At 24.1% G+C, this 61863-nt stretch overlaps 7 protein-coding genes and 1 further gene across 9 annotated transcripts in view; 4 read left to right on the top strand and 4 right to left on the bottom strand.

Moving 5' to 3' along the window:
• Positions 1–2642, bottom strand: part of Bm2931 (Uncharacterized protein) — a gene marked incomplete at both ends in the record, with an annotated part of 5357 nt that extends 2715 nt beyond the window's left edge. The window contains 3 exons of the mRNA XM_043081212.1: positions 441–526; positions 758–896; positions 2568–2642. Of these exons, the coding sequence (XP_042937146.1) occupies positions 441–526; positions 758–896; positions 2568–2642 (300 nt within the window). The remainder of the gene's footprint in view (positions 1–440; positions 527–757; positions 897–2567) is intronic.
• Positions 2643–19486: 16844 nt separating this feature from the next.
• Positions 19487–23389, bottom strand: Bm13510 (F-box domain containing protein; the record flags this gene model as incomplete). 2 transcript variants are annotated; one of them, XM_043081210.1, is made up of 12 exons in its annotated part: positions 19487–19586; positions 19740–19945; positions 20167–20284; positions 20490–20579; positions 20733–20926; positions 21354–21522; positions 21753–21949; positions 22171–22250; positions 22345–22468; positions 22629–22898; positions 22999–23092; positions 23301–23389. In XM_043081210.1, 12 exons carry the CDS (start codon positions 23387–23389, stop codon positions 19487–19489), a joined length of 1731 nt encoding a protein of 576 aa, XP_042937144.1. The 2 variants fall into 2 exon arrangements, with proteins under 2 accessions (XP_042937144.1, XP_042937145.1); XM_043081211.1 differs by having other exon boundaries at positions 21354–21516.
• Positions 23390–26868: 3479 nt separating this feature from the next.
• Bma-pmp-3 (Uncharacterized protein) lies at positions 26869–32833 on the bottom strand (the record flags this gene model as incomplete). The annotated part of the gene is made up of 16 exons (XM_043081209.1): positions 26869–27039; positions 27233–27377; positions 27540–27633; positions 27827–27961; positions 28147–28257; positions 28538–28653; positions 28822–28901; positions 29040–29181; positions 29279–29370; positions 29750–29874; positions 30118–30263; positions 30826–30951; positions 31275–31394; positions 31590–31729; positions 32308–32435; positions 32689–32833. The coding sequence occupies 16 exons, from the start codon at positions 32831–32833 to the stop codon at positions 26869–26871; spliced, it is 2016 nt and encodes a 671-aa protein (XP_042937143.1).
• Positions 32834–41459: 8626 nt separating this feature from the next.
• Bm9045 (Uncharacterized protein) lies at positions 41460–43544 on the top strand (the record flags this gene model as incomplete). Its single annotated transcript, XM_001894326.2, has 6 exons — positions 41460–41468; positions 41709–41827; positions 41937–42279; positions 42437–42589; positions 42976–43147; positions 43399–43544. The coding sequence occupies 6 exons, from the start codon at positions 41460–41462 to the stop codon at positions 43542–43544; spliced, it is 942 nt and encodes a 313-aa protein (XP_001894361.2).
• Positions 43545–45205: 1661 nt separating this feature from the next.
• Positions 45206–49938, top strand: Bm17707 (Uncharacterized protein; the record flags this gene model as incomplete). The annotated part of the gene is made up of 5 exons (XM_043081208.1): positions 45206–45229; positions 47866–47920; positions 48886–48965; positions 49649–49688; positions 49895–49938. The coding sequence occupies 5 exons, from the start codon at positions 45206–45208 to the stop codon at positions 49936–49938; spliced, it is 243 nt and encodes an 80-aa protein (XP_042937142.1).
• A 3062-nt stretch (positions 49939–53000) lies between these two features.
• Positions 53001–53518, top strand: Bm17706 (Uncharacterized protein; the record flags this gene model as incomplete). Its single annotated transcript, XM_043081207.1, has 2 exons — positions 53001–53076; positions 53391–53518. 2 exons carry the CDS (start codon positions 53001–53003, stop codon positions 53516–53518), a joined length of 204 nt encoding a protein of 67 aa, XP_042937141.1.
• On the bottom strand, positions 53074–53147 carry Bm15621. Its single transcript, XR_006228003.1, has one exon. The product of XR_006228003.1 is annotated as a pre-microRNA Bm15621 (primary transcript).
• Positions 53519–54840: 1322 nt separating the features above from the next.
• Bm6553 (Uncharacterized protein) lies at positions 54841–61079 on the top strand (the record flags this gene model as incomplete). The annotated part of the gene is made up of 6 exons (XM_043081206.1): positions 54841–54897; positions 55626–55781; positions 56215–56300; positions 56416–56500; positions 59455–59592; positions 60510–61079. The coding sequence occupies 6 exons, from the start codon at positions 54841–54843 to the stop codon at positions 61077–61079; spliced, it is 1092 nt and encodes a 363-aa protein (XP_042937140.1).
• Positions 61080–61863: the final 784 nt, after the last annotated feature.

Raw genomic sequence — 61863 nt, 5'->3', positions numbered from 1 at the left:
TTTTAATAATATCAAAAAAAATAAAAATTTTAAGGTTTTTTTTTTTTAAAAAAAAAAGTGATAAAAATTTTATTTATATTATTATTATTATTATTATTATTATTACTGTGGCATTAATTGCTATTTGCATCTTCTTTTAACATTATTTTTGATTAAAAAAAAATGCTAAAATCCACAGAAAAAAGTTTAAAAAAAAATTTTAATTTCTTGAAAAAAAAATGTTTGTTTGTTTTTTTTATTTATATTATTATCATATTATTATAAACTACCATATTTATATTACCATTATATTATTAAAGTTTTTGTTATTATCGTTTTAATGGCTTCAAAAGATCTAAGTATATGTATTTAATTAATTAATTATTTATGCTCATCAAACTGCTATTAGTAATTATTTAAATAATAAAAATAGAAAAATCATAGTAATAGAGAAAACATACTGAAACTTTAAGATAAACAATTGCTGCATCAATTCCAAATAACATAATATAAAGAATACAAATTAATGCATCAAGAATCGCTAACACTACAAAAAAATAAAATTAATTTTAATTTTAATAAATATTTATCAAAAAAAAAAAATACAAAGCATTTTAAAAAAAAAAAATGAAAAAAGTTAACAATATTTAGAAAGCAATAAAAAAAAAAAAGAAGAAAAAATTCAAAATTCAAATAATTAAATTATATTTTTCCAAATAAATAAATAAAAGTTAAAGTTAAAAAAAAAATAGCAATAATAAATAAATACTTTACTTACCAGTAGGATATTTTGTTGACGTTGGATAAGTTCGTGTCATAAAAATATAAACTAAAAGTAAATTACCACAGGTACCAAGCCATGCAATAAATGATGCAATCATTAAAAAGATAAATCGTGCCAATGTGTAAAATTCAGACTGAAATTTACTCATAAATATAAAATTTCTTTTTTAAAAATAATTTTTTTTTTTTTTTTTACAAAAAAGAAAAAATAAACATAAATTGAAAAAAAAAAAAGAAATGAAAGCATTTGAAATATGTAATAAATATATATAATTACTAAATTACTTTTCTTTTGTTTTTGAAATTTTATATTGTTTTTTTATTTCATATTAATAATTTTTTTTTAAATATTATTTCTTTTTCTTTTCATTTTTTTGAAAATAAAAAATAATTTATGCAATTTTTGTTTGAATTAATTTTAAGCTTTTTTTAATGATATACAACTTGAATTGATGTTAAATTTCAAATTTCAATCAAATCACATTTCAAAATTTCAATAAATTTCAATCAAATCACAAAAAAAAAAAAAAGCTGTGATAAAAATTAATTAATTGGTGGATTTTAAAAGTATAAATATATTAAATGAATTGAATTTGAATTGAACCATTAAATTGTTCCTAAGAACTAGATGATGATTTAGTTCATTTAATTCAAATTCAATTTAATTCAAATTCAATTTAATTCAATTCAATTCATTCTGCAATTTATTTATTTTTATTCAATCCATCCTTTATTTTTTTTATTACTTTACTCCATTATTGTAATTTGCTAGATTTAATAGAATAATGCATTTAATTATTTATAAATTTAAATTATACAAATAATTAGAGCAAAAAAAAAAAAAAAAACTAACATTTTTACAGTGTCACAAAATTAAAAATTTTTGATTTTAAATTTAAAAATAATTAGCTTTGGTTAATTTATTTTTTTAATTTCCTTTTTAATAATATCATTCTTATTGTTTTATTCTCATATTTATTTAAAATTTCCACTAAATTTCATCCTTTCATACAAAATAATTTTTTTATTTTGTACTTATTTTTTTCAGTGAGCTAAAAAAAAAATGCAAACAGTTTGCTTTTTCTTTTATTTATTTATTTTTAAAACTTAAATTTGTTGTTTAATTTGGTTTTTTATATGCAACTGAATCTTATGGAAACTATAATTTTAACATTTATTTAATACTTTTATTAAAAATTAATTTTTGTAAATTTGATTTAAATAAAAATAATTCAATTAAAATATTTCAAAATGGAATCTATGTTTTTTTTTTGATGAATTATTTGAACTAAATAATAATCATTTACTTAATTTAAAACTGATAATAATTACTAGAATAAACCAAAAATGTTTTCAAAAATGCTTCAAAAAAAAAAATTTCTTATCATTTGAAAATTTTGAAACATCAAAAAATGTATTAAACAAGAAAAATTTCAATAGTAAATTAATATCAAATAATGGGAAATTTTGATGGGAAATTTTTTTTTGAAATTTAAAAAAAAATAATTTTCAGTTGAAATTTTTTTTTTTTTTTTATACAATTAATGAGAATGGAACTTTTTCAAATATGTTGAAATGAAAAGAGAAAGAAGAAAAAAAAGTAGCTAAGAATTGATGTAATTTCAAATTTGAGAAAATAATTTAAAAAAATTATGCATTCATTTTAGATTAATGAATTTATTGAAATTTATTTGAAATAAAAATAAAGTACAAATGAAATTCAAAAAAAAAAAAAGTAATAGTTTGATTAAGCATTTTAATTTGTTTAAAAAATTAAAAAAAAATAAAAATAAAATAAAGCTTACATCACCGCATAACTCTGATTGTGGTATTTCATTGCTATAATTATTATCCAATAGGTTTAGCGTTTCGTTTTCCATTATTCAAATTCTAAAAAAAATAAATTCAAATAAAATTTTTACTTTTTATCGAAAAAGTAAAATTCTTTTGAAAATTTTTTTCAAAAAAAAATTCAATTTCAATAAAAAATTACAATTAATTTTAAACGATCGATCATTCGCATATGATTATTATAAATTATCAAAAATTAATATTCTTTTTTTTTTAAATTTAATAATTGTATATATATATATGTAAACTTTTTTTTTTTTTTTTTTAAACTATGACAAATATTTAAATTTAAATTATTTTTTCTAATTAAAAATAACTGAGAAAAATTTTTTAAATTCAACTATTTAAAATCTAAATTTAACGCATTATTTTCATAATTTACACTGAATTATATTAATATATTTCAGTTAGATTTGATAAAAAAAAAAATTGAAATAATTTTATTTCTTTTTTTTTTTTTTTTTAATTTTTGCAAACATTCTTTTGAACATTTTTATAAGTAATATATTTAAATGGTTCTAGTTTCTCAATAAATACTTTTAACTTATCTCTCGTGCTAAAAAAAATTTGCCTCCGTAATCGTATATAGAAAACTAAAATAATTTCATTTTCATTTTTTTTTTTTCTTTCTTTTTTAAATTTCAACGATATTCCATGCAACTTTTTTTTTTTTTAATGACTATACTTAATTAATGTTTTACTTATTTAAAATTTCTTTACTTACAAAAAAAAAAAATTGACAATTTCTTTTGCAAGAAAGAAAATTAATACAAAAAAAAAAAACTTTAAAAAACTTTATTGTATTTAAAAAATAAAAATATTATTAAATAATTTTTCTTTTACTTTTCCAATTCTTTTAATTTCTTTTTTAGTAACAATTATAAATTGACGAACTTATATTTAACTTATAATTTACACTCATTTTACTTGTAAATTTATATTATAATTTAGGTTTTTTTTTTTTTTTTTTTACATTAACAACATAACTATTTAACAAAACAATAAACAAAAATGTATAATAAAATAAACAAAAACTTTTTTTTTTTTTTAAATTATAAATAACATTAAGGATTATAAATATATCAATTCTAATTTATGCAATTATTTTATCATTGAAATGAAATAATTAAGCTATACATTCGTCTTATCTTATTTTTAGTTTTTTAATTTTGCTTAAATTTAAAATAGTTTTAATTTTATTCATTTACAAATCTTTTATTATTAGTAATTGAAAAGATCAAAAAAAATTCATTAAAATGCACAGTAATAAATGTTTTTTTTTTTTTTTTTTAAATTATTTAAATAAAAATAAATAAATTTCAATATGAAAATTAATTTAGCTTATATTACTTATTTATTTTTGTTTATGATTTTATAATTCATCCTAGATATGCTTTGAATTTTCCGATAATTTAATTAGATGTTGACTTTACATATTCAATTATCTTTTAGAGGAATTTATACTGATAAAGCAATATTTATTTTTATTGCTAATATTTAATACTTTTTATATTTTTTTTTTTTATTGTCATCATCGGTTAATAATTGAATTGTTTAATAATTGATTAATAATTGAATAATTGAAGTTAGATAATAAATGAAAAATTTAAAATGGAAAAAATAAAAATAAACAAATGAGAAAAAAAAAACAATATTTCCCAAAAAAAAAAAAAAAAAAAATAACAAATTTGGATGAAATTTGTAAAAAAAAAAAAAAATTTTAAAAGAATTAAAAAATGAAAATAAAAAAAAAAAAGAAAACGAAAACAATCTAAAAATTTGTGATAGAAATGTAACAAATGCAAAAAAAAAAAACAAATATTTCTGCTAAAATTTTTGTTCTTTAATTTTTTTTAAAAAAAAAAAAATGTAAATTGTTTTATTATTATAATAATTGATTTTTGTCTTTTCACTTCGTCATATTTAATATTTCGTTTTTTTTTTTTATAAAAATTATTCATTTATTTGTTGTGCAATGTTAATTTATTTTTGCACACTTTTTTTTTCATTAAAATTTTTTTTTAAATTTTAAAATAGATAACTTTTATTGTTTTATAGCTATTAAAATGATTTAAAATTTAAAAAAATTTAATTCGTAATATTCTACAAACAAAATTTTTATCACTGTACTTTTTTTTTTAATTTATTTTTAATTACTAAACTAATCTAATATGGCAAATTATTATTCTATTATTAATTTTTTTTTTATTAACTAATTTAATTAACAAAAAAAAAAAAAAAAAAACTACGATTAATATTACAATGATTTAAAGTGATAAAATGTTATTGCATAAAAATTAATGATACATTTTATAATAAATGACAGACATATTGTTATTTAAAATGGAATAAATTATTTCTCAAATATCATTTAAAAAAAAAAAAAGATAAGAAATATGCATAAAATAAAAATTTGATGTAAAAAATTTCAATTCTATTCATTAATTTTTTAACAAAAATTAAAAATGTAATATTGATAAATTTTTAATTAATTCTTTTTTTTTTTTTTGAAGAAAAAGAAAAAAAAAATTTTTAAAACTACGATAATTAATTAGCAAATTTGTAAAACATTTATTTATATTTGAAAATATTTTCATAAAACATTTAAAGAAAAAAGTTTGGCAGAAAAAAAAAAAAAAAAAACAAAATTAAAAGAAAAGAATGAAAGGGAAAGAAAGTCAATAATAAATTTCATGCATCATTTGGTAAGTAATAATCAGCTTTTTTTTTTCAAAAATGATAAAACATATGACATTCGTTTGATTAATAAAACTTTAATAATTAATGATATCATTGGAAAGCATAAAACATATCGTTTTTATTTTATTTTAATTTTTTTTTTTTTTAAATAAAAAAATTTTTTTTTGAAATTAAATGCAATATAATAAATACTAATAAGTGTTTAAAGTGATGTTAAAAAGTTTTATAATACAATAAATTAATTAAGAATTGAAAGTAAAAATTCTAAAGTACTTGTTAAACATGATAAGTGATAACAAAAATAAAATATTGATATTTATAGAGGAGTAAGTGATAATGGTAATAGTAGTGTAGGATAAAAGTATAAGTTAAATATGACATAATAAATGTAAACTTAAGTGATAATAATTTCATATTAAAGAATTAGAAATGAAAAAGATTAAATTAATAACTTAAATATGACATAATAAAAGTAATAATAGCTCAGCTTAAGTGATAATAATTTCATATTAAAGAATTAGAAATGAAAAAAATTAAATTAAAGAAAAAAAGATAAAGAGTTTGTTATTAGTTAGACTTAAAAAAATTTCCAATTAAATATTAGGTTATATTTCTTTTTTTTTTTATTTTTTCCATTTTTGACTAATTCTTTTTATGAAATTTTTGAACAATAAATAATAATAATTATTATTAGTAGTTGAATAACGATTATCTAACTATTAATTTACTTTTTTTATATGTATATTAATGCTTCAATACAAATTTTCTCCAGCAAAAAAAGAAATAAATAAATAAAATAAACAAAACAATAAACAAATAAACAATATTCTTCATTTTTTTTGCAAATAAACAAAAAATTAATTTTTCTTTTTTTACTGAATAAAATCTCTAATTTAATATGATATACAATTCATATATAAATTATAACCGAAGCAAATTTATTTCTTTTTTAAAAAATTTCCTAATTGAAAAAAATAAAAAAAATTCATTTTAATTTTATAGTAAGAGGTAAGAGGGAGAGAGAGAGAGAGAAAAATTCAAAAGAGTTAAATGATTTATGGTTAATATTATAAAGAAAAATTTTTTGAACAAAAAAAAAAAGGAAAAAAAGAAGGAAAAGGTAAAAAAAAAAAGTTTTTTTTATGGAAAATAACATGAATGTAAGAGTGGTTTTAAAGGCAAAAAGGAACAAAAAAAAAAAGGAAAAAAAAAAATTTGCCTAAAATGAAAGTTAAATGGGTAAATGACTAAATAAATTGTTCCCAATGGAATATGAAGCGAAAGATAAAAATGGGCAAAAGTGAAATTAGGAATGAAATAATGAAAAATAGAGCGATAGCGGGGAAATAGCGGGAAGGTTAGCAGAAGATATGAGAGGAGAAAGTAAATTGGAAACAAAATCGTTTAATCAGTAATCCGGAAAATTTAAGGTTTTTTTTTTTTTTTTTTTTTTTTTTCTGAAATGAGTCTTAATGGTTTTATTCATTAAAAATTGAAAGAGAGAGAGAGAGAGAGAGAGAGGGATGCAAAGAAAAATGAAAAATTGTTTTAGTTTTTTTTTACTTTTTTTTTTTTGCTTTGGCTAAAATTCTATAAAATGCATGAAATTCTATAAAATGTAAAAAAGGAATAAAAATATTTGTAAAAAAAAAAAAAAGAAAGATTGGAAATTCTGTAATGTTTTATTAACGTAAAAAGGAAAATTTTTTTTTATTGCAAAACTAGTAAAATACATTTTATTTGCTTCTATTCAAATTGAAATTATATTAAATTCATGCTAATATAATTAATTTGGCTGCTATTTATTTGAATAGCATTGCAAAAATTGAATTATTTTTCTGCTAGAAATTTGAAATAAAATTATAAATTTTGAATATTTTGTAAAAATTTTTAAATAATTTTAAATGATATACTTACATATATATATATAGCTTTTTTCGTTTGAATTTTAAATAATTTTGAGTAAATTTTGATTGCATTTTCAAAAAATAAATAAATAAATGTTGTTTAGCAACAAAATTTTTATAAATTATTAAATGTCCAAAAACACTTAACAAATAATATTGTAATCTGAAAAAAAAATAATAAGAAATATGTAGCATATAAATCTTTTCTCACCAATTCAATTTAAACTTTATTAAAATTTGAAATGAATTAACATGGCTATGCTATAAGGATATAAGATTAGCAAGAAAAACTTTTTGTAAATAAAATTTGGAAGAAAAAATTGCTGAAAAGATTTTATAAATATTTGTTGATATTAATGAGAGAAGGCACAATTTCAAAAATTAAGGATATTTGTGAAAAAAAAGTTAATTTGAAATTAGAAATAAAAAGAGTACTTGCATATAAGAGAGATGGCTTACTTCTTTTTTTTTTTAATCTAAAACTTATATTCGTAAGTAAATGATAAATTAAATAGTTTCAAATAATTATTTTTATTTTATAACATAATAAATCAGAATAAATTTATTAAAGTTTTAATTTTAAGTAAACTTTACAAAATTATTGCAATTAAAAATTATTAAATGTGATGAATAAACATTTGAAATAAAATGTTCATCAATTGATGGATAATAAAAAACAAAAGTGTAAGAAAAAAAAATAAGTTTATTAAAATGTTTAGATGGTAATAACTTTTTAAGAAAGAATAAATTTGTTTTCTGTTTACCAATAAATCGTTTAATTTTTAAAATCTTTTTTTTTTTTTTTGTTTATCAATAAATTGTTTAACTTTTTGAAATTTTTGATTTCAAATTTATCCGTTTGAAGTTGATTTTTTTTTATATGTACTACAAAAAATTTTTTCGACTGCACATTCTTTTTCAAACATAATAATTGGACGTAAGATATTGTTTTAATGGTAAACAAAAGTTTTCCTTTAATTAAATGTAAAACATTTTGAAGTTTTTTTTTTTTTCATATTCTAACAATTTTAATTTTAAAATTATTAGCAATAATATTATTAATTTTATTTGTTCAAATACAGTGATATTAATTCTCAGTTACATATAATCATCTAAAATTTCAACGAATATTTTTTACTGGTAGCAAATTTTAAAAAAGACAATTCAAAATTTGAAAAAAAAAATAAGTGAAAATTTATATGAAATATAAACGACATTGTTCATAATTTTATTCTAAAACAAAAACAATAATAAGAATTAGAGGAAGAAATGTACTCAGTGATACACCTGGAAGCATATATTGAAACATTTTAAAGGTGTTTTACTTTTATAATATTTATTTTAATTCACCTACAAATGTTTTCCTTTTTTTTTCCAACAATTCTATAAATATTTGCAATTAAAAAGTTTTTTCCTAAAGAAAATTTGTAGCAAAGCTTTACTAGATTACTTACTGCTACTAATTAATTAATTACTAATTACATATTACTATTACACTGCTACTACTATTGAATTACTTGTGCATGCAAAAATAGATTATCACTAAGCAAAAATTTCTTTCTGTAATTTTTCTTTTCTGATTTTTTTTTAAATGAAAATAAATAAAATGCCATTAATATTTTTTGTTGTTTTTCCAAAGCAAAAAAAAAAAAGGTACAAATCAGTAAAATATGATAATTTTCAATTTATTTAATTATTTCTTGCTAATGCATGAAGTGATTTTGTCAATTTTAAGCAAATAACACTAATAAATTTATTCATTTTTAATTGATTATGGTAATTAATCAGGAAATTATCAGTGTAAACTGCTATGAAATTATGGCTATTTTATGCTTTAAGTTTGTGTATATTGTTGATGCCGTTGAAATGGAAACCGATTTTTAAATTCTTTCAAACTTTCGAGTGTGCAATTAAATTCTAATCAATGTTAAATAATAAGCGTCACTTGTCATTTCAAGATTTATTACTTGCGATTTTGGCAGATTAATTACGTTAGGCTTCTCTGTGGGCGCTCTTTGTGTTAGTTAGGGCGTGCCTTATAATTCCAATAGGGTCTCTAAGCACACAAGCTTCAACTGAAAGGTCAGACAAAATGTATCCACTGACCTCCTAAAATTCATCCTAGAAGAAAGACAACTCTAACTTTAAGATGAAACTCGGTCTTGTAAGGTTATTTATCTAAGTGAAGGATATTTCAAATAAACGTATGAATTGATGATCTCTCTACCACTTTTGACGGTTGAACTTCAGGAGTAAAAGATTTGAACTTCAGGAGTAAAAGAAAAGATGAAGCCAATTAAGCTTAGCTAAAGAGAACCAAAAAATATATGCGCTTTTGTAAGGTTCTATAGAGACGAAACGACAGATGAAGAAGTGAAGTGGAAGCTACAGGTCAACCTGCATGGTTCAAGACATTTGGCAGCTCGAGAATAACCTTAGAGGTTGTTTTTCAGAATATCACAAAATGACCAAACAGTCTTTTTCAAGGACAATACTGCTTGCTCTACACGGCAATGAATTGATAAAAGGCCTAATCAAGCTCATCTCCTAGTTGACTAGCCAATGACAATGGTTATTTCCTGCTTCTGCTATCGAGTAAAGGTGTGTTCCGGTTAACTCTTGAATAAAGGTGTGTTCCGGTTAACTCTCGAATAAAGGTGTATTCCGGTTAACTATCGAATAAAGGTGTATTCCGGTTAACTATCGAATAAAGAGTGTGTTCCGGTTAACTCTCGAATAAAGGTGTGTTACAGTTAACTCTCGAATAAAGAGTGTGTTCCGGTTAACTCTCGAATAAAGGTGTGTTCCGGTTAACTATCGAATAAAGAGTGTGTTCCGGTTAACTATCGAATAAAGAGTGTGTTCCGGTTAACTCTCGAATAAAGGTGTGTTCCGGTTAACTCTCCAATTTTCTAACATCGGAGCTATGCTTGATACTGCGAATATTGAATGTTCTAAGCATCGTTCTGCTCTTTATATATGAATTATTATGACCAACTTTGCTGATCTCAGTGAAATTCTATCTTTTGAAGTACAATCATGGCCACCTACACACTCTAGGGTCGGTTAAATTCAACACCAAAAATTACTATTCACGAATTGATTTCAGCATTAAAAATTCATCGCTTCCAAACTTGCAAATTCACTAAGAGGTCTAAGATTCCGGTCGCATTATTTCTTTATGCCTTCCACTACACAGCAATCAAAATGTTATTCTTTTTCAGCATATATGCTTCAACTGTCTAAGCTAACTGTAAAAATGGACAAATTCTGCCCTGATCTTTGACACTTCAGTAGCAAAAGTTTCTGAAAATGACAAAATTATGATCCTTGGTGGTTTAATGTCAGAGTCTGGAAAGTAAGTGATTAAATAAATGTAGCAATAAAGACTGAAATCACAACGGGTATCTCTTGTTGGAGTTTTGCGTAGAGTTACGACTTACGATCACGTATATTATTTCATAGCTTGAAGACAACTTGAATGATTGGTCGATCAAGCCTTGTTACTGAATTGATTATATTTCTCAAGTAATATGATCGAAGTAATACAGCAAATGTTTAACAAAAAATGCCAAGCAGACAATATGATGTAAAACTTAATTTCGACTTTTACGGCAAACTTTAGAATCAACAATTCCAAGAATACTACAAATAAGATGAAACCTCCAAGTATAACTTCTCCATAGATTCTTTTCCTACAAAAGGTAATATATTAAAAATAGATCCTGCAATACTTTGTAGAATATCTGAATTTCAACGAAAAACAAATATTGGTTTGATGAAACCAATTGATGTCGAATCAAATATATTTCACTCAGTTAGTCAACTTGTCATTTAAGAAAAAGCAGCTTTTCGCATAGCGTACAGTGTATTTCAGCAAAAACATTTCAAAATAAATAGTGGATAAATCCAAGAGAAAAGTATCACATTCAATTGAATTGTGTACAAATTTCGATGACTACAATAGATTTTATAAAGCTCTGAAGGTTAATTTATGAATTAGTAAATTAGAATTAAATGATCCTACCAAACATAGATGGTCAAATATTTCCCACAAGTAAAACTCTCATTTCTGAATCGATGACAGTTTAAATACTTTCAATCTCGCTCGTTCAATACAGTTAACAGCTCAACAATCATATAACAGGGCAAATTTAACCGGATGTCTATCAAACTATCAGACTCTTAAGGCTATACAGTAATGGTACAGTAAGTAAAAGTCATATAGTAAGTGATACAGTAAATAAAAGTCATACAGTAAGTGATGCAGTAAGCAAAAGCCATACAATAAATGATGCAGTAAGTAAAAGTTATATAGTGAATGATGCAGTAAGTGAAAAGTGATACAGTAAGTAAAAGTTATATAGTAAGTGATACAGTAATTGAAAAGTGATACGGTAAGTAAAAGCCATACAGTAAGTGATACAGTAAGTAAAAGCCTTACAGTAAGTGATACAGTAAGTTAAGGGCATGCAGTAAGTGAAAAAGTTATAAGAAACTAATCTTTGTTAGAAGTATAGAAACCAAGCATTTCACGTTAAATTTTACAAACTTCTTTGTAAGTTAGGTGATTTCAGAGTTTTTAGAGAAGTATCACAGACGTAATCTCATATAATTGCAAGAAAAGTACAAGGAATAGAATAATACACTATATGTGACATATTTGATGATCTCATTAAAATAGATGACATTATGAGTAGAAAAAGCTTATAGCAATTCCTACAACAATTAGCATTACTCCAACACTCTTTTCTCAGTATCTAAATGTACCTCAAAATGATTGGCTTATTACTTAAGAATAAATGAAGTCCAGTAAGATTCTAAATTCTTCTCAACGTAAAATGACGTAAAATACGATTGTTTCATTCTCTCATCGATTCTATTTATATATATATTTTTTCAATATTTCAATATCATCGTAAACATTAATTTGCATTCGATATAGCATCAATGAGAGCGCAAAAGATTGAAAGTCATTTCAGAACTGTAATTTCATTCTATTCGTGAATTACTTTTGGTAGACAATGTCGCCTTCGTAGAAGCATTTCTACAGCGCATTCTGATTTTTTGAACTAAAAGTTAACCTAAGGAAGGCAAAAAATTTTAAATCAGCTTGCAGTAGAGATTGATTATTATCATCCTCAAATTAACAGAGAAAATTCATTTAATAGAAATTATCATTTACTTGGATGATAAGACTGATAAGTGCTTCACAAAGGTATGCAGACTAGAAAACTTTTATAAAAATGTATGAAGTAATAAAAAAAAAAGTATTAAGATTAGTATTTTTTTTAGAACCATCGTTATATTTTCGTTTACATGGATCATCAGCGCCATATAATTCCAAACATGAACTAATCTGACTGTATGATTAACTTCGACAGGTAGAGGTCACCATTATTAGCAAAGAACATAGCAATATTAGGTAGGTCATCTCTTCAGGATCAAGCATTGATCGTCTTCCTAAGATTTTACTCCATGTGAACTCAACATTGATTGTAGATGTGGTATCGAAGACTCTACGAAATTCAACCTTTGACATATGAGTCACTGTCTTCGAGATTATCACAACGATGCTAACAGTCTCTGCTGATAAGGCTAACAGTCTACTATGACTTTTCGGCTAAATAGAGAGAATCGAATCCTATTAACACTATTAAAGCTTCCGATATACCATAATATTTCCATTTGAGAGATACTTAGATCGATCGCTTCATAGATTTTTCGTTTATGAAGTCAAGCAAGCTATTATCATCATTAATTACAGTAAGAGATAAAACAATTACTGAAAATATGAAAGAAATATAAATAGCATATGAAAATAAAAGAAATCAAATTATGTGATAATTTAAAAATTAAAATATGCTGCTAGAAAAATTACTGAAAAAAAAAAAAAATTCGGAATTAACTATAATTTTTCTTCATCATCTTTTTAGCAAACTAAATCTATATCGATCTATAAATATAATTATTTTTATCCATAATCAATTTTTGTTTTTTGTTTTTTTGTTTTTTTTTTTTTAATTTTGATGAATTACAATTGAACTCACTAATCTCTATCTCATGGGATTATCATTATTATTATCAAAATATTTTTTATTCACATCAGTGATTCATTTTCTATTCAATAAGATATTTTTAATGAATGTTCAAAAGTTTTAATTAATCTTATCACATACTACCATATATCATTGCCACTTTTGTGATATATCATATTTTTAATGAATTATTTTATTCATTTAAAATTAGATAACATTGATTAGCAATATTTAATAAAAAGATATTTAGGTATTTATATCAGATGTGTAAATTTATGATAAACATATGATTAGATGTGTTAGAGTTAAAATCAAAACAAATAGAAATATTTATTATTCAATATTACAGTAAGAAAAATAAAAAAAGATATTTTGAAATTACTTCCTTTTCATTTATTTTAGAATTATAAAAAAAAAAAGAAAAAGAAGTAAAATTATCATAAATCAAATAGGTTTTCATTTACTATACTTATCTCTTCGGCACTATTATATATGATAATTGTAATTTAGTATTAGAATAATAATAATATATTTTTTATTTTTTAATAATATATTTTTAGTAATATATTTTTTAATTTTTTATTTAAACTTGATATTAGTACCACAATTAACAGTTATTGCATCAATTAATAGATTGAGCAAATAAACAAACGATTTGATCTATTAAAATTATCAATGTTCTTTTTTTTTTTTGGTGATAAATAGATAACAAATGCATTTTCATATTTGGAATTTAATGATATCATAAAGATAAATTATAACTATTCTATTAAATTAATCAATGTTTCTGCCAAATTTACATAATTTTTAACTAATATTTTGCAGTCAAAAGCAATTTATCACAAAAGAAAAAAAATAAGCAAAAATATTTACTAAATTTTGAAAAATATGAGAAAATGAGTGAAAAAAAGCTTATAGCCAGGTTTATATTTTTACTAACAAAAATGACAGCTAAAATATGCTAACAATATCAATAAAAATTTGCTGTTAATTTTATGATACATATTTAAAGCATTTTAAACAAGAAATATTTATTGGTTTTTTAAAAGTGAAACAAATTTGACAAATAAATTTTAAGACTAAAAAACGAAAAAAAAAAAACAAAGTATGAAATACATTAGATTTATTATTCACCATGTGCTAATTTTTTAATTTTAGTTTTGTTTATATTTAAAAAAAAAAAAAATTTACAATTAAATTTAATGAGCAAATTCAATAGCAGCAAACATAAGCAACTAATTAAATAAATTCATTTATTTTAATTTGCTATAAATTGTTATTAGCTTTTCATCCCTTTTTTTTTTCTTTTTCCTTCTCATTTTTTTTTTATTTTTTGCTTTCTGCAACATTTGTTTTTAAAAAATATTTTTAACATAATTATTAATTTCATTCATTTTCTCTTAGTGATCAGTCTGAAGAGAAAGTTTTTCGATAATTTATGACAATAATAAATAAAATTGCTTTTTTAAGCATTTTTTAAATTAGTTAAATCAGTTTAGCTCTTAATGTATCTGAGAGCTAATAATAATAAAATATTTTTAATAATAATGATAAAATACATGGAAGAATCATTGAATGCTACGATTATCATAAAAGCAGATTATTTAAATTTGTTTATCAAATTCAAATGCATTTTTATTTTGACTTTTCCTTTCTTAAAGTATAAAAATGAATTAAAAAAAAAAAGTTCTGTAAAATAGATCAAAATCAATTTGCTGTAAATTTATTCGTACATTTGTGAAAAGTTTGATGAATTTGGTAAATTTGATGAAATTAAATTCAAATAAAATTAAATAATATCTGTTTATATATCAAAGTATTTCACTTTTACTACTATCATTAAATAAAACTTAAAAAAAAATTTTTTTAATTAATTCTTTAAAAATTACCAATAGATTATGAATGAGAAATAAATTTTAGAAAAGCAATTGAGAAAAAAAAAATAAAATTTTACAAATATCAATGATAAAAAATGACTATATAGCAGTAAAAGATTTTTTTTTTTTAAAAAAAAAAAAAGGAGAGAGAGAGGGAGAGAGAGAGAGAGAGAAAAAAAGCAAATTGTTCCAATTGCCAAAATATTTTCTCCGTTTTTTTTTTTTTTCTTTCAAAAAATCAAAACTATTTCAGATTAGTTTTACTCAATTGCATAGTGATATTTAAGAGGAAATGCTCAATCATGCAGTTATAATTTATCAAAAAAAGAAAAAAGCTATGCTTCATTGAACAAAATAATTTAAAAAAAAAAAAAAAAAAAAAAGAAGAAGGAGGTATATTCAATGACGCGAAAATAATTTTTTTTTTTTTTGCAAAAAGAAAGTAATCGAAGATGAAAAATAGCATAAATACATTCATCAGTAATCGGACAAACTACAATTACATTCCTTTTTTCCGTTTTGTTATAAATGTAATTTCGGTTTTCAACAAATGGTATTATTCGGCATTCATAAATGTATACGATTAATCTGATCAAATAATTCAAACTTTAGAGTATGAGCGGAAAATAACAAATGCAAATTGCGCTTCTAATAAAAATGTTTATCCTAATCTTATGCATCATAAAAGATTAAATGTATAATTGGACTTTTCGTCTTCGTCTTAAATTTCCTACCTTTCTTTATTTCTTGTTGAGGAATGAGTCTTATCAGATATTTGCTTAGTTTGATTCTTTCTTTCCTTTTTTCCCTATAAATCACTCAAATAACTTTCCGCTTTAAATTTCCGCTTTTTTTTTTTAGCACTTTCAATTATTACGGTAGCTTTTCTTATGGTATAAGAAATATTTCCATGATAATAATAAATAATAATAATAATAATAATGGTAATAATAATAGTAATAATAATAATAATGATTTTCAAAAAAAAAAAAAATTTTCTTTTGGTTGTTTTTATAAATTTATTAATTTTCAAATTAATCTATTATTAAATTTAAGATGCAGTTTATTTTCAGTCAGCTTAAAGCATCCATTATTAATTTCAATTTATCATTGTTCTAAAGAATTGATAAAAATTATCACTGAGTAAATTTATGAAATTTTAATTTTTTTATTATTATCTCCTGTTTTCAGGTTATCTAACCTCGTATAATCTAAATTACACATTTCTAACCAATCACTTAGATCTGTATAATTAAAGAAAGTTCTGCAATTAAAAGTTTAGAATTAATAATCATTGTATGAAAGTTGGGCGCTTTTGTAAGACAATAAAATTTCAATTATATACTTACTTTTACAATTATATACTTAATATTATACTTACTTTTACTTTATTTTTTCCAGCGGAAGAAATAGATATTTCATTTTCATAAAATATCTGATAGTGAAATGTCATTGGTATATGGAAAAGCAATGGAAAGGTATAAAATTCTAATTTGTTGTTAAATTCAGGTGAATGAGTGGAAAGTTTTCCTATTTTGTAATACAGATTCTTTAACTGTTCCAAAAGATACATTAGCATATTTTTTTTTTTTTTTTTTTTTTTTTTTTGTAATTTGAATTTATAAGTAAATTTTGTGAAAATTTTAATAGCATAATTTAGGATATACTAAATTTAATGAATGATTTATTAATTTGAGAAAAATGATCAATAAACATTTCTAATATTATAAATAAAATTTTGATAGAATTTAACATTACTATGCTTCATTCAAAGTTTCATATTTACAATCAATGATTGTATTATTTTATTGATTATTGAGGAAATGATTAACAAAGAATTTTGTATGATTTGCATTATTTAGCTTTTTCTTTTATTATTAATAGATATAAGATGTATTTTAGAAGGTAAATATTCTCTGAATTCTAAATACATTTGCCTTTTATTTTAAATAAATATGTGCTATCTAATCTTTTAATTATGCCAATATTTTTTTAACAAAAATAAAACTGAGATTAAACAGAAATGAAATTCAGGTAAGAAAAATTAACATTGATTAAACAGAAATAAAACTGAGGTAATATAAATTAACATTCATTAAACAGAAATGAAACTCAGGTAAGAAAAATTAACATTGATTAAACAAAAATAAAACTGAGGTAATATAAATTAACATTCATTTAACAATGAAAAAAAGAAATGAAACTAAAGTAATATAAATTAATATTCAATTAACAGAAATGAAACTGAAGTAATATAAATTAACACTTAATTAACAGAAATGAAACTCAGGTAAGATAAACTAATAATCGCATAATTTCTGGCCAATAAACATGACTGACATTTTAAATGATTTGATCATTCATACATACTTATTTAAAATTTGTTTGACTTTGCTCCAATCTTTTATGATTTATAATTCAATTCCTAAATCGAAAAATTTATGAGCATTTTTCTGCATGGTATAATCAATTGTTTTATGTTCATGTCATATTCTTTTATTAGCTTACATACTATTTGTTATTGACACTTGTAGAAATTTATTAGGAAAATTTTGATGAAGTTGACACAAATGAATATGTTATGTGACATTTATATAACATTAATTTTTAATGACAATAATATATTGATGAATTTGTAGAGATATTATTTGTAAGCGTTGAGATGAAAGAAATAAAACTGATGTAATAAATACGAATTTAAATGAAAGCAATTGAAAGAGTGCGCAAAAGTAGTTGAATTGAAGCTTAATGATACTTCAAAAAAAAAAAAAAGAAACTGTGAAATTTTCTTTATATAATTTTTTATATAAAAATTTTAAAAAGTCAAAGAGCATTGTTAAAATAAGTAAAGCGTTGCCATCACATTAAATTGATTACTCATAAAAATGATTACACGATTGAAAGAATAGACAAATAATTTAGCACTGCAAATAGAATTGATTTAGATATTAATAGTAAAGTTGAAGGTAATTTTTAATAAATTAAAAAGCGCAAATATTCTGTTTTTTTTTTTTTTTTTTTTTTTTTTTTTTAAACTGTAACATTTTACACAATGAAGATAAGTTCAGAAATTGGAAGATGAGTGTTGGACTAGACAGTCACTAAAAAAAGTTTTATATTTGTTTGATATTTAAATATGATAATTTATAGTTTTATGATTTTGTAAGAATTTATTTCAACATATTATAATTTGGTTTTTCCAGCAGATTACATTATTCCAACATCTATTTAATCTGTAATATATTAAGTATGTAGATGAATGAATATTGTAATTAAACACTTTTTCATGCGATTTTAATTTCGATAGTTCTTTTCAATTATAGATGGAAAAGAACTGTCTATGATAGTTATTTTCGTTAAATATAAAACTAATTTTGGAAAACACTTTGTTTACTCATTGAGTTCACTCTTTATGTGAATGGAAAGGAATCTAAAAATTAAAGTATCTTAGACAGTGGTCACACATTAGGGCAGTCAAATGTCCAACTTTGTCAGTGACACTTTTTCATTTGTTTGTTTGTTTCTATACAATGTTGCATTGCCAATGTTTTGAATGTAAATTTGCTCAATTAAATTTCGCCACATTTAATCCTTTGTTTATTTAATATTCTAAATGACACGGTTAATTGTATATATTCTGTTCACTTTCCCTTTCTTACTTAAACAATACTTTCGTTTGTCGATTTAAACACATTTATTGTTACTGCGCCTTGTAAGAATGAATGGTATTTGAGTCTTAAATTAGAATGGGATCAAAATAAATTAAAAATGAAGAATTTAAAAATTTGCTTAAATTTCATTCTATTCGTTATAGAGAGTAAAAAATGTGCACAGATAAATTTTAATTGAAAATTAACTTGTTGAATAGATTGATGATTTGATGAGTTTTTCATTTTACTTTCAGCTAAATTTTGCACATTCAATTCATACTGTCCAGACTTTTCAGAAAAATTATTCCTTCGAAGTATAATACACTCCTGACCATCACTGACCTCTGACCACCACTAACCTCTGATCTTAAGTGAGCCATCTTATGGATGGATGCTTTATTCCTATAATTCTCCTCCAACTCTCTTAATTACACTTTCCTTAGTCTGAAGAGAGGATGGACAAATGCTGTAGGGCGGTAATGACCCGTAGAAGAACTATTTTCAAAAATAGGACAGATGAGCTCAAGCAGTTAGTCTTCCTTATTTCAAATTTTACCTCCGATTCCATAATTAAAAAGGAAGATAAAGAATTAGTGAAATACACAGCGATGCTACCACTACTTATTGAGAATGAGTAATTCAAAAGAAAGAAGCTAAAAGCGAAGGTATGTTTTATTTAAAAATCGACCTTGTATAAACAATCAGACAGAATGGTCACTGCTGTACGACCTTTTTCTGTGGTCAATGTAAAATTCGGCTGATGATGAACGTGCCAAAACGTTCAGGTCATTATTGTCACAACTGCAATATAATGCATATCGATAGCAATGTATAAAAGTGAAATTAACAAAACATTGAAAAATTTTATGAAAACGGAACAAACCAAAAGTGAAAAGTGTAAAGTAAATTATCAAAAATCTAACTTTCTACTATCTCATAGTGAAGGAAACTGACACGGATAATCTCGGATTTATTACAAAATCACGCAACCCATCGATTTGGCGCAAATCATTCTCGACCGCTCTGATATCACCATTAAAAGAATCGTGGAAAATGCAACCATTCTCAGTTTGAGTCCAGTTAATAAAATAGTTCCATTTGGTTGAAATTAATAATTTGGGTCGTTTCAAATTCAAGCGTCGCAGATTTTCGACATTAACCTAAAAATCATTTTCAGAATGTTTGTATACCTATCTGTCACAACTGATTGCACAATTTTCGGAAAGCGACAAAGTTTGTTGACAAAGTTTGTCGACAAAGTTCGACAAAGCAGTTAAAGTTTCAATTTTTTTTCTTTTTAAAATAACGTCTCTCAGATATTTCTTAAGTTTTTCTGCCATCAATTCAACGATCCTCAAAAATTTTTTTCGATTGACGATACCTTATTCCCATGAAGTATGAGGAGGCGTAAATCTGGTAAATTGCGGTCATCTAGATTATCCCAGACTTCATCTTTATAATGATCGCCGAAATTGCTTAGATCCAGAAAAAATAAGCGTCTGAAATACAGTTTTCCTATTGCAATTATTATTTAGCTTCTCATATAAAAAAATTTAATAATGTCGTGGAATAAAAAGAGCTGAAACATGAACTAAAGCTAAGTCTTTGAAAGTTAAATGAACTCTCTCTCAAAAAAAAAAAAAAAAAAAAAGAAAAACCAGAAAAAGTAGCATTCTGATAAGATCATAAAAAAAAATTACTTACTTAAAATTACTAACAATGAAAGGCATAACTCCATCATTGAACGGTAAATAATCATTGAATGGCAAACCAAGTGTTCTCAAATTTGGACAACTGCAGTGATTTATATCTTATTATTGCAATATAAATTCATTAACTATTTGCTAATAATGAATTACTTAAAAAATATTGTTCGTTCATTCTCCATTAGATATAAATATTGAAATATTTATATACAAATGCATTTTTTACAGGAAATTAACTCACTTCTGATCAATGACTCTAAAAAGATCGACCGTGCCTTCCAAGTAATTTGAGATTACTAAATGCTTAAGTTTATATGGGAATGACTTTTCAGGTTCATTCTGTGGTAAAGTAAATAGTGTAATCAACCCTTCGGGCGTAACATTACAATCTTGCCCACCAAACCATACCCGTAGCTCTTCTAAGTTGTACAAATTCTGCAATATTCAAATAGTTTAGTGAACCGAAATAATTTTTCATGCACATTTTCATAATGACTACTGTAAAATTGATGCTCAAAACATAAAGAATTAAAATCATTGTATTATCGTACTTGTACTGAAATATTCATAAATATTAAAGTATTTTTCAATTTCGAAAATATCGGATCAAATTAAATTCAGAACAAATAGAGAAGACTATGCATTGAAACAAACAATTTATCCGATCAAATTTTTTGTAAAGTTGGAAGATGAAGCATTAGTTCACACAAGTTGAAAGACTACAACGTCATCAAACTTTGATATAATTCCTAAAGATATATACTGCTAAATCTATATATATATATATATATATATATAGATAGATAGATAGATAGATAGATAGATTTTTACTGCACAACTCTTCCAATATCATTTTTCTTACCTTTATATGCGCAAACTCTTCATCGAAAGTGTAGAGACTAAGACCCCATGAAAATACTTTCAAACTATGCAAATGACCAATGTACTCAATGCCATCATTTCTAATATAAGATCCAAGATGAAGTTCGGTAAGAGTATACCTCCATGGAGAAACTCTAATCATGCTGAAACTGAAAAGCACTGATATTAATAAATATATTCACAATATTACCAAAATAAAACAGCTACAATGAATCAAGTAACTTAAAACTGAACAATCAAACAATAGATTTCTTGAAATCTTGAATTATCATTGCTGATACTTATTACGATATCATATGAACCTATAAGACTGTTTTCAAAAAAGATTCAACTTGTGAGTAATCTGTACTAAGAGAATTTTAGAGGAAAATAAACTTACTCAATGTCAGCTACTCCATCGTAAATATGTAATAAATTCAGCGGACGTTTATAAGCAGGCAATCTTGGATCATTTTCTGAACTGTATACACTTACATTACCAACAAAGAAATTTCTCACTTCTGGGAAAATGTTTTCATCTTCAAATAACATTTCCAACGTCTTTTTCCATTCGTCTGGACTATCAGACCCTGGACTCTAAAAGATAAGATACGCAAATCATGAATTATCATTGCTGATACTTATTCATCACAAATCAAAACTGTCATTAATAAATGAAATCCGAACTGTAAAGTTAAATAGTAAATATAGTAAAAAATCAACTACTCAAACAGCAATAAGAATAACCAATAGAAACTGTGATAGATTAAAAAGGTGGTAATGAAATATTTCATTAAATTTATAATATCAAATCATACTTGTCTCACTCTTTCCATGTGCAAAGTTTTAACATTCGGGAAGCTATTTGATAATTTTGTCAATAGTGTAGTATTCATTTCTGCAAAACTTGTCATTTACAAGGAAGAATGGTTAAATTTAAAAAAATCAATCTATAATAAAATCTCTTGATTTAATTTTACTTTAATTTGTACCCTTAAATGAGCCAATATCGAGATGGATTACATTAGGAAAACAAATATCGAATAATGCGTTCACTTCGGTGGATGGCAATGGTACAGAACAATCAATACACAATTTTCGAAGATACTGCGAAGTCTGAAAACGTATAAAAGAATGAATACTAGTTCATTAATTAGCAAAAATTAAAAATAGAAGAGAAGTAAATTCAAAAAAAGACAATTTAAGACGATAGGACTATCCACCAATAAACTACGATATATTATTAGGCATAAAATCATTTGCTAAAAAAACTTACCCTATAGAAGAATGATTTCACGCTACCATATTTCAATGAATTATCGTTAACTAATACCCGAACTTCGGTGAAAAAAGTGGAATGATTGGCCAAATAATTCCATCGATGACATACCAATGAGAAACAATGAATCAAATCAATCGGATGACAATAAGCAAATATTGTCAACAATATATCATTTGACAAATCGTTAATTGTAGTATGCGTTACCTTAATGAATTCTGAATCGGTCGTTATCTGGTCAATTTCCATTTCACTTCCGGTCGAAATCTGAAATTTTTCCTCTTTATTCTTTTATTGAACAATGAAATATAAAGGATAGATAGAAATGAAGTCTAATTTGCTGCTTCGATATTTAAAAATCAATCACTTTGGACTTCCGATTCTTGCGTCGAGTAGCTGAGTATGAGGAACGACCAAGTTGTACCAATGGATAGTATGTTTGCAGTCGATAAACACGAGTCCTAAAATTAACAAAGAATCAGATAAAATTATTTTAGAAAGTTTACAATTTGATAACAATAAATTTTATGAAAGATTATTATTTTTGAAATAAAAATTTCTGCTTCTAGAAATCTCTTCCAACATCTTTGATACTTCAAAAACTTTTACCTCTCTCTCTCTCTCTCTCTCTCTCTCAAAAAAAAAAAAGGAAAAAAGACTAAAACTTACGCTTCAAAAAATTTATATCTTCTGTCTATCGTGTCATATTTATGCGACAAGGGTCGATGTCGCCCAGGTGATTCTGTTATTGCATCCATTCTAAAAGAAAAAAAAAAAAAAAGTTTATATGTAAAAAAAAATAAAAAAAATAATTTATTAAGAAATCGTTATTGAATTATCATCATACCTTAAAGATAATAATTGTTATCTTTGGGCACAAAGGTCACTAAGAAAAACAAATGAATGAAAAGATTTCATACGTTCAGAATGGAATAGCGCGAATTTATAGTGCATAAAGGACAGGAATGACATATTTGACACCCGATTATGACCATTAGTTTACTCATAAAGAGGTGCTCAATAACGATTGTAGCACTAAATAGTTTTCAAAAATTAAAAAGAAAAAAATTAATAAATAAAATAAAATGAAAAAAAAAAAAAAAAAGAAATTAAAAATGAAATGAATTTGCGAGGAAAAAAAACAAAAATTATTCATAAAACATTTAAGGAAAAAACGGTTGAATATACTTTTTCTTTTGAAGAAAGTATATTCAACCGTTAACTGTGACCCGCTGAAAATCTTGGAAAAATCAGCCATCTAATGATAAAAATTAAAATCTAAACGTATTCAAATTTCATATTTATTCCTTTTAATCTGAAATCTTAATTAAAATTTTTGTTTTTTACCATTATCATCATTTATTATTATTATTATTATTATTATTATTATTATTATTATTATTGTTATTATTATTACTATTATTATTATTATTATTACTATTATTATTATTATTATTATTATTATTATTATTATTATTATTATTATTATTATTATTATTATTATTATTATTATTATTATTATTATTATTATTATTATTATTATTATTTATTATTATTATTATTATTATTATTATCATTATTATTATTATTATTATTATTATTATTATTATTATTATTATTATTATTATTATTATTATTATTATTATTATTATTATTATTATTATTATTATTATTATTATTATTATTATTATTATTATTATTATTATTATTATTATTATTATTATTACTACTACTACTATTATTATTATTACTATTACTATTATTATTATTATTATGTATTGTTATTTATTACTACTATTTACAATTGTTTACTATTATTTTTTATTGTTTATTTTATTACAATTTATTAATATTTACTACATATTGACGGATGCTCACGAATTCTATATTTACCTGTACTGATTATTTCAAGTGTATTGAGCATAATATCGTATGTCATACTTGTAGTAAAATATGATAACGATGATATTGATATTCTGATATAAACAAGGAATTACTTATTCAAGTGATCATCTAAGTTCTATAAGTTGATATTCACGAATGTTCATTTTTTAGCAAGAATCTAGATAGGAATGTTGTTAGAAGAATTTTTTCGTAGTAATATTAATTTAGGTTTGAGTAAATATAGGTAAAGTAATAATGAAATCAAATGAAACAGAAATAAATTTATTACAAATGCACATCATTTTATACATTTAAAAATATTTTACCAATTGTTTGACTGATTTTAATATTTTTTTCTTCTTAACTAAGCAATATTTACCGATGAAAGTGATTATAATTAACTGGCTTAATCGAAACATCTATCAGAAAAAATTCAAATATACACTTTATCATTCTGTATAATATTTTTCAATAAAAGAATATTGTTGCCTATGATGAAAAAGAGGAGAGAGAGAGAGAGGGAGAGAGGGAGAAAGAGAAATACCTTATATTACCTTTTTAAGGAATAATTTAGGAAGGATTAAATTGGTTTTTTTATGTAAGATAAATAAAAATTTGTTGAGGAAAATTGCCCATTTTCATTCATATATATATATATAACAGAAAACAGAGTAATGTATCATAGTAATGCTAGGAAAAGTATTGTACGGCTTACTAACAATCATAATAAAATAAATATTTTTATATCTTCCAACAAAGTTTCATACCTTATGATTGTTGGAATGTAATCGATAAGAAAATGTACGAAATTATTACTACCTTACGTGATGCCACGTGATAATACACGAGGATGACATAACGCCACGTGATAATACACGAGGAGAATAATCATCTATCTGGTTTAAGCTCCTATTGCTCAATTGCAATAAATTAATTACGCATATTCATATTAGCTTCTAAATTTTGCTAAAATTTAAGATGTACAATTTATGCAAAATTGAATAAAAGAAAAAAAAAATTTACAATATAACGGAAAAATGGATACTTTCATAAGCACACATATAAGAGATCGGCCTGAACTCCAATATGATAATTGCATGAAATGAAACTTACAAGGGAAGGATGAGGAAATTTTGAGTAAAGGATGAAAATGGAATGCATTGTTTGAGAAATTTAAATAAATGAGAGAAATTTAAAAATACCGAATGGATTATGGGTGAGAGAGAGAGAGTTAATTTCTATATTTTGTGTATATATTACTCATATAAATTTTAAGTGTATTTTCTGCAAAATTAGCAATTAAAAATTTCATAAAAATTCCTAAAAATTATATTTGTTGATATTTTGTTAGCTATTCAAGCCGTCATTTACTGCTAACAATGAAACGATGTGACAAAAAATCAAAATCATACTACAGACAAATACAGTTTAGTTGTAGGAAAAATCAATAAATAACACTGATTTAAATTTGAACGTTAGTAGCAAATAGAGATTTCAAAAAAAAAAAAAACGAATTGAAATCCATAAAAAAATTAACATTTCAATATAACTGACCTATCATGCAATGAACGTTGACCATGATATGAATGAAAAAAAAAAAAAGAAATCTAAAGTAAGTATTATAAGAATAGAAAAAAGTCAATGATACTACTAATCATCATGATCAGTGATACTACTAATCATCATAATCAATGATACTACTAATCATCATGATCAGTGATACTACTAATCATCATAATCAATGATACTACTAATCATCATCATCAATGATAACTCTTTTACAGTTCATAAATTAAACATACTGTACAAAATAATTAATAATGAAAGAAAAAAAAAAAAAAACAAATTAAATGCCACAAATATAACAGGATAAAAAAAGAAAAAGAAAGAAAAAAAAAAAGAAAATTGAAGATCTGCAAAAAATGAAATTAATAAAAATGGAAGATTTCATAGTGAAGCACCGCAAAACAAGAAATTATCCATAAGGAATCAACCAAAATGATTCACTGATATTGTATTATGAAAACTTGGTTTAAAAAAAAAAAAAGAAAAAAATACTAAAATTTAAAGCTGTCCTATCATCATCATCTTATGGACAAGAAACCTTACTTCTTTTAATTATATCAAAAAAATGATTTTTTTAAAATATGAACTAGATTTCAAACAGTGATTTTAATAATTAGTAAATTAAAGACTATAAAATTCAATAAGTGATAAAGACTATAAAATCCTTTTTGAAAGAAATGAAATCTTCATAGTAAGATGTATCAAGATTGATATTTTGTTATGGTATTATCATATGAAACAATAAATGATTGAAAAATGAAGAGCATTTTCTTTTTTTTTTTTTTTTTTAACTATTCTTCATGGAAAGATTGATAAAAGTTGAAGTACCACCGCTACTCATATTTGTTGCATCGATGTCATTCAATGTCCATTCACCATTACCACTAAGATGTAACTCTACATCATGATATTGCCTTAGCGAAAATCGATGTCCTATTGAAACATATGAAATACGCTCCTGAAATTAACATTTCAATTAATATTTCAAAAAAAAAAAAAAAACGCATTCTTAACAAAAGCTAAATTTATTGTCAGTTATGAGATAAAAATTGAACAATTTTGTGAATATTTCCAGTATCAAAAAGCTATCAAAAGTGAAAAAAATTTCCACAGATAGAGAGTAAAAGGTATTTGCTAAACATAAAAAAAACCTCTTTCATCAAACGATATAGTGACATTTCCATCTCAAAACCAATAGCACTTGTTGCTTCATCCAGAAATGCTATTCGTGGTCGATGGTATAATACACGACCTATTGAAAGCCTTTGCAGTTCACCGGGTGACAATGTTTCAGACCTAAATTTAACACTAAATCAAAATTGAAATGTAAATTATAACTTTATCAAGGAGAATTCATAGCGATGAAGATAAACTAAATCTAGTGATTAGCTAGAAAAATGCATTATATTAAATCTTTTCAAAACCAAAACCGTAAAAATAACACTGTAAATTACTTACCAATCCCATCCTACTGGTGTATCTAAACCATTACACCGTTGTAACAAATGCTCTAATTTGATCCATTCCAGAATTTGAGCTAAACGAGCTGCTTCTAAAAATTTGTATTCAGAATGAAAGACATACTATTTTCATATGATAATTAAACAAATTATATGATAATAATTGAACTTAAAATGAATGTTTTGTTAACTGTTACCAGAAACCAATCTCACTGATCATTTAAAATTATATCGGTAAAATCTGATTATTACTTTATTATTACTTCATTGATAGCAATAACGCACCTTTTTCAAGAGATAAAGCTTTTAGTGGATAAACCAATTGCTGACGCAAACTACAGCCACCATTTGGAAAATAAGTTTTCTGAGGCACAAAATATAATGTCATTGGACTCATTTTCCAATGTCTTTCTAGTTTTCCTGAAAATCAAAAATTCCAGAATTCTGTTTCAGTAATTTCAGTAATCAAAATAGCTATTGGTAAGATGAAGAAGGAAGAAGCAAAATATAATATTCAATAATAATAATTACATCTCATTTTTTCTACAAAGAAAAAATGGTTCTTTTATTTTATAGCTCAATGGTGGATGAAATTAAAAACTAACCAGTGACACATTTCCAAAGTCCAGCAAATACTCTCAACAGTGATGTTTTTCCAACACTACCATCACCAGTTATTAGCAAATTTTTGCCCTCAACAATTTGCAACGACAAATCTAGAAATAATTTTGACTAGCTGGAAGAAAAAGCAAATTATTCGAGTAAAAAATTCACTCTATCAACGATTTGAAAGTATTTAAAAAGGAAAAAAAGAACTGAATATGCCTTTCGTATGCGCAAATTAATCAAATTCAAGTTTTTATAACAACTGCCCATCTAAGGCTCGCTAGGCTTAATAAAAATGCACAAAAATATTCATCCATCCTTTTCATCTTCATCATTACTATCATTTAATTAGCAAATCACAAAAATGAAAAAAGTAGTAGTTAATTTTACTCGAGACAAGAGGTGCCGATGAATCATTCGGAAATGCAACAGTAACTGAATCGAGAGTCATCGCAATGCCATCATCAAGCCATTCCGGTTCTTCTCTGTCACGACTTTCATCTGCTCTGAAATCATAACATTCTGAATATAGTAAAATAAAACTAGAAATTAAGAAGGATACTGTAATTCAATTCAGACCTTCAAGTATTCGAATTTTGAGAAACTTGAGAAATGTGGTAACAAAAACCAGATAAAAGAAAAATTACTATCTTTCATACAGGAAAAAGTTTCACCGTTGCAACAAAAATTCAACTTCTTCATCGTCTGGTTCAAGTTCAAATAAGTGGCCTTGTTTACCATACAATTCTTCTATCTGTAAATAATTATTTTTTAGTAATTATTGCCAATTTAACATTTTCTTTTAAATAATATTTACTGAAGTGAATAATTTTTGTTCTGAGTAATTTAATGTGGATTCTTGGATTTGTACCGATAAATTTAACAAATTTACCTTCCTCTCTGGCACTACATTCGGTTTTTCTGGATCTTCTGAAGCAAGAACTACCACCGAGGATGGAACTGTCGATGGTGGACGATCCATTTCAAGCCTATCAATATGTAGTCTTACCAACTCTTCATATAGTCCAATTATTCTGCAAATATATTTATCTAATCATAGAACTCGACAGCAATAGTATGTAGCATAAAAAAACACAAAAAAAAAACCGGAAAAAACATTCGGTAACCTACCGATGGGTTACACCGGCCATATCGCCAATCACTTCCGAAAGTGCATTTAAACGAGTGAAACTATAGATGAGATACAAGTAATAAAATGCATTCTGTAATAATATCTCAATAATTTCTTTTTTTTTTTTTTCAAAATAACAACAAAAAAAGATTATGCAAATCAGAAGTGAATAATCAATCATACTTTCCACCATTCATAACCCCCCCTCCCTCCCCTCCCCAAATCTTTTGAATCAATTTCAAAGTTAAAGTAACATTATCGCTGATTACTTTTCCAGTAATTTTATAATCTTATCCAATTAATGACTGTCTTGCTCAGAGTTTTAACTTGAAAAAAAAACACTAAAAACTTTGAAGATCTAAAAAACACGTTCAACAGATTCTAGTAATGCAAAAAATAAACAAACAAACAGGCAAAAGAAAACAAAGACAACAAAAAAAAAAAAAAAAGAATTTATGTTTATCATTCACCCGACTAATAATGCCAGAAAGTTCAATTCCGGATAAATCGTCATAATTGTGTGTTAAAAATATCGGAATTGAAATAATCAAATAACTTAATGTTCCGCCAAAATAATCGAAAGCGCTTGTTGCTACTGAAATCATAATTAAGTAATCGCTGTACATTTTATTAGTGAAATTTTGTGAGCATTTAAAATTTGAATCTTGAATAATTCCATGAAAATTAAGCCAGATTTGAAGAAATAACTAGTTTTTCAATTATTGCAATCTTTCTCCTAACGTACCAAAAAATTATTCCGGATAATGTTGAGCAGTTAAGTGTCAAAATTACAAAATATACTAAAAAATATTACTAGAAATGATAAATTTATACTTACAGCTCAATGCAAAACGCCATTCGACTAATTTATTTTGCACTTTAATTAGTGATTTCAATTTTTTGTTTGTCATAACATTTTCAATCAGTCCTGATTGATAAAAAGCAATTGATTCAGCATTTGTACGTACTTCAACATGACGTAACCTTTAAAAAAAAAAAATGATGAGATATCGTGACACAATTAATAAAATTTTCTTTAAAGTTTTTTTTTTTTTCTTTCATTCAAAAAAAAAAAAAAAGTTATTTGATCATTCTTTATATGTCAGCTCTTTATTTTCTTAAATACATAATTCGAGTGTAAAAAAGAGAACAGTCAAAATTATAATATGACATTATCTTATAACTAGTATATGCAAAAATATGACGTTCTAATTTTATCTCGAATTTGCAAAAAATTTTAAGAACGAACAAAACAAGAGTTTGTAATGCAAAGAATTTTATGAATTTATAACTGATACTTGCAAATTTTTTTTTTCTTTTTTCTTTGTAAAAATGGAGATGCATTAATATTATGTAAATTATCAATTTTTACTGATCTTTAAGTATAAGTATAATAGTCACATTACATTTGCTCTACGACAATATATCAATGTAAATTCGTGACAAGAAAAAAGAATGATAACATAAATCATTTTAGCATTTGATATTGTCTTTATTCTCTAAGATTTTTTTTTTTTAATTATGATCAAAATTTCGAGAAGCTTACCTGAAATCACCTTCCTTCTTCTCTTGCTCATTAACCAACAATACAATTGGAGACAGTAAAAGTCGATTAATCACAGTAGCTAACGTGAAATAAGCATAAATTGTTAATGGCCCAAGATATCCCGAACTAAAACTTATATACAATAATATTTGATCGTAGCATGATCCTAACTCTATTACTCTAAATAAGGAAACAAACAATACTATAGTAATAGTAATTAACAATACTTCTTTATTTATAAATAATAATACAGTAATTTTAAAGTGTAATGCTTTTTATAGCTTTTCCTTGATTTTCAGGAAGCCGAATTAAGAATATAAGAAAATTTATAAAATCAGCAAATATTCCTTTACATTGCTTTCCTCAGTATTTATCAATAATATGCATTTCGTATTTTTTTTTTAATATTCTTTCAAGAATTATTATTTGTACAATAATTGAAAGCTGACCTTTCATATGTTAAGAAAGTATAATATCCTATAACAAACGGTGCCATAAAAACTGGTGCAAATAATTCTTGCGCTAATAATTTTGTCGCTTTTTCAACATCCTGTGTCATACGTTGATCACTGTAAAATGAATTATTTCTATCAATGTATAATTATCAAATAAATTACAGGTAACAAATAAATTCTAATTTAATATCTAACATTTAGAGAATTGTAACATAAAATAAGTTATTATCCTATAGGGAAATTTATAAAAAGACAAAGAAGACAAAAAAACAAAAAAAAAAAAACAAAAAACAAAAAACAAAAACAAACGGATTATCAAAATTATCACTGAGAACATTTAAGCGATAATAGCCTTGTCGTTTAAAATACAAGCGATGCAGTGTAAATCCAGTAGTTTCACGAAATTTTAAAAATAACTGCGCTGCCATATATTTTATAGCTGATAACGTCTGAAAGATTATATTCTATATTTTTTATCAATACATTATAAAATTTCAAATGAAACTTATAATTTCAAAAAAAAAAAAAAAAAAAAACAATGGAAATTAATAGAACAATAAATGATATAACTATCAATGAGATATGATTAAGTTAAACTTAGTTTACTATATTTGCTATTGGATCATTTTGATTATCACTGATTGCGTTATCATTTAATGATTACATATGCATCATTTATATCAAATTTCACAATTAGATAACAATCAAAACGGATGTGTTTGTGTTTCTTTAGATAACAATGATGATGACAAATGTGTGATGAGAAGATTAAAGTTCTCTAATTAAATATACTTTAGCTAAAAGTTTAATCAATAATTCTATCTGATATTATGATAATAATATAAATTAAACATCTATATAAAATTTTAATCTGTTGTTTACAAGAATGATAATTTGAATTGTTACTAAGTGAACAACTCATTTAAAGCATTAAATTTTGCATATGTTAAATTAAAAATTGAAAACTACTTATTAAAAGAACAATGATAACTTTCAAAATTCAAATAACACTGTGAAAAATGTTTACCGAAGCTTTCGACAAAATAATTAAAGTTGCTTTAGCAGCAAGCACTCGAAATGTTTCAATATCACGATTACCAAGTGCAACATAAAATTCACTTGGTAATACACCCACAAAATAAGTTGCTACTTGATCTGAAATAATACAAAAAAAAAAAAAAGAAATTTTCATAAAACCATTTCACATTCAGTGTCTAAAGGAAAAAAAAAAAAAAAAAAGGATATCATTGTAATATTAATAGCTTTTGAAGATTTAAAAAGAATTTTTTTCTTTTTTGTTCTCAAAAATCATCCTAATTCTAAATATTTTTAACACAAAAAAAAAAGTCATTGACAATTTTATTTTCATTATTAAACTGAAAATTTTATATATTTAAATAATAATTACCTGCAATAGAAACAACAATAACACATACAGCAATAAGAAATGAACTCGGTATTATTCGACATCGTGAAAATGGAAAAACTATTTTAAGCAACGTATAGGTACGTTTGAAAAATAGTAAATCAATGGAGAATTTTCGAATAGTCATTGTCGCAGCATACAAATAATGAATATTTGCAAATTATATGACTAAAATCTAAAATGAAATTTATTACTTTATATAATACTTTGTTATTTAGATAAAAAAAAAAAATATGAAAAATTATAAACTATTGGTTATGTTCAACAATTTCGAGATAAAACTATCTACTTTAATGCTAAATATTAACACAATTAATAGCAAATCTGAAAAGCTCAATTTTGTTTTCTGAATTTTTTAAATGTCTATTCTCTATGATTGTATCTATCTTATCGTTTCATTTCTTCATACTAGCAAATTTTAGCATTAATTATTGTTTTTACAAATAATATTCATATTTTTTGCATAAATTTAGATAATCAGTTTATTTGTATAAATTTAAACAAACATATTATTTCAATTATTTTCAAATTTTTCATTGAAACATTTTTCAATATTAAACGTTAAAAGAAACCATTAAAAGATGATAATAAAAAATTCTTATTATAAAAGAGATATTAGTATGTTCAACAGTGCGTTTTTAATATGTGACATAAAGTTATTTTTTTTTTTTTTCTAATAATCAAATTCTGTTCTATGATATCATGAAAAATGTCATTTTATAATTTATAACTTACATACATATGAAAAACGAAAAGAAAAAAGAAAAAAATTAATACTTTCCTGTAAAATTTCTAAAACTTTTCTTGCTATTACTTTTATTTTTTTTTTTTTTTTTTTTGAAATAACTATGCTTTATATACATACACTCATTTCATTGTAATATTACAAAAATGAACATTTTTACGCTATTTCATGCTTAATCATCATTATCATCATCATTATTATCATGATATCATAGAATAGAATTCGATTATTAAGAAAGAATAATTTATGCCATATATTAAAATTTTATGATTTTAATGAAATAATAAAAGAAGTAAAGTGATTAAAAACTTAGATCACAATATGCTTCATATATGCTTACCATGCCAAAGATCAATTTTGAAAAGAATGCTAATATCGGATGAAAATTCTTATAATGGAAAATTTTAAAATAGAAACATTTCAGTTAGACAATTGAAAATAATATGAATTCTTTAGAAATAAAATCTAGTTGAACAATAATTTGTTAAATGAATAGATATTACTAAAAAAAAAAAAAAAAACGAGAAAGACAAATTACAACAAATTAATTTGAATGCTAAGTAGGAAAAAAAAAAAATGCAAATAAATGTGCAAAAAATAGGACAAATGAAGCTTTTTTCTCATTAGAAATATAGTTCGTTTGCTTCCCTTCATTATTCTTTAACTAAATTTATGATTTCTGATCTTTTAGAAAATGAAATAAATTCAAAAAAAAAAAAACATTAGTTTATTTATGTTTTCATGAATAAGCTAAAGAAAACGAACCTTCTTTGTTCAAAAAAAAAAAAAAAGAAAACTTTTTCCTTTTTCCTTTTTTTGGGAAACAATTTCTTTCTTTGAAACAGTTTCCTTCGTTTTATTTTTCATTATTCCAAACAAATTTTTTCGTTTTTTTCGTTTTTTTTTTTTTAAAAAATCAAAAGAAGAATTATCATTAATTTATTGAACAATTCAAATTTAAAAATGCTATCAATAATTGAACAACAATAGAGCTATATTATGCTACAAAACTCATCAAAAAGGAGAGATGATAATGAAAGATGCTACGATCAAACATTAATTGATTCAAAATGTCAAATGATTGATCCTTCATTATATTCGCATAACATTGTACAATAGTAACTTGTCAAAAAAAAAAAAAAAGTAAATGACAGATCAGATTATCACAAATTGATAAATATCTAGTAATAATACATAATAACTTTCTATCTAACAATGATACATAAATGATCATTAATTGATCAAAAGTTATTAATTATTTCTCATAAAGTTATTAATTAATTCTCATATTTCATTTCATTCTTATTTTTTCACTTCTTTACCACTCACTCATTTTGGTGTATTTTCTTTTTTTTTTAAAAAAAAAAAAAACAAAAACAAAAAACACTCATCCATCAATCAATAAATTAAAATATATTATTAAATCAAAACAAAGATATGAAATTTATAAATCCATAATTCACTATTCACTGCTTCTTCTTTTTTCCTTTCTTTCTTCTTACATTTTTGAAAATGATTCATTAATCATTCTCAATTTTTTTTTTTTTAACTCTATGATAAAATTATTATCTTCAGCTACAATAAAAATATTTCACTTAAATTTTTAGATGATAATAGATCAAGATAAGCCAATGAAAGCTATATATATATATATACATTTTTGGTCAATCAACCTAGAATTGATCAGCTATTTCGTTCCTTCTCATTTTCATTCTTCTTTTCTTTCTCTTTTTTTTTTTCATTCATCCTTTCTAATTGTCTCTTTTATCCATCATTCATTCTTCATTTATGTCATTTCATCGAAATCATTTCGACAAAAATTATACTACTACTACTCCTCCTCCTCCTACCAGATGGCCTCATTCTTCAAAAGGAAAAAAAAAAAAAATTTTTCTACACGTAATAGCCAGCTGTCGTACCGTTAATATTTTATTTCACTTTTTTTTTTTCATAATATGTTTCTCAAGCATAACAATTAGAATTATAGGAAATAAATTTTTCACATTTCTTTTTCTTTTTTTTTTTTTTAGTTTATAGCGAAAGAACAATTTTTTTTTTTTTTTTTGTTCCAAAATAACAATTTGCCGACATCGTACCACTCTCTCTTAGACATCTAACAAACTATACAAAAAAAAAAAAACGAATTTGAAAAATTAATTCCATATTTTAAAAAACGAATTATTTGTATTATCAATTCCTCCTTATCCTTATTTATCAAATGATGATCAATCGAAACTAAACAAATTCGTCTGTTTCAGTCAGTAGTTATAGCAGACAAAAAAAAAAAAAAAAAAAAACAATTCTAAATTGTATTGATTTTACATTTTGGACGCATGTATGATTCAATTTTGGCAATCTTTTTTGACAATTTTCAAAATTCTATGTCTCCATTCTGTCAATAAAAATTGCAAACTGAAACAAATTTAATTATCTTATATATTTTACTTCATTTATGATTATTTATACTCATTTCTCATTTCACTTCAACAAAAACGCTTATTCAAGAAATCTAATTATGACTTAAAGCATAATTGAATCTTTTGCAAAAAAAAAAAAGAAGAATCAATAACTTGCAAAAAAAAGTAAAATCCTTGCTTATCTAATGATTAAAAAAAGTTCAAAAAAAAAGATATTGATATAAAGTAATGAATTGTTTGTATTCTTTTGGCAATAATCATTTGATGTATAAAAAACATCAGCTAATATTCATATTTGTGTTGTTTAATTATTCGATTGAAATTTGAAATTTAAAAAAAAAAAAAAAAAAAAAAGATATATATATTAGTAAAAATACAAGATCTCGTCAAATATGATAGGATGAAGTTTGTTTTTTTTTTTTTTTTTTGTTATGTAAATGTGAAAATATTTAAAAAGATATATATATCAGTAAAAATACAAGATCTCGTCAAATATGATAGGATGAAGTTTGTTTTTTTTTTTTTTTTTTGTTATGTAAATGTGAAAATATTTTTCAATTTTTAAGGCATTTTTTTTTTTTTTTTTTTTTGCATCCAATAATTTTCACACTAAAAAAAAATGCATATATGGCACATTGCGAACATTTTATCAATAATGAGAAAACGAATTTTTTCAGTCAAAAAGTCTGACATAGAATATCAATAAGCATTTGTTGAATTCTAAATATGAACAAAATTTTTTTATATCAAAAAGTAGTTTTGTATTAATTGCCTTCTCACATTATTTTATTTCATCTCATTTTCCTAATGCAATTTCAATTTGTTATTTAGAATGAAATAAATAAAATATTATATAATTCATATATATTATATCTTATATATTAAATAAAGTATTATATCTTATATTACTCGAAAAAAATTAAAAATTGCAGGAATATTATAAAATTATTATTCAAAAAAAAAAAAAAAAAAAAGCTTTTAACAATAACAGAGTTATTATAATATAATATTAATTCATTAATTTCTTACCAAATTTGCTTAACAAATTATTCCATTCATAAAGCGATGATTGCAATTTGCGATAAAAAACATTTGCTAAAAAAACTCTAAAATAAAAAATTACAAATTAAAAAGTTGAAATATCCATGTGACTTATATGAACTAATCAAGTTGTATTCCATTAGAATAAGTTCCAAAATTATAAGAAAAAATAAATTTTATTAAAATAAAATGAAAAAATTTTTGAGTTACCAATTTTCAACTTAAATAATCTCATGGGAAAAATGAAAGAAACTGATCCTTTGTTTAACCAATCATAGTGAATTAAAGCACAGCTATAGCATATATTTAATTTTCATTTTGACATCCGATAACGCTCAATTCCCTCCCTCCCTCTCTCTCTCTCTCTCTCTCCTCTCTCTCTCTCTCTCTCTCTCTCTCTCTCTCAGTGTGATCATTTTCATTCTAAGGTCCAAAAATCAAAAATTCTCATACTTTAAGCTAAACTATTTCCTTAACAAATCGTAACTGAAATTTAAACATTCTATGAGAAATCTTATATTTTAAGAATAATTTTAAACTTTTTGAATTTTCTAGCTAAATTTCTTCGAAAAAAAAAAAATTACACTTGCAAAAAACAAAAAACAAAAAATAGAAAATTAATAAGGAAAAACTTTGAATGATCACTAATTAGCAATTCTATTTGTAAAAATATGTAAACACATTGTTTACAAAACAAATCTTTCAGCAATTGCAAGATAGGAAACAAAAAAAAAAAAAAAAAAGTGAAATGGAAAAATATGAAGTAAAACTTTTGGTATATTGATGGTAAAAAATAAAAAAGAAAAAACAAACAACTGAATGTGATAAGATTTGAGATATTTAAAAGAGTACATAATGCGAAAGATTAAACAATAATTAAATGATTAATTATCCATTTGAAAAATTTTTAATACTAAATTTGAATATATTAAATTTTTATGTTTGTTAGCTAAACAACAAACAAATTTTATATTATCATCCTTATAAATAACTCTTCAACATTACCAATATTAATGATTTTGTTTGAACAAAAATGTTAAACTAAAAGTGAAACGTTGCACTGAATGATTGAGTGAAAGCAACTGTCTAACTATTAGTTAATAGCAAAACAAATGGTTGAAAAAAAAAAGTATCGAAATGGTGTAAAATGTAAAAAAAAAAAAGGAGGATGTAAGCTACTTTTATTTAAAAAAAAAAAAAATTATGCTAACTTAATTATTTTGTAGTATAATTCATAAACTTGACATCTGTTAAAGTATTATAACAATATACTTGTACTAACAAACAAAAATAACAAACTGGATGAAAATAAAAATAAAAACAAAAAAAAAAAAAAATAACTTTGTTAAGAAGTAACTAAGCTGTAAATTAAATATGGAAAAAAGAACACGTCTGTATGGTGCAAAAGATAGAAGCGTATGACGTAATACAAACGCTGCACAGTAAAAAAATCGCGTAAATTACGTACGTCTTAGTACGTATATAGAAAATTATATTCATTTTCTCATGATATTTGATGATGATAGCATGAAATTATATTACTATAAAATATAAACATTTTATCGCATATAAATAGTATTATAAGTTAGCATCTATAGTATGCTTTACAAAATTGATATCTTATTAAGGTATCAGATCTATACATCCTATAAATGAAAAAAAAAAAAAAAAAACAAACTACATGGAAATAAAAAATATAAGTAACTTTGTTAAGAAGTAACTTAAAGTTATAAATTACAGAAATAAGTATATAAAAAAGAGAATAGTATATATGTATAGAATAAGTAAGAATAAGTATATGTGGTGCAAACATAGAAATATCAAACAGAACAAATACTTAAAAAAAAATTAAAGGAAAGATTGAATAAACTATTCTGAAAAGTTATATGACATAGGAAAAAAAAAAAAAAAAATGCTAACCTATTTTTATTGAATAAAATATTCCACTGATAACATTGCTGCATTTGTGATCAGCAAATGACATTTCGTTGTCATTTCCTATTTATTCAATTAAATCCTGAAATTATAAATTTATAACTTTTCAATTTTTTTTTTCTGACATTTGAATAAAATGAATATGACAAAGAGAAAAAGTATGAAATCACAAATATAATTAATTAATATGAAAATTCAACTTTCACATTAATTCTCATTAATTTCCTTTATCAAACAAAAAGTAATATAAAATTGATAAATTGCAATGCTACTACTACTTTATAGTGTATTAAATTTGCATTAAAAGATAAGAAATGATAATCAATAATGAATGATAAGCACAGATAAGAAGTGAAGGAATAATTACAGGTATCAAACAAAGAAAGAGAGAGAGAGAGAGGGACAGAAGGAGACGGGGAGAGAGAGAGAAAGAGAGAAAGATGGAAGGAGAGATTAGTGATTAGAATGAAGATAAGAAATATTAAATAATATGTTATTAACAATGAAAGATTTGCTATTCAATTTGCCGATTATATTGAAATTCAATTTGAGAATTGAAAATAAGTATAATGAAAATGAAAGAGGAGAGGAGAGAAAAAGGGAATGAAAGAAATATGTATGTATCTATAGGGAGAGAGGAAAGAGATGGAAATCAATTAAGACATACTCTTATTGAAATGATAATTAATGATGATAATTACTATTAGTTTTTTTTTTTTTTTTTTTTTATCAATAAATAACGTGAAAAGCTAAATTTCCAGTAGTAGACAACGTCAAAAGTTAAACTTTTGTTGTTGAATTAAATGTGAAAAGTAAACAACTTTTCTTTTAATTTGATTTGATAAAAATTGCAATTATCACAGATGCAATTAGTATGGCGAAATTTCATCTTAATTCCCTCTCTCTCTCTCTCTCTCTCTCTCCCTCTCTCTCTCAGTGTAATTCTTTCATCGATGCCACTGAACCGACCATATGATCAAACTGCCTCTCATTAATCAAACGTCAATCTCCACCAGATAGATCCGGGACAGGACGAGACGGGGAGGTTGATAGGTTGATTCCTTCACTTCACTTATCTACGTACGTCTGCGACGACCGCATGTGCATGCGTGTCTGCTACGAAAGCGTGTGTGTATCTGTGTCTGTGTGGGTGTGAATGTGTGTGTATGTACGCAAAGTATGTCTGTATGGGCGTCTGTGTGTGTGTGTGTGTGTGTGTGTGTATGTGTGTATGCAAAGAAATTGCGAAATGCTTACCTGAGACAAAACAGATTCTTATGAACAGTTGTACGCCGGGAGGAGTAGTAGTAGGTGGACGGAATGGGCGGAATAGAAGTGCTAGACAGATAAATGACACTTTTTCCTTTTTATCTTGAATTGACTTGTTTTATCCTTTCTTGCCATTCTGATAATAGTGATAGGTTTGTAGTGGATGAGAAAGATAGGTACGTGTTGATGCGTACGTGTTGATTGTACGTGTTTGACTTTTGATTGGGTGAAATAGATACTTCATAGTGTTAATGTTAAAGTAATAGTTCAAATAATTTAGATTTTAAGCAGAAAGTTTTTTGCAGCGGATGAGAAAGATAGGTACGTGTTGATGCGTACGTGTTGATTGTACGTGTTTGACTTTTGATTGGGTGAAATAGATACTTCATAGTGTTAATGTTAAAGTAATAGTTCAAATAATTTAGATTTTAAGCAGAAAGTTTTTTGCAGCGGATGAGAAAGATAGGTACGTGTTGATGCGTACGTGTTGATTGTACGTGTTTGACTTTTGATTGGGTGAAATAGATACTTCATAGTGTTAATGTTAAAGTAATAGTTCAAATAATTTAGATTTTAAGCAGAGAAAGTTTTTTGCAGCGGATATTATTAAGATTATTGAAAGAAGATTTACGTATATATGTGCGCATTTGCGTATTATCCCAATAAAATATTATTTAATATTGAAGAGCTAATAAATAGTACGTGCTAATAAATATATCATATACACGTACTACGTAATAGTACGTGTATAAGATGATATGGTGTGCAGTGTTTATTTCATATATGATATGTCAATTTTAGGCTAAATTAAAAACGATTTATTATTACGCAGCATGATGATGTCCTATGCTTAAATAGTTACTCGCAACAGTGTGAGAACAAAGCAAATAAACTGGTTAGTTTACATTTATTATTGTTATTCCTTAATTAATTGAATTTTTAAGCTTAGATATTTTTTTAGCTTTTTATACTTTGTAGTGTGTATTAGATGGTAATTTATTAAGCATCTTAATTTGATTCCATGAAAATCAATATTTGAAATGCAGTGACCAAAGGAAATTAAAACAGTATGTTGTGATATCTGTCAATTTTAGGAGTTAATTTCTTAGATGAAATAGATTATTTAGGATTGATGGGCAATCATACATTATTGGTTGTTTCTGAAAGATAATTTGACAATATCTAAAGTTAACATTTGCATTTTTATTGAAAATGTGTTTCATGTTTATAACCTATGGCAACATCTATTCTTGTTTATTTTAGGTTCAACATGACTTTCTTCATTCTCTTCGTTTCATTCATTTTTGCATGTGCAATTCATTCAACGTATTCCTGCAAGCAAAAAGATGCATCAAGTACGAGACAAAGTTAATAAAATATAACTCCCATATTACATAATTGTCATAGTAAATTTAAAGAGTGTTAGCCAAATGTTGAGATTTTTTTACTCTTATCGGTATGAATTGTTAGTGCTAGCTTGTATTAAATTTTTCCATATAGGTAAATTTATTAATTGTATTTCATTCTAAACAAATTATATATTTATTTGTTCTAAAAAATTCTTTTTATATGTGATTAATAGTCTTTTCTTCTAGTTGGCAGCGATGGACGATCAATTTTGCGTGGTACCTTTCTGGGATATCCCATTTATAGAAGCTGACAACTTACTGTCGGATTACTACGATGAAAGTAGTATTTCTAAAGCTGCTTCCAGGTATCTTTTCATGTTACTGAAACTAGCGGGTTGTCAACCTTAGTACTTAGTTCAAGTTTTGATAGTATTTCAGTTTTTTGTCATGATTTCGTCATTGCTCTATTTTTAGATGTCCAAACAACGTTTCCAAGGTTTCAACACGATACTTATTGGACGAAGATTTGGATGATGTACTGGAACAGATTTACACATCAACAGCAGAGCAAAATGACGAAGGACAATTATTGTGCAGTTTAGATGATGAATGTGACAAACCTGGTTATTATGATGGTAATGATATTTCGTGGCTGAATGAATTCATGAATATTTATGGGATTACCACTTTAGATTCAAATGATGATTTTAACATGAAAAGTATCAATACAGTCGTTACAACACCACAAGCCAAGGCAAATCATTCAGTTATTGTACCGCCTATGGAAGAAATGAAAAATGATGAAATTTTAATTGATGTAAGTTCCCAATAACAATTTCTTTTTCAAATTTTTTTTGGATAGAAAGATAATTCTTTTCTTGTTCGGTTTTTTGTAAGATAAATTTGTGTTCTATTTTGTCAGTATTTTCTTTTCTATGCATACGAAACTGTTGTCTCTACTACCAGTCATTCAGAAATGCACTACACAATTGTCAATAGCTCCGGACAATGTTTCGATGATGTCATTTGATATTTGTACTGCTGCTGGTAGTGGAAATATGTTTTCTGCTCGAAAAACTAACACAGCACGAAAAAGTGTTAAAAATGTGATGGGAGAAAACGATAAGGTAGAACAAATCAAACCATAATTTCATTTAAAGAAGAAATTTATACTGTTTTGTACACTTAGTCCAAGTAAGAATTTTAGGAATTTGATTTTCAATTTTCACTAATCCTAAATCCTAAAGGATATATAGTTGACGTCATATAACGTTTCTCTTATTATTAATAAAATATCTTATTACTAATAATCCGATACGAAATAAGCTAAATTGAATGATTCTTGCTGTTCTCTCTTTTTTTTTCTTTGCTCATTATCACTTCCAGCGCTTCTCCTACTATTTCTCCAAAATGCATTTGACATTTCACATACCGTTAAATAGCTGGAGGGACTTGTTTTAGAAATCATGGTTATTTAGTTGTTCTTAAGAATGAAATGACATTTAATTTTCAGACAATACATTCAAGTGCTGTGGAAATTGCGAATGGCAGTATTCACGAAAAAAGCAGTGTTGTCTCAGATCACATGCAAAAGCTTGAAAATTTTGCAGTAAACGGAATGCTTTTTGATGGTATTAGTGAGCGCAAACGGGAGCAGAATCGTTGCGCAGCAATTCGATATAGAGGTGAGTGTAGATGTTGTGTATTATATTGTTATGGAATTAAAAGCTTTTGTTAATTGCAAAACATATTTATCCTTCTTTTTTTTTTTTATTTTTTTTTATCCTTCTTTTTAATCTTCAAAACTTTGAGATTACTAAAGAGTACTTGTTCAGGTGTTGACGGAAGTAACGATATATATATATGTTGTAATATGTTAACCACACAACTTTGTTTTTCGATAGATTTGCTTGGTAATTCAGCTTATTTTTTGCAGGTAAGCGTCGTGAAGAAGTGAAACAGATGAAACAAGAGTTGCATAAGCTTGAACTACGCAACACAGAATTGAAAACTGAAATGAACTGGCTCGAAAAAGAAGTCACTTATTTAAAAAGTTTGATGAAACTTACGAAGAGTTTGTGAAATTATATGCAGTTGGTTTAGAAAACTGCATGCGATTTTTCATTGTAAAAATTGCATCTTTCATTGTAAAATTGCAATTTATCAAACTTGGGCTATCTTTTATATGGTAGCTATTTGTTTTTATTTCATATTATTTAGTGTTTATGTTGTTTCTATAAGAATTAGTGCGTATTATTTTTCCATTTTTTGTTTTAAAGTTTGTAATCATTTGTTTTTGCATATCTCTTCCATTCACATTTTTTTTTTTTTTATCCATTGTTAAACATGGCATTGTCAATCATTTTTTGTTTGTTCATGTAATCTACCGTCACGTGCATAACAACATTGAATCATATTGTATTTTTTTTCTTTTTTTTTTTTCCATAGTTTATATTTAGAAGATTGAAAATTACATATTTCGATAACAATAAAGCGTTCACTAAATTGTTTTCGATTATGTTTGTTTCTCGGGAAGCTGTTCGGAAAAATGAACTGTTAATATGTAAAGATCTGAGTGTAGTCAGATATTTTAGTCTTTCATTTGTTAAAGTGAATAAAAATAAAAAAATTCGGCAATATAGGGATTGGCAATTTTCATAGAGCAATCGATGCGATAGACTGCGAAGCAATCTAAGTATTTTAGGAGTTATATTAGAAAATGATGCATTTACTCTTTGAATATCCAATAATAATGGTAATCGATTATGTTTACGAGAAATTGCACAATTTGTTTTCTTCCCAATTTTAAAACTTTTATCTTAAAATTTTCAAAAAATATTAAAGCATAAATAACATTTTTGCTCATTATTAATCGTTAATTTTCATTTTCATTCAAAAAAAAAAAAAAAAAAAAAAAAATAATGAAAAAAAAAAAAAAAAAATCGCACATTTTGAACAAAAAAAAAAAAAATTTTTTTTTTTTCTTGTCAAATTTATACGAATGAAGTGAAAAGGAAGATTTATATGAGTTTTATTTTAAAAAAAAAAAAAAAAAGAAAATATTGTTATTTTGATTACTGGTAAAAAATATATTGATTTGAATAAACATTAAATAGATGATAAATTTGATAGAGGGAAAAGAATAAGAAGAGAAATGAATAAAGTAAGAAAGAAAGAAATCGTTAAAAACTTTATACTTTTATTCGTAAATGAGAAAAAGAAAGCTTTTCTGGCTTATATCAAAATCAATAACTAGGCATTTATATTCTATAAATATATGGCCTAGTATAGATGGATAGCTACACTTTTTCTTCTTCTCTTTCAAGGCACTTTTGCAATATTTTCAAACAAGCCTTAAAACTAGATTATACTGTGTGTGTGTATGTATGTATGCATGTGTATGTTATATATTTGTATGTGAAAGTAAAAAGGGAGAGAAATGGAGGTGAAATCAAACAACTAAGCCTAAAGCCAAAAACATCTCTTATTTCTGCTAGCTATCTACTAGTTGTGCTTTTGAGTGCGCAATAGAAGCATATAAATTTGAATCAAAGCTAATTCTATAGAGAATATTTCCTTCATTTTTACAACTTTATCATCCCTCTTATCATCCTTATCACTTTATCACATTACTTTTATCATTTTGCTGCTTTATTTTATCATTTTTCTTGCTTATTTTTTATTATTTTCGTTGTTTTTTTCTCCTTCCGCTTACACAACAATAACAACGATAACAAATCCAAATGGCTGGTACTGGTGATGCTGCGGTATGTCTTTTTTTTTTTTTTATTTATCAAATATTTTATGTAATATTATTAAATTTTAATATAATATGAAAAATATTTGCCTATTTATTAATTTTATTGGAAATATTTTATTCATTGATTTGATAATTATAATGAATGATCAGAAATGAAATATCAGAATTGATGAAGAATGAAAAATTTTTGATAAATGACAATAAAATCATTCATTCTTTTTTTATTTTCCATTATTTCTATCTATTTTTATTTTTTTATTTTTTTTATTTTTGATTAAATTCAACTTATTGAATAAGGAATCTTTGTTTGTTTTCTCTAATCTTTCATAATGTGATGAATTCAATGTATATTTCTCATCATCAAAATCATTCAGTTTGACATATAACACGTACGTGAACCACAATTATCTCAGATTTATTTATCTTACACGCAAATGATGAAATAATTATTTCAAGTATACTGTACTTTCATAGTGAGGGGATACTGTAACTAGTTTCTTACCGTTTCAATCAGTGATAATGAAGTGGTACAAAGCGAATACAGTAATTCTTATTTTATAATTTTCATGCAAATTTGAAAAGACATTATTGATATTTCATAGTTCTTGAGACTTCAACAAAACTTTTTCAAATCGATAATTCTTAAATACAGTAATCCGATACAGTATGAACGAAGCACAATGCATGAACATTCTTTCACATTTATTTGATACTTATTTACTTACTTAATTCCTGTTTACCTTGTTTTTAAATCATTTTACACGGAGGAGAGAAAAATTTAGTTCATTTTTGTTTCTTAAAAATTTTCAACTTCTGTTTCTTAAAAATTTTCAACGTAATCTTAAAAATTTCAACTTCTGATATTCATATATTTTAATACGTCACTTAATAATTTATTAAATCCTTTCAGTGATGATATATTCCATTACTTCTATTCATTTTGTTTGCTCATACTTTTAAGAAGAGGATTATATCTATCAATCTTTTCCATACTTATTTTCAAATATTTCTAATTACTTTCGTCTTCTTACAATTATTAATTTCTTTCCCAAAAATATTAAGCTAATATAAATATCCAACAAAGTTAAATTTCTCATTTCAATTCTTCATTTTGCCCACATAGAGGCAATTAATCATAATTTGGTTTTCGGATTCATTTTATTCATATAAAAAAAGCCAGAAAAAAAGGTGATTAACAATGTATGAAGTTTAAATGCAAATAATTTGTTTAAATTAAAATTTACAATGCATTTATTGACACTTTATATTTCTAATTTTTCCAATAAATAAATTTACGATTATGTGTTATTATCCATTCATTAAATGTTTATGGAATAATTTTGAACATAGTTATTTATTTCAGTTCCTATTTTCCTTTACTTTTAGTTTTCTTGTCATTAACATAAGTAGCATAAATATTTATGTCTTATCACTGCAAGACATAAATATTTAAAATCAATTACAGCTTTTTTTGATTCAATTAAATTAATAATAAGCGAATAAATGTAAACTTATACCTTAAAAAAGATAAAAGCTCATTATCACAGCTAATAATTTTACCCGTTATTTTATTTATTTTTTTTATTATTATTATTTTTTTTTCAATTTTTTTCATTAATGTTTAGAGGAGAAAAGATAAAAGATGAGAAGAAGAGAAAGCTGATTTTTTTTTCCCGAAAACTTTGTAGGTTGAAGTTTTTAAAGTTTAATTATCGAAGGCAAAAAATTAAAAAAAAAAAAAAGTGAAGTGAAGAAGATATTGATAAATTGCGAAAGCTTTTTGCTTTCAAAACATAGCCCGTCATTTAGTAAAATTTTAAATGAAATATTTTTCATAATTAAATTAAAATTGTAATATCGATATTAATGAATTATTAGTAGATGATTTAGAAATAAATTTTTGCATTTTCCTAAAAATATATTAGAAACTTTTTATGTTTATTCTTTATATTGAAATTTGAAAAAGTTTATTTAGACAAAACAAATATTTGAGGCATAAATTGATAAAGAAGGGAATATAATAAATTCGATTATCAACAAGTAGGTAATTCTATTTGCCTCAATTTGTCTCTGAAAAGATTCTCTCTCATTTCATTTTTAAATAATAATTTCTCATTTTTAAATGATAATTTTAAATAATAATATTTTCTTTGTTCAGAAATTTTAGCTTATTCTTCTAATTTATATTTTTAAAATGCATAACAGTTCTTTTTTTCTGACTTTTTCCTTCTTTTGTAATATTTCTTTCAATTATTCAAAACATTTTAAATTATTCCTTTTTTTTCCAGAAAATTTTTTTTCAAGTAAATCATTCAGTTTTCTTTTCAAATTGTTAATCACAACATCCATTTTTTTAGTATTCATTTATGCTTTTCCTCGCATTCCAATATTTTCTTTTACTAATCGAATAATATTAACTGATTACAAGGATTTAGAAACAAGAAAAATGAAATGAATACGAAAAGTTATTCTGCTAAGTTGAAATTATGCAAATTTAAAGTTGCTAATAGTGAATGACCCTAATTTATTATAAATTATTCCATTCATCTTAAAATTCTTTTAGCCAACTTTTTTTTTTTTTTTTCACCTCAATTTAGTCCTAATTATTTCTAATAAACTTTTATAGCTTAATTTAATTTACAGAAGAATGCTCTTGAATCCTTATTCAATAAAACGAAAGAAGTTGTTCAAACAGCTGGTTAGTACTTTTCTTTTTCTTGTTTGACAAGATGACTTATATAAATCTGTTATTATTATTAAATACAATGGTATTTATCAAATTGAAGTGTTAATTAAAAATAAATCATGACTGAAACATGTTCAGCTTTATGATCATTTGTTTTAGCATCAAATATAATGGCTAAACCTTTTTTACGCTGATTACTGTAGCATACTGTAGCTTACAGTAATTAGACATTGTATAGATGATATCAAGATTATTGTGATTATTATTATTATTATTATTATTATTATTATTATTATTATTATTATTATAAAGGAATGTTGCAAATAAGCAGTTTAAATGTTGTCTGTAGTTTATCTTATAATTTTAAATTAAATAGCAGAAATGTATGAAAATTAATGTGAAAACTAAAATTGCTCATCAAATAAAATTGCTTCTATCGTATGTTAAATTAGAATTTTTTCATTTTAACTCTTTTTGAATCATTTGCTACTTATATAAAACACTAATAATTATTATCCATTATACAGCCTTAACAAGTTACTACTTTGTATCATAATTTTGGTTTGTTTAAAATCTGAGAAGAAGCATACAATAATGACAATTTTTCTTAGTAATTTCTTAGCTTATTATATTAGCAATATATAACACACAGTGACATTTTTTTGTACTACTTAAAATTTTTGAAATATTTTTTTTTTTTAGATTTTTTTTCAAAGTTTTTATTTTCTTTTAACATACTTATTATCATCATCGTACTGCAACAAAAAAAAAAAAAAAAAATGAAAGAAAAGGGAACTATTTTTCATTTTTCAGCAAAAATACTTGCAAATTTTTTTCTTCTCAAAATTGAAAAAAAAAAAAGAAAAGTTGAAAAATCTAATCAAAATATTTGATAATTATATTGAAAAATATCAATTTTCAATATGGTAGCAAATTTTTTTTTGCTTTTCCAAAGAAAAAATTTAATTCTTTTTTAGCGGAAACAACAAAAGAATATGCGAATGTTGCAATTGGCAAAATTATTCCAAATTCTGGTCTTCAAACAGCTGCAACCAATGTTTGTCTCATTCATTGTTTTCTTTTTTTTTTTCGATTTAGTTAAAATTTTAATTTTTTAATATCCAATTAATTAAAATTGTTATTATTATTATTACTACTACTTATTTTCTCCAATTCAATAAATTTTCCTCTTTTCATAAATATTTTTGTTTCTTAAAATTTCTCTTAAAATTTTGCATGGAATTAATATAAATTTTATCCTTTCTAAAAAAAAAAAAAAGCTACTGATTTTAATATACATCATATTAATTCGAAGTAACAGATTTATAGTATTACATTTGTTACTTAACTTTGAAGAGTTCTCGAATAAATAATTTCACAATTTCATTATCGTTTATTAATTTAAAAGCATTTGTAAGTTGCAATATGTAAAAAAATTATTACGGAAAACGCAGAATAAATCATTTTTCTTGTTTCACCTTTTTCTAGTTTCTTAATAATATGTTATTTGAACCAAATTTTTTATTGCAATTATTAGCAAATTGCAATACAATTAATTTCGATTACAATTAAATGTTATTAATGGTTTTGTTTTTTTTTTTTTCTAGTTTTTAACAATTACATTTCAAATTTTTAGATTTATTAAAATAACAACGAAATAATGATTTTTTTTTTTTTTTTTTTTACACATATTATTGAATATTTCAAAATTTTCTTCATTTTTAAATTTTAAATTTTTAGCCAAATTCGGCAACCGAACAAACGAACCCAATGGAAACAGGTATGCATTATACCTATAATTACTTAATATCATTAAATTAGAGAATAGAAAAAAAAAAGATTACAAATTGGAATTGTATTAAAATATTAGAATTATTTCATCGTATATTGTATTTTAAATTAGAAAATATAGTATCATAGCATTTACTTATTTCTGTAACAATCCTTTTTTTTTTCTATTTTTTGCTTTTTTACTTCTTATTCCAGGTGGCGCATCAGCTGTAAATCCACGTGGCGCATCCAATAATTAACAAAAAAGATTTCAAAGAAGAAGTCCAAATCCATTTATATACATTCATTCCATTTCAGCTTTCATTTCCATTTTTTCTCTCTTTTTAAAAAAACAAAAAAAAAAAAAAAGGAAAAAAAGGAAAAAAAGGAAAAAAAACCACACTGTTATGTTATTTGCATTAAAAAATATTCCTTAGAAATACTCCAAAATTGAAATTTTTCCCTTCTTTTTTTAAAAAAAAAAAAGAGAAAAACCTCAACAATTTTGAAAAAGTGAAACTTTTACCTCCATTTCTTACTTTTCCATTTTACAAAATCTTCCAACAATTTAAACTTCTCTTGGAAATTCAACATAAAACTTTTTTTATGAACATTAATTTTGTAAAACATTATATTTATTTTCGTTGTACTAAACATTTTCTTTTTTTTTTATTCATTATTCTCTATTTATATACAAAAATTAGATTTATAAATATTTTTGATGTTTTAAAAATAAATTTTGCATACTCTCGAGAACATTTCTAATACATGCATTTCTTTTATTTATTTACGATTTTATTTAATTTTGAAATTTCTGAAAATTTTGAAATCATTTCGTTTGAATTTTTTTTTTCTTCTTTTTGGTAATGATCATTTCACGTATTCTTATAACTATAATTACAAACTTTTATAAAACTAACAAAATATTCGAACTCTGTCATTTCCATTTGTAATTAATTAACTAATTAATTAAATTTGATTCATTAGTATTTATATCGTTACTATTCTGTCAATAAATTACTTTTCTGTTTTTTTTTTTTTTTTCTTGTTTATACCAACAGCATTCGCTATCTTTCACCAAGAAAAAGTTATATCAATTTAAAAAAGAAAAATTCAAAAATGCTTATTTCAGTATTTTATACATTGATTTATTATTCCTTGTTTACGTGAATTTTTTAAACGTAAGTCAAATTTGCATAATGATAAGGAAAAAATTCTTTTAGAAAAAAAAAAAAAATCTAACGGCTAATTTTAAGTCAACGTAAACATAAAATTCAGCTTGAATATTTTATCCTGGATAGTTTCTTTATTCAATTCTTCTATAAGATGCAGGAATGATTTATGATTAGATAATTGTTCTAAAATAGTATGCGACAGATTGAATAAAATGTAAGATGCACGGTATTTGACGTTTGATTACGTAAATGTTCTTCTGCAAGTATTGATCAATTAATAAGTACCATTCGAGAAGTATCGATCATTTAAGTACCATTCGAGAAGTATCGATCATTTAAGTACCATTCGAGAAGTATCGATCATTTAAGTACCATTCGAGAAGTATCGATCATTTAAGTACCATTCGAGAAGTATCGATCATTTAAGTACCATTCGAGAAGTATCGATCATTTAAGTATCATTCGAGAAGTATCGATCATTTAAGTACCATTCGAGAAGTATCGATCATTTAAGTACCATTCGAGAAGTATCGATCATTTAAGTACCATTCGAGAAGTATCGATCATTTAAGTACCATTCGAGAAGTATCGATCATTTAAGTACCATTCGAGAAGTATCGATCATTTAAGTACCATTCGAGAAGTATCGATCATTTAAGTATCATTCGGGAAGTATCGATTATTTAAGTACTATTATTTGGGTATACTTATATAAATTTGACGTCAACGCAACGATCTATGCTATTAATGCCAATATAAATGTTGAAACGTAATATATCAATTGTGAGAATATTGCAATTTCCATTAACGTTCCATCACAAATTACCGAAACGCATTTCAACATTCGATTACGTATCATTCAAACGTTCAGCCACGTATCATTCATACGTTCAGCCACGTGTCTCTGTTTACCGTTTCATTGCATACTTGAAATAGAAAGAAACGGAAAAACATTCACATCTACTGAATACGCAATGTGGAGAAATTTTTAATATACAAATTATTATTATTATTGTTACTATTATCATTATCGTTATTATTATTATTGTTATTATATTATATCATTATTTTTGTTATATTATTATTATCATTATTATTACTATTATTGTTATTATTACTGATTACATAATAATAATAATTGTTATTACATGACATAAAAATATAAGGAATTACAAGTATTAAGTGTGATAGAAGACGAGTTAAAGTGTAAGCAATATGGCTGATAAATGCTATGCAACTTATTATTAGCAAAAGTAATTACCATTCAATGTATTAACTTTAACCTTTAACCTTGACCTTACAAAAATAACGAAACACATTGCCACTGCATTATTAAAGTATGCTTCGAGGAAGAAAGGTTTGTCAAACATCCTCATCATACCTGGTATTATTATCACCTGTAATACACACACACACACACACACACACACATACATACATACATGACATACAAATACAAACGTAGTATTTGATTAGTAATCGAGATTGATAATCATTTGATTGTATCATAACCCCATAAGATTGTATAGTAATTGTATACATGAATTAATTAAAGAAACGTGTAATTTTGTATGCTTGTGTATACGTATACGTGTATGTGGCGTGTATGTCTGTATCGATGTGCAAAACATTTTGAGAATAGTAAAAAGATTTGTACAGTTTTTAGTTACATAATACACATACAACAGATAAGCATATACTCATATACGTCCATCACATTTATATTGTTAGTTATCATGTATAAAAATTGCGCAATTGCAAAAGTAAACATACACGCACGCGCACGCACACAAACATACACACACACACACACACACATGCACACACATACACACATATGTGTATAAATATGATACATGCATACCATTCTCAACTAACATTCTGCTTAATGGTACAATCGAAAATCCATTTTCCACTCTTTTCTTTTTCACATACCATCCAGAAATTTTCTCTTTATAAAAGACAAAGAGAGGGAGAGAGAGAGAGAGAGGTAGGAAGAGAAAGATAGAAAGAAGAGTTTATACATATATAATCCTGAAATTTTCCTCTTTGAAAGACAAGAAGAGAGTTATATGTATGTGTCCATCTATCTCTATTCTATGTATGTATGAAAGCAAGCAAAGTCTTGATGCTGTGGAAAGAGTCCGATGATGATGATGATGATGATGATTGATCTCGAGACTAGTGATGGTGTCGGGCTGCGCTTTTCGAAAATGAATGCGTGTATGTGAAGCAATGATGGCAAATATCACCACTGATCATCACCATCATCATCATCACCATCATCATCATCATTATTATCATCGTAAACATCATCAATAAATAGGCACTAACTAGCAAAATAGCATTTGATTGCGCGGCCGTTTTCAAATAAGCCGCGCGTTATTTCATTCCATTCATTATTGCTTACTTTTTCTTCACTTTTACCATCATCATTGCTATCATTATCATCGTTATCATTCTCATTATCACTATTATTATTATCACTACTATTATTATTATCATTGCTATCAATTAGCAATAGAAAATCATTGTAGCAGCATTAGCACCAGCAGTAGCAGTAGCATCAGCAGTAGCAGTAGCAGTAGCAGTAGCAGTAGTAGTAGCAGCAGCACTACTGCCATTACCATCAGCCACTATCACCGTCATCCAGGACCATTGCTAACAGCAAGCAGTGCGTGGTAGCAGCTGGAGCAATAGCCTATCATCAAAAAGCTTTCCCTTTTGCTAAACTATACCCTATCCAACTGATCTAAGTACTCCAGCTATCACTTATCATAACTACTATTATCACTATCACTACTACTACCACTTATCAATATTATCAGTGCGACAGTTCAATTATTCTTACTATTTGTCTCATTTGGATAACAAAAATTCTCGTAAAGGTAAGCATATATATGTATATCTTTATGCTATATATGTTTTTTTTTTTTTTTTTTTTTTTTCATTTATGAAATTATAGCAATTAATCGATTTATTATATTTGAAAAGAAATTAATTATATGTTATCAGCGATTTGTTAATGTATTACTATTACTACTACTTATCATTGTTATCAATATTATCAGTTTGTGACAGTAAATATTGTTATTTTATTTTTTGTTTCAATTTGGATAACAAAAATTCTCGTAAAGATAAGCGTATATATATGTATATCTATATGCTATATATATGTGTTTATGGAATATAACAATTAATCGGTTTTATTATATCCGAAAAAAAAAAATGAATTATAAGTTATCAATGATTCATTAATAATGAAGAAAAAAAAAAAAAAAAAAAAAAAAAAAAAGAGGAAGGAAAAAATGTAAATGAAGAAATGGAGATACTGAATGGATGAAAGGAAGTGAAAAAGGTGGAAAAAATAAATTAGATAAAAATTTATTAAAACGAGTGAATTATTTTGATAATATTTATTTACATTTTAGTCGGATAATAATGATAAATAATAATAATTGATAATAAGAACAATAATACATACTATTTATTAACTAATTAATTTTTTTCATTTATTTATTTTTTCTGAATATCTTTCTTTTACTTTATTAATTAGTATTTATTAAATGAAATCAATGGAACAGAAAAATTTTTCTATATGAATTCTGCGACAAGAAAAAGCTAGAAACAAGTTTTATTTTAATCTGATGCAAATATTATCTATTCGTTTAAATGTTGACGCAAAATATTATTATTATCAGTTATTATTATTGGTTATTATTTTTGTTATTAATATCATTATTATTATTAATTATTACTGTTATTGTTGTTTAATCATTTTGTTGTTTGCTAAGGAAGGTTAGCAGCGACAGCAACAACAGTAACAACAACAAGACACCAACAACAACAACAACAAAACAGAAGCAATAACAACAACAACAACAGCAACAATAGCAACAACAATAACAAACAACAACAACAACAACAGCAACAACATAATACATCGTGATAAATATCAGTGTATGTATGATCTAATCGGTATGTGATATGGTTGACGATATTGCAACTGGGAATTTGGATGCAACAACATCAAGAAAGAGAAAAGTAAGTTAGTAAAGATGAAAATATCGAAATATCAATGAAGAAAAAAATAGAACAAAAAAAAAAGCAGAAAAACAACGAAAAAGTTTTATTTTTGGAAAATTGAAATTTTTAAATATATGAATGAAAACAAACTGCAAACTTTATTATGTTCATAATTCATGTGCTAGAATTTAATAATTATTCATTGGATTAAATTAAAGTTTAAATAAACTTAAATCTGAAAGAAATTATAAAAAGGAGCTAAATTAGGTAAATCTTTTTGTAATATATCAATTTCTCATATATGTAATAAAATATTTGGATTCCATAAATATTCATAAGAATGATAATTGTGAGTTTTATAAGGTATTTGTAACTATAATTTTTATAATTTTATTTTATTTGCAAGCAATGAGATTAGAACTACTATTATGCTATTTTTAGAAATTTCAATCCAAACATGATCCACTTATATGTAGTGTAATAAGGATGCATTTTCAGCATAATGTTATTATAATTAATTGATATTAATAATTAGTGACATTGATAGTTAACAATGATTTTGTTACAAGTTTATTTCATACTTTACGAAACTATCACATAAATTATAATTAATAAGTAAGTGTGCAAATATATTTATAGCAATTATTTTGTTAATTATTTTCTATACTAGTTATTGTCAAATAAGAAAGAAAATTTAATAATAAAAATAATTTTGAAAAAGAAAAAAACTTCTTTAACAAATTTAGCCTACATCAATGAAAAGTGGTCGAAACAGCAATAGTGATATGATAATTGGAAATGATGGTAATAAATGTGGTACAGAATCAATGATAGCGCAAAAAGGTCGAAAATTGAAGCAATATGTTTTGGAAGAGAAACTTGACATTATCGATTATGCTAAAGTCATCCATTTTTATCATTTTTTTTTTTTTTCTTCTATTTTTTCCATTCCTTTATATCTTTTTTTTTTAAGGAAGGAAATCTTAATAATTTAACAATTAAATGAAGGAGAAATAGTTAACAACAATAATAACAGTAATAGTAATAGTAATAATTTGGTTAAAAATGGCAATCATAAAAAAAAAAAAAGAAAATAAGTTTAATTGAAAAATTTTTATCCTACAAAATAGTTTTTTAAAATATTTTATTCATTTAAAATATTATAACGAATTTTTCTTGTTTTTTTTTTCTCGTTTTTGTCAAAGGTTTCATCGTAATTAACCTAAAACTTATTAAAATGTTTGGGATTAATCTTGCAGATGATTCATCCGCTTAACTTTTAATAGTATAATTTACATTTATGCTTGAATTTATGGAATGATTATTATTTTGCAGATAATTGGAAATCGAGCAGCCGGACGAGAATTTAATGTTGCAGAAAGTTCAATACGTGAATGGAGGAAGAATGAGCAAAGGCTTAGGTATTATTAAATTTTCCTCTTTTTTTTTTGCCTTAGCTGATAATTTTGAAGGTTTTATATTTGAAAAATTGAGCAAAAAAATTTTTTTATTTGAAAAATAAGTTTATTTTAATAGGTCAATGTTTGAAACTACACCAGAAAGATCACGATTAGATGGCGGTGGACGAAGACCAGTTTCCGAAGATCTTGAAAAGAGTTTGGTTAGTTATTAAAAAAAAAGAAAGAAAAATACGAAGTTATACATACAGTACATAAGTTATAATTGTATGCTCATTTATTAGTAATAATAGCTAATTGACAAATTGGAATTTTCAATAATAATATAAATACTATTAATTATATTTGTATAGTAATATCATGATAAAAGTTAACATTATCAGTATTATCATAAAGTTATCAGTGTCACAAACTTTCTTTACCGTGGTTGCAAAATGTGGACGACATCACATTTAATTTTCAGTTAATTAATCAATTAATCAGTTAAGACAGATTGAATTACCATTCGTAGTGTGACAGTTGTTTGCTTTATTTATGTTAGCTTATCAGTAAAATATGTCTGGCTTTTTTGAAGCACTGAAAATTAATCATTATAATTATTGTTACGATTAAGTTTAATACAATTAATTATGATAATACTGGTGACAATAATAATAATAATAATAATAATAATAATAATAATAATAATAATAATAATAGACAGTGATACAATTATTAATACAATATGATGATTAAAAAAAAAATTGTTTGTCTAATTTTTTGATTAAATTTTGATTTCAGATAAAACAAAAATTCTCGACCAGAACCTATTTCATAAATTATATAATTAAGTTTAGCAAGTATATTAACTTATCCTAATCCTAGTCTTACTATATCCTATCCCTTTACGACATTACTTTTAGTTTGTTCGACAAAATGCTATTATAAATTCAATTTAATTATTATAAACTTTATCACATAAATCATATCAATAAATTTAATCGACAATTATAAACTTTCTTGGGCAACTAATTAGTTAGTTAATTAATCTATCTTATAACAAACAAATTTTCTAACCTATTTTGAAATAAAAAAACTAAAAATTTGCTTATTATTCGAGTCTTTTTTCTTTTAGAATCTAATTTTAGATACTTTTATAACTACTCATTCATTTAAAACAGGAACTATTGTTATCGCTGGCTTTTATTTCTTCTCCTTTTTATTCTTTTCCCTTTTTTCCTTTTTCCTTTTTTTTTTTTTTTTTTTTTCTTTTTGCAAATAACAATTAATAGAAAATAAAATTTTCCTTTATAACTTTCTCTCCTTTTATCCATTTTACCATTTATATGTCTTAGAAGAGAATATAATTGTTTTTGTTTGCATATAACTTTAGCAATTTGCGCCTTATTATATTTGTATTGGATGAAAAAAAAAAAAAAAAAAAATGATTAATTTCATTTTTCAAAGCGTTTTTCAAATTAAACGATGTATTTGTATGTAAACTAAAGAGTGAAATTCCAAAAGATATGAAACATTAAATTAATCAAAAAGCATTTTTCAAAACGTTTTTGTTTTTCCATCTTATTTTTAGGATGTAAAAGTTTAACTTTTAAATGTTATTTTTCCATTTAAACTATTTTTTTAATGGAATAAATTTGGTCTATTAAGTTATAGATCTACTTAATTTCAACAAAAGACTGGAATTGTTTTTGTATGATTGAAAGTGATTTTTCAATTTATTTCCATTTAATCGTTTTATCCTTTTTTTTTCCCTCCAAATTCTTAAATCATATATAACTAAATTAATTAATTTAGTAGTTTGATTTTAGTAGTTTGACATTGATAAATGAAATCAGTGAAATATAAATGAAATATTAAATTACATGGTTGCTTTTAAAAAAAAAAAAAATGCAAAATACGGCGTTGTAGGAAATAGTGATGTATGGATTATTTTAAATTTTGAAAATATATGATAATTTAAATCCTTTTTGATTAAGGAGATAATGAAGTTTTAAATTCCACTATGCTTATTTCTCCATTTGTCGTTGAGTACTTCAATAGTGTTTCAAGCTATTACGGGTAACCTAGCAATTATGGGTAATGGAAAAGCAGGAAGAACCCAATGTTCTGATCCTTTTGCTCCAGTTTTATTGACTGGTATGTGCGGTGTCACCAATTTGCGGGAATCCATGGTGTCCCATGTATATGTGATAATTAATTAATGCTGCTAATGATTTGAATCACTTATCAAAACTATCAAATGTAGAGAAAAAAAAAAACAATGAAAGCTAAGAAAAAAAAAATATTTTTTCTTTTCAAAAAGATAAATTATTTGAAATTATTTGTAAAATAACATAAAGAGAAAAAAAACCTTCGATGAATTATTATTATTATTATTATTATGCGTTAAATTATCTATGAAATAATCAACATACAATTGATTAAAAATTAATCAATAAAATAGTCAATATGTAATTAATAAAAAGTTATTAAAATATAATTTTGATCAAAATTTTCAATTGATATATTTATTGTCAAAATTTGCCGCATTTTTTTTCTTTTTTTTTTCTTTTGCTACAAATTTATAAAACATGTAAAATAGTTTTGGAAAAATAATGAAAAAAAAAAAAATGTTTTTGTCATGTATGAATAATAAGCCAAATTATAAATAGAAAATTTGGAGAGAGAGAGAGAATGATGATAATCGTATTACATTTCATTGCTAAATATTTTTGTTAAATATGTAAATATAAATATATGAAAATGTTTTAGGGATGGATAATAATTAAATTTTGCATCATTCTAATTAATTATCATATTTAAATAAGTAAATGAAATATAATCAATACTCTAGTCTTGTTTTGCTAACATAATTAATTAAATTATTCTTTGTAAAAAAAAAAAAAAAAAGGACGGAAATTTTTTCAATACTTTTTTTTTTAAATCTCTTTTTTTTTTCTTCAAATTTATTTCTGAAATTGTTTTCTCTTTTTCTTTTTTTTTTTAAACTGCAATTTTTTCCCATTCGTTTTTCTCAAATTTAATTCCATTTTTCCAGTAAAATATGTAAATTTTATTTGATCTTTTTCATGGAAGGTACTTTTTTTTTGAAGAGAAAAAGAGGATATAATAAAGAAGATAATATGATATTATAATGGTATATTTAATAAATTTGCAGCTTCATTATGTGACAGCAAGGAGTGACAATGGAGTAGCTCTAACATGGCATGACATTAAAGAAAAAGCAAATGCTTTATGGAAAGATATTTGTGATCGAAATCCGGAATATAATGATCGCGGTTTTACCGCTAATATGGTATATTCTTCAGTATTCATTTGTGTTTCGTTATCTGTAAAATATATTTGTAATAATCAATCCGGTATGCAATTATTTCATTTTGTTTTTTTTTTTTTTTTTTTTTTTAAGGCTTAAAAAATATTAAATTGAAAATGTTAACATTATATATCTTGCAAATTAATTAATTATAGAATAGAACTTCTACCGAAATCATTTATGCTAATAATTGAAAAGTTTTAAAAATTACAGTATACCATTATTTTCTATGCCGTTAATACGGTATGTTGCTTTGCGTACTATTAATACAGTATGTTATGGAATTACAGTATAACATTTAATGTTGCATTCAAAGATTAAAATTTGATTTTATTGCAAGGATGATATAATTTTTGGCATCATCTCAAAAAAGACTTGTATTTATTTCATGCAAATATTACAAAATTAATGATTAACAATTTTAATGGCTTTTAAATCTCCATGTCTTGAAATTTCGTTCGAAAAAAAAAGGAAAGGAAGAAGACAGATTATATAAAATTTATCTTACAAGTAATTTAAGTAAATAAAATATGTTATATATTTTACAAATAGTTATTTTCACATTCATTGAAATTATTTCGTCACAAAAAATTTAAAAAAAAAAATAAAAATAAACTTTATAATTGATTTATTTTTTTTAGAAAAGAAATCAATTTTTTTTTTTTGAAAAATACAATTTTCTTTTTAAATGGGAAAAATATGAGCATTTTTTTTTAGAATTAAATTCAAATTATAACAACAAATTTTGAAATAAAAGAATGGAAAATGAATGATATTTGTAATTAAAAAATTTTATTCTATTTTAAGCATATTAAATTAAATTATACTTAAATAGATCTTTTTTTTTATTGTTTGTTTCTTTTTTCATCTGTTTCTTTCTTTTTTTTTTTTTTTTTCAGGGTTGGGTAGCACGTTTTGTACGACGTAATAATATTACTCTTCAAGTGACCAATTCCACTTCAACAATTGCGCCAAAATTGATAAATAAAAATGGTAATATTAGCGATGATTTGATAAATCGAACTGATAATACTAATGCAATATGTTGTTGTAGTACTTCATCTAATATAGTCAAAAATTCCTCTTGCATATTATCATCATCTACAACATCTTTAATATCGGATGTAATTGTTGCAAATACTAATATGTATTGTTGCAATGATACTGTTAAAATGAATGCAACAACAACAACAACAACAACAACAACAACAGCAACAACAATAAAAACAACACCGTTAATAGTATCAACAATAGCAGCAACAGCTACAATAGGTACCATTGCTACTAATAATGATACTATACTAACAAAAAAACGTCGTAAAAATTTTACACCAAAAAAAATTGTCCCAAATGATATCATTTGTTTAACAGCTAACAATAGCATCACTGATAATATTGCTATAACTAATACCACAACAACAACAACAACATCATCATCAATAGTAACACCAACAGGTGAAATAATTTAGCATTAATATTTTCCTGTAGGATATAATTTCAGGAATATATTTCATACTTCAATAAATTATTTATAGGATCATAAATATTGCATATCAATGATTGCAAGTTTAAATTGTAAATACTATATGTAAGTATTAGTAATTTAAAATTAAATCATATATACTTTGTAAGTACCTATTGATTAAAAGTTGAAATGATGATAAATACTGTAAAAATGAAATAACTAATTAGAAATTGAATCATACATACATGTGATAAGTATCAATAATTAAAAATTTCAATAATAGATAATTAAACTTAAAAAAAGAAAATTGCAAAATCCATTTCTCTTTTCTTTTTCTTCTTCTATTCTTATGCCCTTCTCTTCTTTTTTTTTTTTTTTTGGTTCATTTTAAATTTATTTAGAAGGTTTTTAAAATTGAATTTTTAAAAGAACATTTTAGAATTAATATTTAAACAGAAAAGAATTTGCCTTGCATGATTACTATCTAATTATTTTTTTTTTCCTATCATATGATACTTTTTTTTTTCATCTTTTTCTTTTAGCAATTCAGTTTAAAGCATTATTTATTATTAATTAAAGTTTTCCAAAAATTATAGTCATTTTTCTTTTCTTTTCTTTTTCGCTCCTTTTTTTTTTTTTTTTTTTTTTTTTATTAACATAAAAATTAATATTAAAAAATACTATTATTAGTTTAATTTAATAATTCCCATACTTTTTCTATTTTAATACTCTAAATTTATTTACATAATTTTCAATCGTTTGATTCAAATTTGCTTTCATTTTATTTA

The sequence above is a fragment of the Brugia malayi genome (genome assembly GCF_000002995.4).
Source record: "Brugia malayi strain FR3 genome assembly, contig: Bm_v4_Chr4_scaffold_001, whole genome shotgun sequence".
Classification (NCBI taxonomy): Eukaryota; Metazoa; Nematoda; class Chromadorea; order Rhabditida; family Onchocercidae; genus Brugia; species Brugia malayi.
This window is presented reverse-complemented; position numbering and strand designations above follow the sequence as displayed.